The following is a 72,089-nucleotide window of genomic DNA, read 5'->3' on the forward strand; positions in this document are numbered from 1 at the left end:
TCCATCGTCTGGTTTGGCGCGCCGGGCCACGCTAAAATGCAGCACGCGCGCAGCTTCAACAGCGCGCAAAAATGCAGCACGCGCGACTCTTGCACAAACAAGATATGCATTATAAAACAGAAGCAAAAAGATCAAACACAAACAAAATAAATCAATAATAAATAGTTCAATTTCGTTATTACAACTCAAACAAACAGTTTATCGTTCAATACAACAAATAGTGCAATAAAACACAACAAATAGTTCAATAATACAATATCGAACGCACAAATCATGATGCTCTTTGTCGTCCATTTCATGCCCATGACTCCTCAGGCCTTGTTCGGTTCCTTTAGATTTGAAGGGGTTTGGAGGGGATTGAGAGGGATTAAATCCCTACAAGTCAAAATCCACCGCAATCCCCTCCAATCCTCTCCAATCCCCTTGTGGAAGGGATTAACCGAAAAAGCCCTCAATGAGATCCTTCTGAAGATCATCATGCGCTGCGGGACATCGAATGGCATGATAGGAGGCAACAAAACGTGCCACCCTTTCAGCCATCCGTCGCACTCGAACGGGATGTCCCAACAGCTCATACTGAGTCTAGTCTACATCTTGGTCACACTCATTCTCGATGATCATGTTGCGCATGATCACACAAGCGTGCATGATGTACCAAAGCATTTTTTATCCCAAAATCTAGCCGGTCCTCTCACAATAGCAAATTGGGCTTGCAAAATCCCCAAAACTCTCTCCACATCTTTTCTAGCCGCCGCTTGAGCATTGTGGAAATCAAGATTTTTCTTACCTTCCGGCTTTTTCAACGGCTTCACAAAGGTTTGCCATTTTGGATAGATGTCATCCGCTAGATAATAGCCATAGTTGTATGTACGACCATTTGCTACAAACTGCACCGGTGGCAAATCACCATTTGCAATCTTATTCATCAGTGGTCACCGGTTGACAACATTGATGTCATTCAAAGATCCAGGCATTCCAAAGAATGCGTGCCAAATCCAAGTCTCTTGATCGGCCACCGCTTCAAGGATTATTGTGGAACCCTTTTTTTGGCCGTGGAATTGCCCATGCCATGCCTTTGGACAATTCTTCCAAGTCCAATGTATGCAATCTATTGACCCAAGCATACCACGGAAGCCGCGAGCTTTGTTCATCTCCAATAGCCTTGTGGCGTCTTCAGCATCGGGAGATCTCAAATACTCTTGGCTAAACACTTGCACAATTCTGACTGCGAAGCGCTTGACACACATGATGGCTTGGCTCTCACCCACAGCCAAGTGATCATCAACTAGATCAGCTGGGACACCGTATGCCAACATACGCAAAGCGATTGTCACCTTCTGAAAGGTGCTATGCCCAAGCTCTCCGGTGGCATTCCTCCTTTGTTGAAAAAATCGGCCATGGCTCGCTAGTTTCTCTGCAATGCGCCTGAACAACTTGGTGCTCATCCTAAACCGACGACGAAAATATGACTCAGGGTATGTGGGATTCTCCGTAAAATAATGCCTGATCAATCTGTTGTGGGCATCGATCCTATCCCTCCAAATTTTCTGCCGACCCATAACCGAACCATCGTGCTTCGGTTTTTTATTGATGTGCATAGCTAGGATCATTGCAAGATCCTCCTCCTCTTCCATATCAAAATCTTATTCGGAAGAATCATACGACGAAATCATCTACGATGTTCAATACTATGCTATAAAAACTACAATCAACATGCACCAAATTCATGAAGTTTGAGCAATACATACCTTGTAGGCGTTTTGTCGAACACCTTGCGAGCGCTGTTTGTCGGAGGATGGACGCGCGCGAGGGGCGGCGGTGGCTAGAGGGGGGCGGAGGAAGCCGCCGCGGTGCGGGGATAGGCCCGGAAAGCGCCGGAACGGTGGCCGGGTGGCGCGGGCGGCGGCGGCGCCACGGTTGGATGGGGGAGTCGAGTTGTGAGCGAGCGCGCGGGAGCGGGCGCGGCAAATAAGCGGCGCGCAATGGAGTTTCGGCCCGCGCGCTGAACTAGATATGTCGTTTGCGCGGTTTTTGCGCGTCCGCTGGAGCCACTCTACCGATTGCGCGCGCGTTAAAATGGCAATTTTGCGGCGCGACGCTTGTTTGGCGTGGCTGTTGGAGATGCTCTTACTATGACACATGCATGTCTGACAATATCTCTCCCCTCTTCATCTTAAAATCCATCACTTTTACTTCCCTTATCACAGTTTAGATGGTTCATATCTTTAAAACCAAAAATCATTTTTTTGAATTTTTATATATTTCAACTCCTCACATCAAGACCTTTAGAATAAGATCAACCTTGGATACATTCCGAACATGTTAAAATTCTAATGTTTCGATACACTTTTCACTAGATACATGGCTGAAATGATTTTTTAGTGTGTGTAGCACAAAAAAGTGAGTCAAATTATTTTCTTGAAATTAGTCAAATTATTATTCTAAATTAGGTGAAATTAATTTTTCTTTTTGAAATAGTAAAAGCGGTGTTTGTATTGTGTAAACTCAACATTTTGAAATAAGCGAGATTTTTGAATGAATGAAATGTGTTTTTTTAATGAGTCAAACTAGTATTTTGAAATGAGTGAAATATGCTCATGAAATTTCAACTCTTAAAATATATTCAAGATTGATCTTGTTTTAAAGGCCACGTTGTCAAGAATTCAAATATATAAGAAGATTTTAAAATGAGATTTTTATTCAAAAGATTATCAACGAAAGAATATATCACAAGAAAATAAAATGTTGGCTTTTGTATGGATGGTTAATTACGCACAGGGGATAACTTTTGCATTACAGGGCCATGTATCACTATTCCATCATTAATGCTTTAGGATAATCATTAATGCTCTAGGACAATTCTTAGGTGTATGACTGAGTATATGTGGTATTGTACAGAGGACCATGCATGGGACCTCCCGTGCATGGGAGAAAATCCGGTCTCCAAGATTACTGTCAAGACTCGACCCATCGCAAGGGAGTTCCCCATCCCCCCCCCCCCGTGTCACCCCGTGTGCGACTGGGGGGCAACCCGCGCCGCCACCAGCCCTAGGCCCTCCCTTCCCCCCCCCTCCTCCCTTGCCGCCGCCAGATCTCGCCGGTGGGCAAAGCCCCCCTGGCGTGGGCGGCGGCGGGGCCTTCTCTCTCCTCCATGTGGTGGTGGTCAGTGCGGGATGGCATCGGCGGGCGGAGGCGCCACGCTGCGTGGGGCGCGGCTACGCTGCAGCAACTGTTGTGTTGGCGTGGAGGGCTACGGCAACCGGCATACATGTGGTGGCGGAGGCGCGGCTGGCCGGCGTTGGCCGCGAAGTGCTTAGATCTCGAGCCTCATCATCCTCCCCTGCCCTGTGGTGCGCCGCCGGCTGCAGGGAGCGTCCCTGCGGGGCGCTGTGCTCCTTTGCCTTGTGACTGGCGCCGGTGCGACGGCTGCCTTGTCCCAGCCAAGGGGTGGGCTGGCCGGGACCTGCCAGATCTGGCCCGCCACGCGGATTTGAGGTCTTGGGTCCATGGTTGTGGGTCGTGGTCGACAGAGGTGGCACGAGGAGCAGTATGGGGTCGTCCAGGGCGAAAAGAAGCTTCCTTTCGTCTCGTTTCTCCGGTGGACGGTGACCAAGGGCTGGGCGTGGGTTGGGAGCAGTGAGATTTGGGATGCCGGGGCGGCGGCCCTGGCAGGTGGACTGCGTGTTTGACTCTCCACGAGGGGCGTTGTGATACGTCTGCAACGTATATATAATTTTTGATTGATCCATGCTATTATATTATCTGTTTTGGATGTTAATGGGCTTTATTTTACACTTTTATACCATTTTTGGGACTAACCTATTAACCGGAGGCCCAGCCAAATTGCTGTTTTTTTGCCTATTTCAGTGTTTCGCAGAAAAGGAATATCAAACGAAGTCCAAACGGAATGAAACCTTCGGGAACGTGATTTACTCAACAAACATGATCCAGAAGACTTGGAGTGGGCATCAAGAAACAATCAAGGAGGCCATGAGGCAGGGGGCGCGCCTACCCACCTGGGCACGCCCTCCACCCTCGTGGGCCCCTCGTTGCTCCACCGACCTACTTCTTTCTCCTATATAAGTCCACGTACCCCGCAAACATCCAGGAGCACCACGAAAACCTAATTCCACCGCCGCAACCTTCTGTACCCAATAGATCCCATCTTGGGGCCTTTTTTGGAGCTCCGCCGGAGGGGGCATTGATCACGGAGGGCCTCTACATCAACTCCATGGCCTCTCCGATGATGTGTGAGTAGTTTACTTCAGACCTTCAGGTCCATAGCTAGTAGCTAGATGGATTCTTTTCTCTCTCTCTCTTTGGATCTCAATACAAAGTTCTCCTCGATCTTCTTGGAGATCTATTCGATGTAATCTTGTTTTGCGGTGTGTTTGTCGAGATCCGATGAATTGTCACTAGTGCAGAACTGGGCAATAGCACCGGTTCGTAAGGCCTTTAGTGCCGGTTCCATAACCGGCACTAAAGTATGGTCACTAAAGGCCCCCCCTTTAGTACCGGTTCAGCACGAACCGGTGCTAAAGGGCAACCACGTGGCACGAGCCAGCTCCGGGGGCCGGGAGCCCTTTAGTACCGGTTGGTAACCGGTACTAAAATGTTTGGGGGGTTTTTGGTTTTATGATTTCTTTTTCATTTAATTTTGTGTTTTCCATTTTAATTCTTTTTCGTTTGCTGGTATTTTACGATACTACACATTGTACACGTTATGCATATATATATATATATATATATATATATATATAAATAGAATTTCTAGTAGAACCAATCATATATATATCATCAATGTCTCACATACCACCATATTAATTCACACATACCCACATGTATAGCTATATACAATTTCTCCTACATATGCATGTTGCCTTCGGAGCCAGTGGCATTAGCCTAATTGGTGCCTTCGGAGCACGATGACAATTGGAAGTGGTTCATGACCTGGTCGATGGGGGCGGTAGCGGGTAATAGTATTCTCCCTTCGGATTTATGACCTGGTCGAGCAAAAATCCCGCTATTTCCTCTTGAAGTGCTTCTATGCGCTCCGTTTCTAGGAGCTTGTCCCGCACCTCTGTGAACTGTTAAGAAGGAGATCAATATGCATGTGTATTAGTTGTGTGACTAGATATCGATAATGGTGTAAAAATTGTGAATAGTGTTCTGACAAGCGTACCCATTCCTGTCTTTGAGATCTGCTCCTTTCGGACGCCATCATGCGAATGTTCTTGCAAACGCAGAATGCACACAGATCAGTCCCCTGCGCCTGCTTCAAGGACTTTATTACGAGAATGGAATTTAATTTGATCAGATAATAATTAATCAAGCATGATAATTAAAGAGATGGCAGCTAGCTAGCTAGCTAGTACTACTTAATTACTTACCTTGGGTCGAAACCATTTCAGCTGTCGTTTCCATTCGCCTTCCGTGACGCTGATGAACCTTGCCCAAGCCCTGCCCGCCGACAAAGAAAATGAATAAAGGGGTTATTAAATAGTTCATATCATGAAATGATGAACTAAATAGGCCGAGATATATAGTTAATAATGATTGAAATTACCTGTTGACTATCCCAAACAAGATATTATAGTCACTATTTGCTTTGAGTAGTGAGTCCAGTATTTCAACTGTTCCGGCGTCAACTTTAATGATACACAAGATCCAGTGAAATCTGCATGCACACACGTTTGCATGTCTTAATTAAGCGGGCATATGTAAGCAAAAACATGTAGCTAGCTAGTAGGCAAAAACAGAGAATTTGTAGTACAAGAAAGTGTGACTCACTGGAAGTTGTAAGGAAGTAGTATATCTTCATTGTATTTGAGGCGCTTCAAGAACTCTAGCATGTTGTCCTCTACCTACTTTTCATGATGCTTGTTTATTTTCCATGTGTATTCATTAACGGTGTTTGGGTCAATGAACCCAATGCCATAGCGTCCACCTTTTCTCATTTCATACATCTTCATCCTGCATAATACCACAGAAAAGAATATAGTGAGGATAATTACAGGTAATGATTGGTCAAAAGGATCACTATAGCTAGCTTGAGACTTAAATTACAGAAAGAAATCACTTACAGACAATAGCAACTGACGATAGATTTGTCGAATGCGTCTTGATTGTATAACTGAAACAGTTCAGAATACTCAACGGTCACAGGTTTCTGATGGTAGTAATGATCCTTCTTAACTTGCACCATGAGGGACTCTCGATCGGATCTCTTGGTAATGTCCATGTACTATTGATGCAATTCATACATTCTCGTTGGGAGCTTCTTGACCTCTTATGGCTTGACCAAAGGTTGGCCCCGGGCATATTTCCGTTTTATTTCCTCCTCTGTAAGCACAGGCATGTCCTCGATCTCGAGGAGTTGTCCAACAGTGATGTTGAGAGTTTCAGCCTGCATTATATGCTCCTGGGTTATTACCACATCGCCCACCTCGGGAACGTAAACTGTTTGCCCACAATAATATTGGGCGCGCGTACTGTCACGTGTTGTTGGCGGCACAACAAACGAGGGGATCGATTGCGCCGCCTGTTCTCCCAGCTGGGCAACGGTTTTCCCGCATTTTTTGACAGCTGCTTGTTGTTTGCTCGAGCTCGAGCTCGCCTCCTTCTGTAGACGTTGTCGATGTAACTTCCTGATGTGGCGCTCATAGTCTGTGTCAACAGGCTTAGGAGCTGGTGGTTGAGCCATACGAATGAAGTGGTCAACTACTTCCACAGGCACTTTCTCCCTTGGCGGCGGTGGCGGTTTTGGTCCAAAATGGGTGTCGACTTCTGCCCGCACTATGGCATTGGTTTGGTCCTCGGTCCTGTCGTAAGCCCTCTCAGGAAGAGGAGTAGTGAGGTTTGGACCATATTTATATCGCTTGCCTCCGCCTATACTTCCTGTACTATGACCTCGACTCGTACCGCTACGCACCATAGCTGCGGGGTGTCTCTTCTGCGATTGCTGAGGCGGCGGAGACGGCTGACGGGGCTGAGTTGGACGAGGAGGAGTGGCCTGAAGCTGTGCCGAACTTGGAGGAGGAGTGGCCTGAGGTTGTGCCGGACTTGGAGGAGGAGTGGACGTCTGACGCTGTGTCGGACTTGGAGGAGGAGTGGCCTGACACTTTTCCGGACTTGGAGGAGGAGGAGTGGCCTCACGCGTTGGTGGACTTGGAGGAGCGGGAGTCTGCTGACTCGGTGGCGGACTTCGACGAGGAGTCGGGTGACGCGGTGTCGGTGGCCTTCGAAAGATGATGCAATCCTTTCTCCATAGGATGATACGATGTTTGGCATCTCCGAGTGTGTGCTCCTTGTCACCTCCAGGAATGTCAAGCTCTAGCCCCGAATATTGGTCCACCACCTCATCAACCACGACACGAGCATAGCCTGCTGGAATCGGGTTGCAATGGAAGGTTGCATCGGGGGAATTTGTATAAGCAATGCCATCCGCCACCTTCAAGGATATGTTCTTAATTTTGAAGTGTAGCTCGCAGTTAGTGTTCTCCGCGATGTCATCCACGGGGTATCTATCCAGCATTGTGTCAAACGGGGCGGAACCCACGGTGCTTCTCGGCATGGATGGGGCGGTGGTATCCAATGTTGGATCATCCGCTAGCTGCTGCAGCTGCTGAGACCCCCTTTGCTGGCTAAGTGAGTCGATCTGCTCCTGCTGCCGCTGGAATTTGACTACCAAGTCCGCGTGCACTGATTCTAGGCCTTGAAGGCATTCATAGTCCAGCTTCCTCTTCTCCTCCTCCATCTTCCTCTGCTTCTCCTCCGCAATCTTCCTTCTCGCACGGGTTCTGTAGTCGGCGTTCCAGTCCGAAAACCCCTCATACCACGGAATAGCGCCCTTGCCTCATGTTCTTCCCGGGTGTTCAGGATTTCCCAGGGCACGCGTAAGCTCGTCGTTCTCTCTATTGGGCTGGAACACCCCCATTCGAGCCTCTTCTATTGCAACAAGTATATTATCGTCGACTCTGTTCAGACATGCCTTCGTCAAAACTTTGCCTGTCTTCAGGTCCAACTCCCCCCCATGCACATAGAACCAAGTCCTGCACCTGGGGGGCCAGCTCTTAGTAACCGGAGTGACACCTGCATCCTCCATCTCTTTCTCAGACTTATCCCACTTAGGCATTGCCACCGCGTAGCCACCTGGCCCCAGCTTATGGAACTTATCCTTTTTTCGGCATTCTTCTTGTTTATTCTCGACCGTTCCTTAGCTAATTCTGAATCCTTGAATATCACGAAATTGTCCCAATGAGCACTTTGATTCTCTAGTGTTCCCTCGAATACTGGAGTCTTCCTTCCTCCCTTGACGTACTTGTCCCATTCACGATTCTTGTGGTTCTTGAATGCAACCGCCATCTTCCTAAGAGCAGCGTCCTTGACTTTCTGCACATCTGCTTCTGTGAAATGATCTGGTAGGGTGAAATGTTCCATGAGAGTATCCCAAAGCAGACTTTTTTGTCTGTCGTCGACAAAAGTAAGATCTGGACGTGGCTTTGCTGGCTCTCTCCATTCTTGAAGGGAGATCGGGAGTTGGTCCTTCACAAGAACTCCGCACTGACGAACGAACTTGTCCGCAATCTTCTTAGGCGCTAATGGTTCGCCATTAGGTTTGATTGCCTCGATATTATACTTTACGCCCTCCTTCAATGTTTTGTTCGGGCCTCGTTTCGTCCTGTTGCCTGAAGATTTGCTCGATCCGGATGGCTGAAAGAAGAAAGATCGATTCGTTAATATATCTTTAACTCATTTAAAACATGTGATGATCACCAGATGCTTGCTTATATAAATATATATACCTCGCCGGTCATGACTTCATCAATTCGGTCGTCGCGATCGAATATCATATCACCCTCTCCAGTGTTGTTTAGAAATTCGGAGCCGTCATAATCTTCTTCATTCTGATCATCATCTGGCCCGCGTATTATATCGAACATGGTCTGTTCTCCCTCTCTGTTGGTATTGTCCGCCATAGCTTTTATTTAACTATGCCAAAAGAAATATAAAACAATTTAGTATTCAAATTACATCGTCTCGAATAATAGATATAATCTCGAATACATCGTCTCGAATAATAGATATAATCTCGAATACATCGTCTCGAATAATAGATATAATCTCGAATACATCGTCTCGAATAATATATAATATTGAATAGTACATCACTGGCTAGGTAGCTAATTAAAGATCGAATACTACAGAAGAATCTAGGACACTTGCGGTTCCTGCGGCGCGGGCGGTGGACACCCAAAGAGAAGGAACCCTCACAGGATCATAGCTGAAGTGAGATCCCTGAAGAAACTGCCAGGTATTGGAGAACCTGCCGCCCTCTAACGCAACCATGTAGCGATGGACGTGCTCGTCCTCCTCCCTGACACGGCGACGTACCACCTCCGGCGGGGCCGGCTCCCTCTGCACCGAAACTGGCCCACGCGAACGCCACCAAACGAGATCAGGGTCGACGACGGGACCCGGGGCCGGGTTCCTCATCAAGCGGCGCGCCCCTCCAGGCAGCACCTCCCAGTGTCAGCCCAGGCGGAGCCCAGTCCCGGACATGGGTCAGTCAGACATCGTCGCGGACGGGTCGACGACGAGGATGCGGGCCGGGCATCATCGAGAACAAATACTAGCTATATGCCCGCAAAAAGTAATATTTTTTAATGATTGGATTTTGATAACTAAAATTTCTAACATTTCTATATAACACTAATTATGCTATCATTGCATATGTCAAAATTCTATATGCTATTTCATACTAATTAAGCATCTAACACTAAAAACAGAAAACACAACTTTTATACATCCATTAAAAAACTGAAAAACAACATTATATAAAAAATTCCATACTAATTAAACACTAATTATATCCATCTAACATGCATTCATACATATATACTAGTGAAAAAATAATAATCTAAAAAATCTAAACTAATTAAACATACAAAATACGTATATACTAATATATACATGCATTAATTCATACATATGTACGTGTGTGTGTGTGTGTGTTCATCATGCTTGTGTGTGTGTATGGGCTCGGGGAGGGGCGGCGCCCATGGTGGCCGCCGGGGGCGAGGGAGAGGGGTTAAAGGGGGAGAGCTCACAGCGGGGCGACGGCGACGGCGAGGTGACGGCCGGGGGCGGCGACGGGCCGGGGCGTGACGCGGGGGCGGCGACGCGAGGACGGCGCGACGGGGACGGGCCCAGGGCGGCGACGGAGACGAGGGCGGCGACGGGGACTGGGGCGGCGACGGCGACGGCGTCGATCGATCGGGGTGCGCGGGCGGTGCTTCAATGGGGAAACAGAGGAAGAAATAGAGGGAGAATGAAATTTTCGTAAGTGTTGTATATATAGAAGGCACCTTTAGTACCGGTTGGAGCCACCAACCGGTACTAAAGGCCTGTTTTGGCCAGGCCAAGCGGCAGGAACCGCACCCTCTTTAGTACCGGTTGGTGGCTCCAACCAGTACTAAAGGCCCCCCTTTAGTACCGGTTGGTGCCACGAACCGGTACTAAAGAGGGTGCGCTGGCGCAGGTGCAGTGCGCAAGTTTAGTCCCACCTCGCTAGCCGAGGGGCGACCGCACTGGTTTATAAACCCCCGTGCGGTAGCTCTCTCGAGCTCCTCTCCAAAGCAGGCTTACTAGGCCTACATGTTCTGTGCTGCCCTGTTGGCCTACTGGGCCTTTGTGGGCCTGCATCCTGGCCCAACAACAGGTTGGGTTTCTAGTCGTATGCAGGCCGCTCTGGCCTAGTAGGCGGGCTTTTTTTATTTTTTTGCTTTATTTATTTTTGAGTTGTTTTTTGTGTATTTAGAGTTTCTTTGTGAATATTTTTGCTTTAGGTACAAAAAATTACAAACTTTCTGTTAGTGCCCGTAGTTTTCAAATTTGAATAGTTTAAATTTTGAATTATTTGAAATTAATGTGAATCACTAGTTTGTGAATAACTTAACTTTAAAAATCAGTAAAGGCATGAAAGAATTTGTTTGCACATAAAATTTCTTCGCGTTTCAAATGCCAAAGCACATAATTAACTACCCTAACTATTACAGAGATTCCCTTCTGGATGTGAAACACAAAAGAAAGTGATGATAGTGAAGCCGATCACATCCCAGATCTTTGGGTGTGAAACTTTTTCTTCGCGTGTGTCCCTTTGCGCCGTAACCATGGAAAATCTTCATCATTTAACGGGATGCTCGGGTCAATATTCACTGTGAATGGAGCAATTTCATCAAACTTTTCATAATCTTCTGACTTGTCTGTCTTGTCATCCACTCCCACGATGTTTCTCTTCCCAGAAAGAACTATGTGCCGCTTTGGCTCATCGTACGATGCATTCGCTTTCTTATCTTTTCTTTTTCTTGGCTTGGTAGACATGTCCTTCACATAGAAAACCTGTGCCACATCATTGGCTAGGACGAATGGTTCGACTGCATACGCAAGATTGTTGAGATCCACTGTTGTCATTCCATACTGCGGGTCTTCCGTTACCCCGCCTCGTGTCATATTGACCCATTTGCACCGAAACAAAGGGACCTTCAAACCACGTCGATGGTCAAGTTCCCATATGTCCTGTATATAACCATAATATGTTTCATTTCCCGTCTTGGTTTCTGCATCAAAGTGGACACCACTGTTTTGGTTGGCGCTCTTCTTATCTTGGGCGATCATGTAAAATGTATTACCATTTATCTCATACCCTTTGAAAGTCATTATATTCGAAGATGGTAACTGGGACAGCAAGTACAGGTCATCTTCAATAGAGGTGTCATGCATGGTACGTGTCTGCAACCAGCTGGTGAAACTCCTGGTTTGTTCACGTGTAATCCAGTCATCAGACCGCTCCGGGTGTTTGGAGCGTAGCAAATTCTTGTGTTCATCCATATACGGAGCCACCAAGGCGGAATTCTGTAGAACTGTGTAGTGTGCTTCAGTGAGAGAATGTCCGTCCATACATATTATTTGTTCCCCTCCTAGCATGCCTTTTCCATCCAGTCTGCCCTTATGCCACGATTCAGGAACACCAATCGGCTTAAGGTCAGGAATAAAGTCAATACAAAACTCAATGACCTCCTCATTTTGACGGCCCTTGGAGATGCTTCCTTCTGGCCTAGCACGGTTGTGAACATATTTCTTTAAGACTCCCATGAACCTCTCAAAGGGGAACATATTGTGTAGAAATACAGGACCCAAAATGTTAATCTCTTCGCATAGGTGAACTAGGACATGCGTCATGATGTTGAAGAAGGATGGTGGGAACACCAACTCGAAACTGACAAGACATTGCACCAAATCATTCTCTAACCTTGGTATGATTTCTGGATCGATTACCTTCTGAGAGATTGCATTGAGAAATGCACATAGCTTCACAATGGCTAATCGAACGTTTTCCGGTAGAAGCCCCCTCAATGCAACCGGAAGCAGTTGCGTCATAATCACGTGGCAGTCATGAGACTTTAGGTTCTGGAACTTTTTCTCTGCCATGTTTATTATTCCCTTTATATTCGACGAGAAGCCAGGCGGTACCTTAGTACTGAGCAGGCATTCAAAGAAGATTTCCTTCTCTTCTTTGGTAAGAGCGTAGCTTGCATGACCCTGATGTATGTCGTCTTTTCCGTGCATACGTTGCTGGTCCTCTCGTGCCTCAGGTGTATCTTTTGTCTTCCCATACACGCCCAAGAAGCCAAGCAGGGTCACACAAAGATTCTTCGTCACGTGCATCACATCGATTGCGGAGCGGACCTCTAGGTCTTTCCAATAGGGAAGGTCCCAAAATATAGATTTCTTCTTCCACATGGGTGCGCGTCTGTCAGCGTCATTCGGAACAGGTTGTCCACCAGGACCCTTTCCAAAGACCACCTTCAAATCCTTGACCATATCATGTACATCAGCACCAGTACGGTGGCGAGGCTTCGTCCGGTGATCCGCCTCACCTTTGAAATGCTTGGCTTTCTTTCTTACGGGATGCCTGCTCGGAAGAAATCGACGATGTCCCAGGTACACATTCTTCTTACAATTAGCCAAATATATACTGTCGGTATCGTCCAAACAGTGCGTGCATGCGCGGTATCCCTTGTTTGTCTGTCCTGAAAGGTTACTGAGAGCAGGCCAATCATTGATGGTCACGAACAGCAACGCCTTTAGGTCAAATTCTTCCCCCATGTGCTCATCCCACGCACGTACACCTGTTCCGTTCCATAGTTGTAAGAGTTCTTCAACTAATGGCCTTAGGTACACATCAATGTCGTTGCCGGGTTGCTTAGGGCCTTGGATGAGCACTAGCATCATAATGAACTTCCGCTTCATGCACAACCAAGGAGGAAGGTTATACAAACATAGAGTCATAGGCCAGGTGCTATGGTTGCTTCTCTGCTCCCCAAAAGGATTAATGCCATCTGCGCTTAGACCAAACCATACGCTCCTTGCGTCATCTGCAAACTCCTTCCCGTACTTTCTTTCGATTTTTCTCCACTGTGACCCGTCAGCGGGTACTCTCAACTTTCCGTCTTTCTTACGGTCTTCTCTGTGCCATCGCATCGCCTTGGCATGCTCTTTGTTTTGGAACAAACGTTTCAACCGTGGTATTATAGGAGCATACCACATCACCTTGGCAGGAATCTTCTTCCTGGGGCGCTCGCCCTCGACATCACCAGGGTCATCCGGCTGATCTTATAGCGCAATGCACCACATACCGGGCAAGCGTTCAAATCCTCGTACTCACCGCGGTAGAGGATGCAATCATTAGGGCATGAATGTATCTTCTGCACCTCTAACCCTAAAGGGCAGACAGCCTTCTTTGCTTCGTACGTACTCTCGGGCAATTCATTGTCCTTTGGAAGCATATCCTTTATCATTACCAGCAACTTTCCAAATCCCTTGTCAGATACACCATTCTCTGCCTTCCATTGCAGCAATTCCAGTGTGGTGCCCAGCTTTTTCTTGTCACCTACGCAATTCAGGTACAACAATTTTTTGTGATCCTCTAACATGCGCTGCAACTTCTTCTTCTCCAAATCACTTGCGCAGTTTCTCTTTGCATCGGCAATGGCCCGACCTAGATCATCAACGGGCTCATCTGATGCCTCTTCTTCAACTTCTTCCCGCATTGCCGGCTCAGCTTCTTCCCGCATTACCGGCTCAGCTTCTTCCCCCATTGTTGTATCATCGTATTCAGGGAACCCATGGCCAGGATAGCTGTCGTCGTCCTCTTCTTCTTCATTGTCTTCCATCATAACCCCTCTTTCTCCGTGCTTGGTCCAAACATTATAGTGGGGCATGAAACCGGACTTAAACAGGTGGACATGAATGGTTCTTGACGTAGAGTAATTGTGACCATTCTTACAGCCAGCACATGGACAAGGCATAAAAGCATCTGCCCGCTTGTTTGCCTCAGCCGCAAGCAGAAAAGTATGCACGCCCTCAACGAACTGGGGAGAGCATCGGTCATCGTACATCCATTACCGGCTCATCTTCATTACACAACACCGAATAGACCAAATTAATACAAGTTCATACATAATGTTCATACAACACTTAAATGCAACAAACAAATAACTCTCTAGCTAAAGCATTTAAATGCAACAACAAATGCGATCAAGATCGCAACTAAGGTAACAATGGATCCAACAGCATAATGATACCAAGCCTCACTATCGATGGCATATTTTCTAATCTTTCTAATCTTCAAGCGCATTTTCTCCATCTTGATCTTGTGATCATCGACGACATCGGCAACATGCAACTCCAATTCCATCTTCTCCCCCTCAATTCTTTTCAATTTTTCTTTCAAGTACTCGTTTTCTCTTTCAACTAAATTTAACCTCTCGACAATAGGGTCGGTTGGAATTTCCGGTTCACATACCTCCTAGAAAAAATTTCTATGTCAACTTGATGGGCATAATTTGTCATAAACACGAAATGCAACTAGTTTTAAAAGAGAATATATATACCACATCCGAATCATAACAAGGGCGAGGGCCGACGGGGACGGATATCAAAACCATGGCACTATATGTATAACAAACAACGTACGGGTAAGATAATTATACGAGTAACTATATATCCAAATCACACAAACATCAATTTTTATATAAAATTTCATGAACAAGAGGCTCACCACAAGGTGGTGCCGGCGACGGGACGGTGCGGGCGATCGACGGTGGTTGCGACAGAGATTTAGAAGGCACTAAGTAAACCACACCTACATATGCAAACTAAGTGTTATTTTTGACCTCAAATTGCATATAAATCAAATACTAGCACATATATATATATATAGATATCCTCCCAAATTACTAAACTCACAAATTAATCACTATATAAAGCATTGCAAGAGCTAATCTAGCAATGAGAGATGAAAGGACAAAGTTGCTAACCTTTGTGATCATTTGAATGGATGGGGGCCTTCAAATCTTGACAAATTTTGGGCAAAATGTGTGATGAGCTCGAGAGGAAGAGGGGAAGAACAGAGAGAGGAGAGGGTAAAGGGGAAGAACAGAGCGAGCTCGGGTGGACGAAGGGTTTATGTAGGACGACCTTTAGTACCGGTTCGTGCCAAGAACCGGTACTAAAGGGGCTGGAGGGGCCCCAGTCTGACAACATCCTGCCACCACTCTCATTAGTACCGGTTCGTGGCACGAACCGGTGCTAAAGGTTCGCCACGAACCGGTACTAATGAAAGCGGCCCGGCTAGCCGTTGGAACCGGCACTAATGTATACATTTGTGCCGGCTCAAATACAAACCGGCACTAATGTGCTTCACGTTTGACCCTTTTTCTACTAGTGTGTGGGTTTATGATCCAGATTATCTATGAACAATATTTGATTCTCCTCTGAATTCTTTTATGTATGATTGATTTATCTTTGCAAGTCTCTTCGAATTATCAGTTTGGTTTGGCCTACTAGATTGATCTTTCTTGCAATGGGAGAAGTGCTTAGCTTTGGGTTCAATCTTGCGGTGCTCGATCCTAGTGACAGAAAGGGAAACGACACGTATTGTATTGTTGCCATCGAGGATAAAAATATGGGGTTTATATCATATTGCATGAGTTTATCCCTCTACATTATGTCATCTTACTTAAAGCATTACTTTGTTCTTATGAACTTAATACTCTAGATGCATGCTGGATAGCGGTCGATGTGTGGAGTAATAGTAGTAGATGCAGAATCATTTCGGTCTACTTGTCGCGGACGTGATGCATATATACATGATCATGCCTAGATATTCTCATAATTATTCGCTTTTCTATCAATTGCTCGACAGTAATTTGTTTACCCACCGTAATACTTATGCTCTTGAGAGAAGCCACTAGTGAAACCTATGGCCCCCAGGTCTACCTTCCATCATATTAATCTTTCAACACTTAGCTATTTCTATTGCCGTTTATTTTACTTCGCATCTTTATTTCTCTTTATCATAAAAATACCAAAAATATTATCTTATCATATCTATTAGATCTCACTCTCGTAAGTGACCGTGAAGGGATTGACAACCCTTTATCGCGTTGGTTGTGAGGTTCTTATTTGTTTGTGTAGGTGCGTGGGACTCGAGCGTGATCTCCTACTGGATTGATACCTTGGTTTTCAAAAACTGAGGGAAATACTTACGCTACTTTACTGCATCACCCTTTCCTCTTCAAGGGAAAAACCAACGCGGTGCTCAAGAGGTAGCAAGAAGGATTTCTAGCGCCGTTGCCGGGGAGATTCGCGCCAAGTCAAGTCAAGATTTGACTCCCGACAACGAGCCATTTCTGGCGCCGTTGCCGGGGAGTCTACGCACAAGTCAAAACATACCAAGTACCCATCACAAACTCTTATCCCTCGCATAACATTATTTGCCATTTTCCTCTCGTTTTCCTCTCCCCCACTTCACCCTTGCCGTTTTATTCGCCCTCTCTTTTTCTGTTCGCCTCTTTTTCGCTTGTGTATTGTTCGCTCGTGTGTTGGATTGCTTGCTTGTCACGATGGCTCAAGACAATACTAAATTGTGTGGCTTTGCCAATACCAACAACAATGATTTTCTTAGCACTCCGATTGCTCCTCTTACTGATGCTGAATCTTGTGAAATTAATGCTGCTTTGTTGAATCTTGTCATAAAGATTAATTCGCCGGCCTTCCTAGTGAAGATGCTGCTACCCATCTAAATAGCTTTGTTGATTTGTGTGATATGCAAAAGAAGAAAGATGTGGACAATGATATTGTTAAATTGAAGCTATTTCCTTTTTCCCTTAGAGATCGTGCTAAAACTTGGTTTTCATCTTTGACTAAAAATAGTATTGATTCATGGAATAAGTGCAAAGATGCTTTTATCTCTAAGTATTTTCCTCCCGCTAAAATCATCTCTCTTAGAAATGATATTATGAATTTTAAGCAACTTGATCATGAACATGTTGCACAAGCTTGGGAGAGGGTGAAATTAATGATACGTAATTTCCCTACACATGGTTTGAATCTTTGGATGATTATATAATTTTTTTATGCCGGATTGAATTTTGCTTCTAATTTTTTTTAAATTCGCCCGCAGGAGGCACTTTTATGGAAATCAGTTTAGGAGAAGCTACTAAACTCTTAGATAATATTATGCTTAATTATTCTCAATGGCACACCGAAAGATCTACTAATAAAAACGTGCATACGATAGAAGAATTAATATTTTGAGTGGAAAGATGGATGAACTTATGAAATTGTTTGCTAATAAGAGTGTTTCCTCTGATCCTAATGATGCGCCTTTGTCTAACTTGATTGAGAATAATAATGAATCTATGGATGTGAATTTTGTTGGTAGGAATAATTTTGGTAACAACGCGTATAGAGTAAATTTTAATCATAGGTCGTTCCCTAGTAATTCCTCTAATAATTATGGTAATTCCTACAACAATTCTTATGGAAATTTTAATAAGAGCCATCTAAATTTGATACTAGTGTTAAGGAGTTTATGAATTCGCAAAATAATTGCAATGCTTTGCTTGAAGAAAAATTGCTTAAGGTTGATGAATTGGCTAGGAACGTTGATAGAATTTCTCTTGATGTTGATTCTTTGAAACTTAGATCTATTCCACCTAGGCATGATATCAATGAGTCTCTCAAATCCATGAGAATTTCCATTGATGAGTGCAAAGAAAGAACCGCTAGGATGCGTGCTAAGAAAGATTGCTTTGTGAAAGCGTGTTATTCTAGTTTCTATGAAAATAAAGATGAAGATCTAAAAGTTATTGATGTGTCTCCTATTAAATCTTTGTTTTGCAATATGAATCTTGATAATGATGGGACTGAAGATGAGCCACCTTTACCTAGAAGGCGTTCCAAAAATTTGGAGTTTTTAGATCTTGATGCAAAAATTGGTAAAAGTGGGATTGAAGAGGTCAAAACTTTAGATATCAATGAACCCACTATTTTGGATTTCAAGGAATTTAATTATGATAATTGCTCTTTTATAGATTGTATTTCCTTGTTGCAATCCGTGCTAAATTCTCCTCATGGTTATAGTCAAAATAAAGCTTTTACTAAACATATCGTTGATGCTTTGATGCAATCTTATAAAGAAAAACTTGAGTTGGAAGTTTCTATCCCTAGAAAACTTTATGATGAGTGGGAACCTACTATTAAAATTAAAACATCATGAATGATATGCTTTGTGTGATTTGGGTGCTAGTGTTTCCACGATTCCGAAAACTTTATGTGATTTGCTAGGATTCCGTGAATTTGATGATTGTTCTTTAAACTTGCACCTTGCGGATTCCACTATTAAGAAACTTATGGGAAGAATTAATGATGTTCTTATTGTTGCAAATAGGAACTATGTGCCCGTAGATTTCATTGTTCTTGACATAGATTGTAATCCTTCATGTCCTGTTATTCTTGGTAGACCTTTCCTTAGAACGATTGGTGCAATTATTGATATGAAGGAAGGGAATATTGGATTTCAATTTCTGTTAAGGAAAGGCATGGAACACTTCCCTAGAAAGAAAATTAAATTAACATATGAATCTATTATGAGAGCCACTTATGGATTGTCTACCAAAGATGGCAATACCTTAATCTATCCTTGCTTTTATGCCTAGCTAGGGGCGTTAAACGATAGCGCTTGTTGGGAGACAACCCAATTTTATTTTTATTCCTTACTTTTTGCTCCTGTTTAGTGATAAATAATTTATCTAGACTCTGTTTTGGTTGTGTTTTTTGTGTTTAATTAGTGTTTGTGCCAAGTAGAATCGTTGGGAAGACTTGGGGAAAATCTTTTTGATCTTGCTGTAAAAAAACAGAAACTTTAGCGCTCACGAGAATTGCTGCCATTTTTATTTGGAGAGTGATATTTAGTTAATTATTTTTGCAGATGATTAACAGGTAAATTCCTCACGTCCAGCAATTTATTTTAGAAATTTTTTGGGTTCCAGAAGTTTGCGTTAGCTACAGATTACTACAGACTGTTCTGTTTTTGACAGATTTTCGTGTGTTGTTTGCTTATTTTGATGAATCTATGGCTAGTAAAAGAGTTTATAAACCATAGGGAAGTTGGAATACAGTAGGTTTAACACCAATATAAATAAAGAATTAGTTCATTACAGTACCTTGAAGTGGTGTTTTGTTTTCTTTCGCTAACGGAGCTCACGAGATTTTCTATTTTGAGTTTTCTGTTGTGAAGTTTTCAAGTTTTGGGTAAAGATTTGATGGATTATGGAACAAGGAGTGGCAAGAGCCTAAGCTTGGGGATTCCCATGGCACCTCAAGGTAAAATTCAAGGACACCAAAAAGCCTAAGCTTGGGGATGCCCCGGAAGGCATCCCCTATTTCGTCTTCGTCCATCGGTAACTTTACTTGGAGCTATATTTTTATTCACCACATGATATGTGTTTTGCTTGGAGCATCTTATATGATTTGAGTCTTTGATTTTTAGTTTACCACAATCATCCTTCCTGTACACACCTTTTGAGAGAGACTCGCATGATTTGAAATTTATTAGAATACTCTATGTGATTTACTTATATCTTTTGAGCTATATAGTTTTTGCTCTAGTGCTTCACTTATATCTTTTAGAGCACGGCGGTGGTTCTATTTTATAGAAATAATTGATTTCTCATGCTTCACTTATATTATTTTGAGAGTCCTTTAGAACAAAAATGGCAATTTTCTTTTAGGAATAATATAAAAACTTTTATAGAAATGCATTGAATACTATGAGAAGTTTGATAGTTGATAATTGTTTTGAGATATGAAGATGGTGATGTTAGATTCATGATAGTTGAGTAGTTGTGAATTTGAGAAATACTTGTGTTGAAGTTTGTGATTCTCGTAGCATGCACGTATGGTGAACCGCTATGTGATGAAGTCGGAGCATGATTTATTTATTGATTGTCTTCCTTATGAGTGGCGGTCGGGGACAAGCGATGGTCTTTTCCTACCAATCTATCCCCCTAAGAACATGCGTGTAATAATTTGTTTTGATAAATAATAGATTTTTGCAATAAGTATGTGAGTTCTTTATGACTAATGTTGAGTCCATGGATTATACGCACTCTCATCCTTCCACCATTGCTAGCCTCTCTAGTATTGCGCAACTTTCGCCGGTACCATAAACCCACCATATACCTTCCTCAAAACAGCCACCATACCTACCTATTATGGCATTTTCATAGCCATTCCGAGATATATTGCCATGCAACTTTCCACCGTTCCGTTATTATGACACGCTTCATCATTGTCATATTGCTTGCATGATCATGTAGTTGACATCGTATTTGTGGCAAAGCCACCGTTCATAATTCTTCATACATGTCACTCATGCATCATTGCACATCCCGATACACCACCGGAGGCATTCACATAGAGTCATATTTTGTTGTAAGTATTTAGTTGTAATTCTTGAGTTGTAAGTAAATTAAAGTGTGATGATCATCATTATTAGAGCATTGTCCGAGTGAGGAAATGGTGATGAAGACTATGATTCCCCCACAAGTCGGGATGAGACTCCGGACGAAAAAAAGAGAGAAAAAGAGGCAAAAAAAGAAAAAAGAAGAAGGCCCAAATAAAAAATGAGAGAAAAAGAGAGAATGGACAATGCTACTATCATTTTTCCACACCTGTGCTTCAAAATAGCACCACGATCTTCATGATAGAGAGTCTCCTATGTTATCACTTTTATATACTAGTGGGAATTTTACATTATAGAACTTGGCTTGTATATTCCAATGACGGGCTTCCTCAAAATGCCCTAGGTCTTCATGAGCAAGCGAGTTGGATGCACACCCACTTAGTTCCTTTGTTGAGCTTTCATACACTTACAGCTCTAGTGCATCCGTTGCATGGCAATCCCTACTCACTCACATTGATATCTATTGATGGGCATCTCCATAGCCCGTTGATACGCCTAGTTGATGTGAGATTATCTTCTTCTTTTTTGTCTTCTCCACAACCACCATTCTATTCCACATATATAGTGCTATATCCATGGCTCACGCTCATATATTGCGTGAAGATTGAAAAAGTTTGAGAACATCAAAAGTATTAAACAATTGCTTGGCTTGTCATCGGGGTTGTGCATGATTTAAATATTTTGTGTGGTGAAGATAGAGCATAGTCAGACTATATGATTTTGTAGGGATAACTTTTTTTGGCCATGTTATTTTGAGAAGACATGATTGCTTAGTTAGTATACTTGAAGTATTATTATTTTTATGTCAATATTAAAATTTTATCTTGAATCTTTCGGATCTGAACATTCATGCCACAATAAAAAAAATTACATTGAGAAATATGTTAGAAAGCATTCCACATCATTTTTTTATCATTTACCTACTCGGGGACGAGTAGGAATTAAGCTTGGGGATGCTTGATACGTCTCCAACGTATCTATAATTTTTGATTGCTCCATGCTATTATATTATCTATTTTGGATGTTAATGTGCTTTATTTTACACTTTTATATCATTTTTCGGACTAACCTATTAACCGGAGGCCCAGCCCAAATTGCTGTTTTTTTGCCTATTTCAGTGTTTCGCAGAAAAGGAATATCAAACGAAGTCCAAACGGAATGAAACCTTCGGGAACGTGATTTTCTCAACAAACGTGATACAGGAGACTTGGAGTGGGCGTCAAGAAACAATCAAGGAGGCCACGAGGCGGGGGGGGGGCATGCCTACCCCCCTGGGCGCGCCCTCCACCCTCGTGGGCCCCTCGTTGCTCCACCGACCTACTTCTTCCTCCTATATAAGTTCACGTACCCCGCAAGCATCTAGGAGCACCACGAAGACCTAATTCCACCGCCGCAACCTTTTGTACCCAAGAGATCCCATCTTGGGGCCTTTTCTGGAGCTCCGCCGGAGGGGGCATTGATCACGGAGGGCCTCTACATCAACTCCATGGCTCTCCGATGATGTGTGAGTAGTTTACTTCAGACCTTCGGGTCCATAGCTAGTAGCTAGATGGCTTCTTCTCTCTTTGGATCTCAATACAAAGTTCTCCTCGATCTTCTTGGAGATTTATTCGATGTAATCTTCTTTTGCGGTGTGTTTGTCGAGATCCGATGAATTGTGGGTTTATGATCCAGATTATCTATGAACAATATTTGATTCTCCTCTGAATTCTTTTATGTATAATTGGTTTATATTTGCAAGTCTCTTCGAATTATCAGTTTGGTTTGGCCTACTAGATTGATCTTTCTTGCAATGGGAGAAGTGCTTAGCTTTGGGTTCAATCTTGTGGTGCTCGATCCCAGTGACAGAAAGGGAAACGACACATATTGTATTGTTGCCATCAAGGATAAAAATATAAGGTTTATATCATATTGCATGAGTTTATCCCTTTACATTATGTCATCTTACTTAAAGCATCACTCTGTTCTTATGAACTTAATACTCTAGATGCATGCTGGATAGCGGTCGATGTGTGGAGTAATAGTAGTAGATGCAGAATCGTTTCGGTCTACTTGTCGCGGGCGTGATGCCTATATACATGATCATGCCTAGATATTCTCATAATTATTCGTTTTTCTATCAATTGCTCGATAGTAATTTGTTTACCCACCGTAATACTTATGCTCTTGAGAGAAGCCACTAGTGAAACCTATGCCCCTCTGGTCTATCTTCCATCATATTAATCTTCCAACACTTAGCTATTTCTATTACGTTTATTTTACTTCGCATCTTTATTTCTCTTTATCATAAAAATAGCAAAAATATTATCTTATCATATCTATCAGATCTCACTCTCATAAGTGACCGTGAAGGGATTGACAACCCTTTATCGCGTTGGTTGTGAGGTTCTTAGTTGTTTGTGTAGGTGCGTGGGACTCGAGCGTGATCTCCTACTGGATTGATACCTTGGTTTTCAAAAACTGAGGGAAATACTTACGCTACTTTACTGCATCACCCTTTTCTCTTCAACGGAAAACCAATGCAGTGCTCAAGAGGTAGCACGTTGCGGTGGTGGTGGCGTCTCTCCTTGGTTGTGTGGGCAGCAAGGAGCTCGGCGGCGGGGAGCCTGGCGGTGGCGGTGCTTCGGCAATGACATCTCCCAGATCGTGGTGGAGGCATGTTTTGGTGGCGGCGGACTTGGACCATGGTACCTCCAGGTGGTGCGGGAGAGTCTTCGGGCGAAAGCTTTGCGCTCCGGCGCCAACGACGGCGATGCCTGTGGGTGTCGTGTCCCTCTTGGGGGCGTTGTTGCGGTCTCTCTCTCTCCACGTCAAGGCTCTAGGTGAGAACCCCTGATTGTATCTTCGGTCTTGACGGCGGTGGCGTGTTGCGTTGTCACCCTCTTGAGGGTGTCGTCATGGAGCTTAGGTTCCCTATGGTTGCATTTCTTCGTCATCGGCGGGCGAGCTTGGATCCTATCTCGACGTTCCTTCGGCTCTGCTTGGAGTGGTCTCGACGACTCCCTATCTTTTACACATGACGTCAAGGGCATCACTCTCGGTCCTGGTTGTATGCAGGCAGGATTGGTGCTCCACGGCTCGGAGCGAGAGAGCGGGGGGTCCTCTCTGGCGACAACTTGGTGTGTGTGTTGCATCGACGTCTGGTGGTTTCTCATGGAGGCACAGTCTTTCTTCTAGTCAATAGTCTCGGGTCTGTCGTGATGGAGTGTGGGCACTCCTGTAATCTTGTTTTTAATCTTTGATCTGCTTTGTAAGGGGTCTCCCACATCACTTTGTATCGGTTGGGGCTTGTTGCTTTATTTATAAAGTGGGGCGAAAGCCTTTTTGGTAAAAATGTCCAAAACACAGATTCCACAAGTGTGTACTCGCTCCGTTCCTAAATGTTTGTCTTTCTACAGATTTCAACAAGTGGCTATATACGTAGCAAAATGAGTGAATTTACACTCTAAAATATGTCTATATACATCCGTATGTAGTACTCCCTCCGTCTGGAAATATTTGTCCTCAAAATGATTGTATCTAAACTTATTTTAGTTATAGATACATCTATTTTATCTATTTTTAAGATAAGTATTTCCGGATGGAGGGAGTAGTTCATTAGAAATTAAAAAAACAAATATTTAGGACTTTGCAAGTTGCGCCCACTTGATTAGGAAACTGATATATGTGCCGATTATTTACTCGGATCGATGCACCAACTGTCTTTAAAAATATGTACTATGTATAATTTGACCGAAAACCGTTCGGTGAGTGGCCGGAGTAGTGGACTGGCAAGCAAGTGTCACTCTTCTGCAGCTGCAGCTAACCGAGCCGACTTCCCTACTTAAGTGCACGTTCTTACGAAGGCACCTATAATTAATTAAGCACATACTTAAAACAACGTCTCTGCCTATGGTCGTTATATAATACTCCCTCCGTTCCGAATTATTTATCGCAGGTATGAATGTATCTAGATATATTTTAGTTCTAGATACATCCATTTCTACAACGAGTAATTTGAAACGAAGGAAGTAGCAAGCGACGTAATCATGTACTGCTAGCTGGCCAGCGTTCGTGCATTGCATCAGCGGAGGAACCCCGTTTGCTTTTTGTAAGATGGGCATCAGAGTTTAGGGCCAGTTCTTTTGGGCGATTCTACCAGAATCGCCCCTCTCCTCAGCTTCTTCCAGAATCACCATTTCATATGTTTTTTACAATCCTAGCTAATTAGACTTTAATTAGATAAGATTATAAAAAATATATGGAATGGCGATTCTGGGAGAAGCTGGGGAGGGGGACGATTCTGGAAGAATCGCCGAAAAGTGTGCAAAACAGAATGTAGAGAAGTCTACTTCCTGATCCAAAAATTATCGGTTGACTAGCTCATTTTTTTGAACTTTTGATGAAGGCTGACTCCTTGCATTCCCTCCATAAGCTACCAGTATATCCTGGATGGTTTGCCCCTCGTCGGTTTTGGAGACAAAAAGTCCATTTCTGAAAAATCCAAGAAAATACCCGAAATTGGATGATGAGATGAGATGCCGTTGCACATACAGATGTAGCCGCCATGGTCGCCTGGTCGGCCAAACCGAAGTTAATATCAGAGGTCGGATCGACTTGATTGTTCAGTTGCAATGGAGTGTATTCTACTAGTAGTCGCGGATACGCTGTTGCAACATGCACTTTCCTTGTTTGCAACATGCGGGTGACATCTACCAAGAGCCCTTGTAACAACTCGACATATTGGCAACAGAATGATCCAATCTGAACAATTGTTACTCCTATATGCTAGGGGCGGCAGGAAAGAACTACCATGAACTTGTGCGTTGAACTAATCAACTCGCATGGCTTCTCCGGGCAACTTCATTAGGGTTTTAGGGTTAGCTCGCAAGTTGTGCCACTTGACCAGGAAAGATGTGGATTACTGTTATCGATGCAGCAACTGGATAGAGAGATTGGATAGTTTGACCAGAGGCTGATCGATGAATGGCCGGGACAGTGGGCTGACAAGTGACAATACAACAGCTAACAACTGGCATGTTTTATACACTCACTCTCGGCGCACGCAGGCATGCATGAGATAAGCCTATAGTATGTTGATCATCACCGGTTGGGCTGTACGTCCGACAAAACCGCCTTTGAAACCCGTGCAAAACCGCAGTTGGTTATCCATAGTTCGTCAAGTACTATCTCCTTCCTGATTTATTATTCTCTTTTGTAATTTGCGTTAAATTTTGATCAAAGATTTAACTGATAAAATGTTAGTGCATGTTAACAAAAATTATATCATTAGATTCGTATTCGAACATAGTTTTCGATCATATATTTTTTAGTGACATGCATGAGCATTTTGTTAGTTAAATTTATGATCAAAATTTAGCATGGATTACATTGGAGACCAATAACCAGGACGGAGGTAGGATAGGCCACCAGCTCAGCAACTTGTTTTTAATACCCCACGGGGGCTCGAAAAGCGTTTGAACTCCTAGTTAATGCGACTGATGTCGCTATTCGACTAGGCATCTTCGTCCATTGCATCTTCACGTTCTACTTCCAGCGACCAGGCAGCCAGGCAACACTCATTGACATCATCCACTGCACTTAACCAGGATGTAGGCATGTGTATATCGTACTCCCTCCGTCCAAAAATATTTGTCATCAAAGGATAAAAAGGATGTGTCTAGTAGTATTACTCGGACTGTTTTGGCTGAGATGGAAATTAACAAGGATTAGTTTGCTAAGCCGACCGTGCACCACGGCCAAGCATAACGATGGAGATTGGAGCAAAGGTTGTCAAACTTTTGTGGAAAATGTGAACCCGGGTAAATTTTAAGGGACATATATTGATGAATTGATCTGAATTCCGAAGTCTGGGAGAGTCTCTCTCTATGAAAGTTTGCAAAACATACCTTCTCAAGATACATCTCAAGCTTGGGCATTAGAAGATTATTAATCTTGTCGGCTTATCAAATATCTTGACTAATCAGGCGGTATTAACTAGAAATTTAGAACCAATTCCTCACCAGGACGGCGGCATTATGCTGCGTTATGGCTATCTAGGTTATAATGTGGTCTTTCTTTTCTTTTTCCTTTTCTCGTTTGAAAAATGTTTGAAACATTATATTTTTAAAATGTCCGTAAATTTGTAAAATATTCATGAAATTTATAGGTTGTGCACAATTTTTTTAAACGTGCACATAATTTACAAAATGTTCGCACAAATTGATCATCTATTCATATTTCTAGAAGGTTCAGATTTTCCAAAATAAATCTCAAAGTTTGAATACTTTACTAAATAAATAAAAACCGGACTAAAACCGTAATTGAAAAGAGCTACCCAAAACCAGTAGCGCGAGTGATATAACTGGGCCTACCTATATAGTGGACGCTCTGTGTGTTATGCCGTCATTGCTCCAAGCGTTATTAGGACGCCTCCACGCAATGACGCAAGTCGCCTCAATGGCGACTATTTAGGTGAGAAACATGTAGCTTTAGTTATTTATTACTCCCTCCATCCTAAATTATTTGTCACATAAGGGAATGTATCTAGACGTATTTTAGTTCTAGATACATCTACTTCTATCCATTTCTACGACAAGTAATTTACGACGAAGGGAGTATTTAGCAGAATTAAGATTTTTCCAAAGAAATTTAAAGAGTAAAACGTTCACATATTTAAATAAATTCATGTATATAACAGTGTTAAATATTTAGAAAGTAAAGTTCACATATTTTTTAAAAGATCATATACTCCCTCTGACCCGAATTACTTGTCTCAGATTTTTCTAGATACGTATGTATCCAGACACGCTTTATTGTTAGGTAAACCGTATATACACAAATCTAAGACAATTAATTTGGGATGGACGTAATATTAAAAAGTTCATGCAAGGGCCAAAAAGAAGTCCATGCACAAAAAATATTCATCTTATTTTAAATTCTAAAAAATGTAAGTCTACTAAATAAATAATTCTTTGTATTAAAAAATGTACATATGTTATGAGACAACGAAAATTGAAATAACAGAAATATGAAAATGAAAATGAAAAAACAGAAAAAAGTAAAAAGCAAAAAACAAAAGAAAGAAAAAAAAACCCGGCAGCCGAAGCAGTACGTAAAAGGACCGGCCCATCACCGGGCTTGGCGTCTAATTGGATGGATTTGCCTTAGCGCTCGCCTAGGATTCCCGCGGAGCCGCGCCACCTCTGTGAGTCTGTGACCTCGCCTGCCGCCATTGCCCTCCTTCCCTCTTTTTCATTGCTATATCGCCTACTGTGGAGGCGTGGAGTGCTGATTCCGGGCGGATCCGCCGTCGCCCGTGACGCCTGGAGCCGTCGCGCGACCCCCCACCACGCCCGACCTCTGCCGTCCCGGTCGTGTGCTCGTCGACGAGCCGTCCCCTCCGCTTACAGCAATGCGCGCTGAGGCGACCATAACGGCCTCACGCTCCAGGGTTCCCTCCAGGATGGTACGACCTGTATCCTCCCAGGACGCACGGTTTTTGTGGCGACTGCTTGCTCTACTGAAATGCCTGCGCGGGCCGGGTGCACTGCAGGTGTTCGACAGATTGTTCAAACGGGACAGCATGTTCGGCCGGCATGCCACAAATTTCCTCCTTGGGTCATCGTCGATGACAATCGGATGGAATCCTGTGGGGTTGGGTGTCAGTCATGGATAACTGATGGCTGCACTCGTGTTCAGTGCGATGCCTGACAGATATCTACTCGCGTTTCAGGTATGTTTGGTGTTAGTGGTTATTGTTTGTATTGTCTTGTTATATTCCCCCATCTTCACATTGCTTGAAAATGTGCATTCTGAGTGTGCTGTGTAGAAGCTAAGCATATTTAAATATTTGTGAAATGACAGAAGGTACAATAAAACTAAAACTGGCTGTGTTCAGCAGTTCTTATGACTTGATGCAATTTTTGAAGATCGTACAGAGGTTAAGAACTAATCATGATAGGTGGCGGGTTAGCCTTTAGATTTCTCATCATGATCGATTACGCCATCATTATTGGCTCATCACATCACATATGATTCATATGAAGGCTACAAACGTAACTGCGAATGAACAGGACTAAATTAAGGTGAGATCAATTAAAAGAGCAGTAGGATGATTAAACTAGGTGTCACTTTATATCTCTGGTAAGATTACGACAGAATTGGACAAATATAATATGTTTTCATATTATAGAGTGCTGAGTCACTACAAGTTGCCTTATGTGATTCTAGTTCACCAGGCCCGTTCAACTGGGTGCCAGATCTTAATTTCCTTCTTCAAGGATCCTTTATTTCATATTTGGGCAAATTTTCCTTACCATTGGATTAGGTGAAGTCCTCTGAATTCACTATATGACTTTTGATTGAGTGCTTATGTTGGCCAACTAAGAGATGAACTTCATTTTCTGCCAAGCATTAGGGGACAGGAGGATCATGCTGAATTAAATTGAACAAAAAACAATTACATCAAATGGAAGTAAAGGGACAAGAGGGCCACGCTGAATTAAACTGAACAAAGAACAATAGTTTATTTACACCAAATGAAACAGATAAAGTGAAGTAAGTAATGCTGCCATTGTGACAGAAGGCCATAAAGATACCAGTATTGCCAGTGGTGGACCTAGGGGATTTGAGGTTTGCCGGGGTGAACTTTTACTGTACCCCATGGTGCTGCGCTGAAGGATAGATAGGGAGGGGGGATGGGGGTGCTCCTCCACAGAGGCCCAGGGCGGCCTCCCCTGCTCGCCCCTAGATCGTGTTTGGCAATACTAGGGAAAGGGAATGGGAGTTTAGGCTTGAAAAGTTGTTGGGGGTTAGGCTTGGGAAGTTGATTTTTAGTTTCAAACCCATGTTCGGTGTGTGGTGGGAATCAGTAGTGGGAATATGAGATGAAGTTATTTTCTCATCTCTATCCCGCATGAATTACCGCCCCCCCCCCCCCACCCCACCCGCACACACAAACAATGGATTATATGCCTCATACCCCTCAAACTCCCATTCCTACCACTAATTCCTCCAAACAAAATGCACTGCTATGGTAGGTCTGCCAGTATTGCTGGGACCAATGAAAAAGCTCGAAACCAAAGCTGCACATTACCAATTTTTATTGTTTGACAATATGTTCAATACTCAATAATTGTATACACTTGTTGGAAATGTTCAATCTTAAAAGTATATTATTTTACCTTATTTGTACAGAAGTAAAAAAAACATGATAATTTATAGACATCCCCAATATATATTGTTTGCAAAGTACATGTGAACAATAAACTGAATATCTTGAAATACATACAGCACTTGCAGTTCAAAAAGATTGAAAGCCAGATAAAGAATTGTGCGAAGCCTAAGCTTTCGGAAGACCCCCCGCTCTCCCCTTCTCTCTCGCGACCGCGTCGCCCCGCTGCGGGCGACCGGCCGCGCATCGGGCCTCCTCCCTCCAGGCTCCCCCCTTCCTTCTTCCTTCTCGTCGCCGGCGCCCGCGGCTGGCTTGGCCCTGGGGCTGCTGGTGGCGGTGGCCTCCTGGCCCTTTCCCTCCCGGTCGCTCTCCGACGCGGGCGGAGCGGCTCCGGGGGGTGCATCTAGGCGGCGGCGGGGCTCCGTGGCGCATGCAGGCGAGCTACTGGGTGGCGGCGGCGGGATCTGGCGTCGTCCGCTCGGCCCAGATCTGGGCCCTGCGGGCTGGCGGCGGGGATGGCTCCGGTGTGGCTTCTGGGAGGCGGGGGAGATGCGACGCGTGGCTGGGTGCCGGCGGCGACGACGCCAGCCTGCTGCATCGCGGCTGGCGGGGCTTAACGGGCCCGCTTCGGGCCTGGCTGGGCCAGGGGTGGCCCGGCATGCCCCGCTGCCGCGTCCGGACGGCTACCGCGACGGTGCCGGAGGCACGGGCCTCCCGCACGACGGCGGTGGAGGTGGTTCCCTCCAGCTCGGCGTCGATGTTGCTGCTCCCGTCGTGGTGAGCTTCTCTTCGGTCCTCTTGGCCTCGTGGTGGTGTTCGTAGTGAGGCGGCGTGGGTGGCGGCGCTACTGCGTTGGCGCATGGTGATGGGCGACGGTTGGGCGGTCGGTTCTGTTCGGTTGGGCGGTTGGGGTTGGAATGCGGGAGAAATCCCTGCCGGCTTCGGCCCCGACGCGGTGACACCTGCGGGTGCCACCATTCCTCCCTGGAGGGTGTCGGTGGTATCCACCCCCACCTCCCTCCGCGTGCCCGGGGAAACCCGAGTACTCGTCCGGGCAGCAGCGTCGTCGGTGTCGCATCCCTTCTTGGAGGTGCTGCTTAGTACGCGGCGGATTGGAGCCTCGGTCTGTGGTGTTTTGTTTCCGGTGGGCGCCGCGGTGGCGGGTCATCCGCGCTTTGCCAAGCTGCCGTCGTTGGCATTTGTTTCTTCTTCTTTTTCTCTTGGTGTGTTGTGCTGCTCGCCACAACGTTATCTGTACTCGGTGTTGGTTGCTTTGGAATACAAAGTGGGGGGAAACCCTTTTTCGGTAAGCCTAAGCTTTCTTGATCATTGGGGTGGTTCATGAGAATTTCCGCTGCCACATCGGCCCTTGTTGCGGAACAATGATACTGCTGCGTATGGCTGCAATATAGATCAGCACAGGAATGACCAGAGCAATGACATTCCTTGACATCTCCCACTCTCTTGTACTGCCCGCTGCGTAGGCCCCAAGGAGGCCTACCATGTCTAGCAAAATGGCAGTATGCATTGGCCACAGTGGCCAATTGTTGCTGTTCCGTGGAAGTAGCAAGACAATGACGACAATAGAAGCCATAAATGAAGTGGAGTTGCTATAGAAGAAAGCACGGTAACGGCCTTTGTCGATGTCATGGAGGATTGAGTTGCCTCCAGTATGTCCGTTGTTGTTGTTGTCCTGCCAGAGACCACCTGGTGGTTTTAGACCAGTCTGGTATGTTACACTTGCAGCCAAGTACTCACGAAGGTCCTTTTTTTCTGTTCCTGTGTCATGGGCTACCAGTTCAGAAGACTCACTGATGATGCTTTCTTGCTCAGAGGACCCATGTACTGTACCAGAGGAGGTAGATGACTGCTTATTGCTCCAGTTTTTTGGTATCCATAAAATAACCACCTGAACGGTGAGAAAGGTGAATACCGCAGCAACTAAAGTTAACACATAGATGGAGGTTCGTACATGTCGGGAGCTTCCAGCAGCATAGGCTCCCATGAGGCCAAACATGCCCACCACCATGCATACATAGAGTGCATAACACCGTATGCCTGGCTTGTATAGGGTGGGGTTCACAAGAACTATGAGAGTTACAGATGTCATGAAACTTGCTGCATTGCAGTAGAAGAATGCATTGTAACGACGACGGTAGTTATCACAAGGAGGACTGGAAATCCTGCATGATGACCAAACTTGTCATCAGCTGACCAGAAGCCACCTGGTGGGGTCAGGCCAGCTTGGTAAGTGAGTGTTGCAGCCAAGATCGCAAGCAACAGTAACATCTCGCGCCTCCTATCCAACTTATCGGGATTTTGGTGGCTTCCCACATGCTTTCTAACGTGAAGAATACTATATGAATCACCACATACACAAGGACAACACCTGCCAAGGCGACAACATAGATGGAGGTGCTTGGATCCCTATTGCTCCCTGCAGCGTATGCTGTTATGAGGCCAAACAAATCCAGTAGCATGGCTGCATGCAATGTATGGCGCTGAAGTAGAAATATACTCTGGACCATTATGATGACGACTAAGGATGCCACGAAGGCGGCTGAGTTGCTATAGAAGAACACCTTGTACCCAGTAGGATGAGTTGTGAGGAGTACTGGTTCACCACCCTTATGTCCATCCTGCTCATCTGGCCAAAGGCCGCCTGGTGGATCTAATCCAGCTTGGTAAGTCATGCTCACCACAAGAGTAGCGAGCAACATGACAAGAGAGTGATTCTTTTCCAGTACTTTGTCAGCTCCTGTATTGCTGGTAATTGCATAGATATACTGAGTTAAAATTGTATCCTAGAATTGGATTATATGGGCCAATGATAATTTCCAAGGAATAACAATACGTGGTTGCGTACCTGCTAGTGCTAGAACTTGCAGGAGTAGGAGCAAACATGCCTTTTATTTTCTTCAGCCAAGTAGAATCACGTATGGTTGTGAGTTGTGTATGGCACCATCTGTCCTTCTTTTTCATGGCTTTAGTAATAGCCAGCTGTAGAAATATGTATGCAAGAACTGCACCAGCCAGAAAAACGACATAGATGGTATTATCAGCTTCCCTGCAGCTCCCTGCAGCATAGCCCCCCACAAGGCCGATGAGCGCCACCGCTATGAAACCATACAGTGCAACAGACCTTACAGAAAAGTTCTTGCTCAGCTTCTTGTCCAGGAGCAGCACGATGATGAGCAAGGACGCAACAAATGCAGTGCTATTGCACACGAAGAATGCCTGATACCGGCTGGAGTTGTGGTCCTGCATAATTGGGTCGCTCACACGGTGGCCGTCCTGGCTGTTGCTCCAGAATCCACCAGGTGGGCCCAGTCCGGCCACGTATGTGATGGTAACCGCGAATGTTGCAAGTAGCATCAAGACCTTGTGCAGTTGTGCTCCTCTTCACGCCTGTGTCCATCAGGATCCTTGTCTTGCTTCTCAGGATCGTTGTCTTGCTTCTCAGGATCCTTGTCTTGCTTCTCAGGAGCCTTGCCTTCTGTACTCTTGGGGAATGCCCACCGGAAGGCATATGTACTCTTGGGAAATGCCCACTGGAAGGCGTATGTTACAAAGACATATATGATGTAGGCGAAGACGGAAGAGACTAACACTGAGGAGTAGATGGTTGTAAAAGCATCCCGGCAGCTTCCAGCAGCATAGGCCCCCATGAGGCCAAGTAAATCGAGCACCATGACCGCCCGCAGCACAGTTGCGCAGACACTGTTGTCCTTCGCCTCATCAAGAACAAGGAGAAGGAGGCAGGCCACAAGTGACGCCTCGAATGCAGTCGCGTTGCAGTAGTAGAACGCAAGGTACCGGTGGTAGTGCGTGTCCGGAAGGATCGGGTCGCCTGCGAAGTGTCCATCCTGTGTGTCCTGCCAGACCCCCCCCTGGCAGGTTGAGCCCCGCTGCATACGTCACGGTCACAACCAGAGTGGCCAGCAGTAGAAGCTGTGTCTTCAGCTGGTACTCTGTTGAAGGCTTGTTGCTGCCGGGCGGGCTGGCCAGACTTTGCTTATCTGGTTGCTCTGGATTGTGGGATGCTACTTGGTTGCTGGACGCCATTTGGCTAATTGTTGGTGGAACTGGAACACGAAGAAGACGCCTTGAGGCGGCGATGTGAAGTTGTGGTCTGTTAAGCTCTTAGTTATATAGCTGAGTGGGTCTGTATGGCACCCCCATGCTTTGGCTTGGCATGATGTTTCCCCGGAATCTGCCTGTGTGCTAATCATGCCATGACTACATCGAGTCGTCTTATTTAAATAGTTGTTCCCTTGTCTTTCCCAAGATTGTATGACAACTTAACAGGCATCAATGAACAATCTTTTCAGCTGTGCACACATGTGATCTACATACCTTTTGGCACTCTTCGTCAGTATTCACATTCAGCATCTTAATTGATCATCCTACAGCTTATTCCCATTCCAGTTACTTCCTCCCTGCATATACTGTGATTTATAAATTATTTTCTGCGAAGTTTTATCTGAACAGGTGTAAAAACGCCTTGAAATATGACTGTGTATCATCAAATTGTCCCAGAGCTTATGGGGAATAGTGAGACTACACGGGTATACTCACGCTGAACGGTGCGATGCGTGAACAGTACAATGTTTAGTTTGTGTGAACAAACAAGACTTGGCAGGAACCTTCATAGTCTTCTCTCTGACTAGGCAAGCTTCAATCATTCAAATCAACTGCAGTATGATATTCCATGGTTACATAAGGAGACTATATAATTCTTTCTATTATAACTTACTTGCGTTGCATTAGCCAGTGCAACATGTCATGATGCTGATGAATGAAATATGTTATGCAGGAGGCTGTTGGCGTAATGCTTGGCACAAGCTGGCATTTCTGGAGCGACCATGTTTGGAAGCGATGCTGCCAGGATGACGCCGCAGTTCCATCTCTGCCGTAAATAAGGTGACCGGTGTGAACCCACCAGCAGAAACTCCCTCCCACACCCTTGGAGCAGAATGGTTGCAATTGCCACATAAGGCGATGAAGTACCATGCAGTATCACAGAGACCAATGAAGAAGCTCGATAGCTTGGCATAAGCAAATGACACTGCTTCACTATCTGTTAATTGTGGCATGAATCCATCAATTACTTTTGTTTAGAGGTTTATTCCATTATCTCTCCCAGGCTTGTATGCAACTGAACAAGCATTTGTCAGCTGTGGACTCGAAGTAGTGAATGTTCACACTCCAGGTTTCAGCTGACCATGCTGCAGTTTATTTACATCCAGGTAATTTTTTTCCTGCATATACTCGCAATACTTGTTTTATTCTGAGAGTTTATTGGAACAAATGTAAAACTTCCTTAAAATATTACTTTGTATCATCATTAGCCTAATCACAGAGCTAATGATGAAATGATGAATAGTCAATAGTCATTAGCCTTGTCATGCCAAATGCAGAGTGCGGTTGTGTGTACAGGGTAATGCTTTGTTTATGTGACCAAGACAAGACTCTGGGAGTGGGAGATGCTCATTCCATGCAGCTCCCTTGTAGGAGCTGTATGCCAATACATAAACATCACCCATACCCAAGTTGGAGTTAGAAATGTAGGCATGCTTATCTTGTCTTTGACTAACGAGCAGCTTCAATCATTCATATCAACTGCCATATATAATCCCATAATTGCATAAGGAGACTAAGCTAGTTCTTTGTATAATGTTTAGTTCCATTGTCTGAGGACAGTGCAACATGTCATGATGCTGACAAATTAAATAGCATTATATAGGAGGCTGTTGGTGTAAGGCTTGGCATAAGCTAGCATTTGTGATGGAACACGTATGGGGAATGACTTGGTTTGTGTTTGACGAACTGCCAGGATGGACTGCACATGTGGTTCTCAGTGAAGTGCCTCTTGGAGGTTATATGCTTTTATGGAGTCTTGTGCAAGATCAATCATTCTGGGTCTGCAGATCGTAATCCCATGGCTTGCTGATCTATCCTATGGTGGATTGTGCACAGCTGCATTTCAGTAGAATACCCGAGGTACATGTTATGCCTGGTACTTGTCTGGCCTTAGAGGGTTCTCAAGTCATTCTGTCCATCATGGTTCATCATGCTGCTTGAACATGTTTTTTTGTTGTGACGTTGGGATTTCTTAAATATTTACCAAGAAAATTCCAACAAAACAAAGTAGTTGAAGGTCCTCATTATTTGACATGGCAAGGGACAAAACTGGAGCACAAAGTAATGCAACTTGCATGTGGTGGAAATTTCTATTGTCGTAGCAAAGGTGAGCTGGTCTTTGGCCCATTAGAATTTCCAGTTCTGTTATGCTACAATGCAACTTGTATTCGTCAGGATACATAAAATGAATTCTGTGCTTGCATATTTGTGCTACTTAAATAAGATGTCAAACCCGGTATATATGGCTTCTAGAAATAAGTGGTTAAAAAGATACATTTTCTGCGAGGAAAACGAATAATATGTGTGGCAAATATTAGTGTGCGGACCCGAATTAGTAAACAGCACTCACACCCATGTTGGAGTTAGAAATGTAGGCACATTTATCATCTGTCTGACCAGCGAGCTTCAATCATTCATACCAACCACTGTATGTTATTCCATAATTACATAAGGAGACTAAGCTAGTTCTTTTTATAATGATTTAGTTGCATTGCCTGAGGACAGTGCGACATGTGTCATGATTCTGACGAATGAAATAAATTGTAGAGGAGGCTGTCTGTTGGTGTAAGGCTTAGCACAAGCTGACATTTGAGATGGAACGCACCTGGGGAATGACTTGTTTGTGTTCGATGAACTGCCACAGATGGACTGCACATGTAGTTCTCCGTGAAGAGCCTCTTGGTGGCTATGCTTTATGGAATCTTGTGCAAGATCAATCATTCTGGAAGGCATACCCATGGAACGTTCACGTCTGTGTTTCAGTAGAATACCCGAGGTACATGCTATGACGCCCTGTACTTGTCTAGCTTTACAGTTTTCTCATGTCATTCTGTCCATCATGGTTCATGCGGCTGCTTGTACATGTTTCTTTTTTATTCTGACGTTGGGAGTTGTTCATAAGGGCATGTACAATGCATAGCCCTAGGGTGATGCCTCAGATGCCATGTAGGATCGGATATCGAGTAAAGTAGGTTCGGATAGGGAAGCGAGATCCTCTATAGGAGGCGGGTGCTTGAAGAGAAAAAGTGCATGTGCACTAGAGTCTTTATTTCCCATTTCTTAATGAGGCCCACTAGTGGTAGCTTGCATTGGGGAGAAAAAAGAAATATAGATGCCTCAAACTACTTTTTGTCATGGGGCATATGTATCCATATGCCACCATTATACATGCCCTAAATACTACTCCCTCGGTCCCATAATATAAGAACATTTTTCAAGCTTTGTTAGCTTGAAAATTGTTCTTATGTTGGACAGTGCGGGTACCTCTGTACACTAATATAAGATGTTGGAACCCTATCCCTCCGCGCCGCCACCCGCGAGGCGGCTGGGGAGGGCTCCTCGATCCCCTCTTCTAGCTCCACTCCGCCTCCCTACTCCTCCCTCGCCGCCGCCGCCAGAGGGCGTGGCCGGGTGAAGCCCAACCGGCGGCGGGGGCAGCGGGGCTCGGTCTTCCTCTCGCGCGATGGGGTGGCACGGGCCGCCTTCTTCGGGTCAGCCATGGTGCGGGCGCAGCGGTGCGCCGGTGAGCTGCTTCAGCACTGGCGTGGCTTCTGGTGAAGCTCTGGCGATGTTTGAGGCAGGGCGGTTGCTGGCTGCTCCGTCGGTTGGGGGCTGCCGATCAAGCCAGATCCAAGGCCTTTGGGTGTTCACGGGGTTGCTTGGATGCAGGGCGGCGGCCCTGGCGGCGGGAGACGCGGTGTTCGCGGGCGGAGCACGCGCCTTGGGTGCGGTCGGGCAGCCATGGTCACTTGGGTGGCATGGTTGGTGATGTTTGGCGTAGCGTGGAGGTTTGGCAAAGGGGGAGCACTGTGGTACATTACTTGCCCGGTTTTCTCTCCGGCCGAAGGTGGCAGTGGCCGCGGGCGTCGCTTCCTTCATGAAGGTTCCGTCATGGTGTTCCCTTCCCTTCATGTAGCTCCGGGTGAAAACTTGATCTTCAGGATTGGGCGGTGGCGACAATCCAGTGTCGTGCACCGCCTTGGAGTCTATGCTTCGTCATTGTCCCGCTTCCCTTCTCGGTGACTAGTTCTCAGGAGGTCCTCATCGGCCCCAAGTGGGCTCATTTGTAGTGTGCTTGGGGTTGATTGGGTAGTGTTGCGGCGCATCGGCACCCTTGTATCTCGCCTTGGGTGTGTGTGTCATGTGTGGTGGTGGCGTGTTGTATCCAGGTGTTGTATCCTTGGTTGTTGCTTTATATATAAAGCGGGACGGAAGCCTTTTTCGGTAATATAAGATGTTTTTGCAGTTCAATTTGAACTGCAAAAACGTCTTACATTAGTGTACAGTGGGAGTACTTGCCAAGAAAATTCGAGCAAAGTAAAGTAGTTGAAGGTCCTCATCATTTGTCATGGCAAGGGACAAAATTGGACACAAGATAATGCAACTTGTGTGTGGTGGAATTTTCCATTGTCGTAAGGATGAGCCGGTCTTTGTCCCATTAGTACCTCCAGCTCTGTCGTGCAATAATGCAACTTGGATACATCAGGATACAGAAGTGAACTCTATGTTTAACATATTGGTGCTACTTAAAATAAGATGGCAGACTCATCTATATGGCTTCTTAAAACAAGTGGTTAAGAAGTTCCATTTTCTGCAAGAACAACAAATTTGGCAATATTAGACTAATACTGCACTGACCCAAATTATGTAGAGACAAATACAGAACAGGTTGAGAACCACTTCTAATTTGAAAACTGATATTTAACGTAACAGTACAATTTCCCAGTTTCCATGTTCTAGTTTGATTAGACTTCAGAATTTACATAGTAACTAGTGGCAAATGATTCTCGATATTTACCAGATTGCATGTGATTGTACCAGGAAAATTTAGTATGATAATTTCTTGCATAAACATATGGCTGGACATAAAGAGATCATAAGAAACCCAGGTCAACAAAAAATAGGCAGACCTCTAAGTCATGACCAGATTTTTCACATGCCAGTTATAAGATTGAAATTCGAATATTAGATAAAGTTGAAATGTTGCAGTCCTTAAAGATAACTTTACAAGAGAGAAGCACTTCGTAAAGTCGTTATAGTTTATGCCCTCGAGGTAGAAACTAAGAAATGAAATTGCATATAGGACAGTGTAGGTATCTTGCAGAGCACTTTGAAAGCTACATTCTGCATTTTTAATGCAACAAGTGAGATCAACTGAGCACAAATGGGGCAGATGTTTACATCCTTGATTGGCAGGTTGTCATGAGATATTTGTGCAAGTGATCCTTTTTTACGAAAAAGGGTTTCCTCCTGCTTTATATTATAAAGCAACAGCACCAAGCATCCAACAACAAGTCAAGATAGGTTCAGGTACAAGCAAGTCTCAAATAATCGCTAGGGGCACAGCAAAACAAGCCCCAAACAAAAAGAAAACAGGAGCTAATCTGGCTCGGGAGGGGGTGGCGGTGGTGGTGGAGCTAACGCCGAGGCCGAGGAGCGGAGACCTGAGATGATGGTGTCGATGACGTCCTGATCACGCCGCTTGCTAAGCAGTCTCCATAGCTGTAAGAAGCCACACATTTTGTAGATTGCGTCAGTCACACGGCAAGGGATCACGCATTCGATGACTAATTTATTGCGGATGCTCCAGAGGATCCATGCAAGGGTACCCATAGCCACCCAGATGGGAGCACGTCTAGAGATGGGGAGCCTAAGGATTTCCCCAAACAAATCCAGAAGGTCGTCATGGCACCAAACGCCACCAACAACCTCCTGGAAGCAACTCTAGAGGAATTGCGCCGCAGGGCACCGGAAGAAAATGTGGTTGGAGTCTTCCGGTACAATGCAAATGGGACAGAGGCTGTCCTCGGGGCCATTACGCTTACGCATCTCCGTGCCCGAAGGCAGACGTCCTCGAATCCATTGCCAAAGGAATGCGGATTTTCAAGGGGAGCTTGATCTCCCAAATCACTGAAAGCTCAATAGGCTTAGGAGTGGGCACAATCGCCTGGTATAGGGACCTTGTAGAGAACCTGCCATTGGGCTCAAGGCGCCAGGTCAGGGAATCGGGCTCGAGGGAAGGGGTGTGTAGGGCAATACACTCGACCAACTCCTCCCATTGTGCGTGTTCCACCGCCCAAAGGTACACCAGAAGGCAATAGAGCCCATGTCAGCCAATGCCACGCCCACCGTAAGTTGTGGGCTGCTACATATAGAGAATAAGGTGAAGAATCGCTCCGCAAAAGGTCTAGTCCCGGACCATCTATCCAGCCAGAAGAGGGTGCCGGAGCCAGTACCCACCTTAATGGAGGTCCCAATACGTAGGACCGACATCAGTTGGATCACCAATTGCCAAAATTGGGACCCTCTAGATCTAGAAGCGAATGCCAGAGGTTGCCCTTGCAGGTACTTTGCGCGGATAATCTTTAGCCACAGTCCACCTTCGCCGGTCTGAATGCGCCAAAGCCATTTGGAGAGGAGGGCAATATTCATCCACTTAGATGAGATGACCCCGAGGCTGCCCTGATCCTTAGGCTTGCAAATCTCAGACCACTTAACCATGTGGTATTTCTGTTTATCACCCTCTCCAGCCCAGAAGAATCTGGAGAGGAGTTTGGTGACCTCGTGATGAAGGGATTCATGTAAACTATAGAATCCCATAACGTACATCAACAGGCTAATAAGGGAGGAGTTCATCAGAACCACTCGAGTGGCCTTAGAGAGCCACCTCCCTTGCCAAGGCTCCATCCGAGGTTGGAGCTTGGAAATAATTGGGCGGAAGTCTTTCTCCTGTAGACGGGTGTCACTAATCGGCATGCCGAGGTAAGTTGTGGGGAAGGATCCCAGCCGACAGTTCAACCGATTGGCAATTCGCTGGGCCTCTATAGCGCCCAAGATGCGATTCTATCCCAATCACGTGATGAATTCATGATTGGGGCACAACCGCATTTCAAGCGCTTAGCAAGGCGGATATCATTACAACATACCATGTACTGAATAGATGAGAATACAAGATAAAGGCTTACACTCGCCACAAGCTACAACATCAATACAACAGTTCATTAATACATAGCAATCATCATACATGATCCGACTACGGATGAAATCAAACGAAAAAGAAGAACGACATCCACCCTGCTAATCCCAGGCTCCCCGACCCGGAACCTATCCCTTGATCGAAGAAGAAGTAGAAGAACTCCAACACAAGCAAGCATCGCTCTCACGTCAGATTATCGCCTTACCTGTACCTGCAACTGTTGTTGTAGTAATCTGTGAGCCACGAGGACTCAACAATCCCATTACCATGGGTATCAAGACTAGCAAAGCTTAATGGATATGGAATGGATAAGTGGTGAGGCTGCAGCAAGCGGCTAAGCATTGTATGATGGCTAACCTACAAGTACAAGAATAAGATGAGAAACTACGCAACGGTCGCAAACTAGTAATGATCAAGAAGTGATCCTAAAGTACTTACCGTCAAACATAACCCAAACGTGTTCTCTTCTCGAACGCACCCGAAAAGAGACAGTCACGGTTACGCACGCGGTTGGTGTATTTTAATTGAGTTTAGTTCAAGTCCACTACAACCGGATATTAACAAATTCCCATCTGCCACATAACCGCGGGCACGGCTCTCGAAAGTTTAAACCCTGCAGGGGTGTCCCAACTTAGCCCATGACAAGCTCACGATCCGCGGAGACAATCCTCCATCGCGGGACATCCGACCAAACTCGGGATCCCGGTGCAGAAGACATTTTGATAATGGTAAAACAAAACCAGCAAGACCACCCGGTGCGTCGATACCCCGATAGGAGCCGCGCGTATCTCGTTCTCAGGACAACACCGTCTATGCTAAGTGGACGGTAGCCAAAATACCATCAAGTTTCCCCGAGGCGGCACCGCCGACTGCTAGGTAGGTGGACCAACACTCATGAGGAGCACTGGCCCGGGGGGTTGATTAAGAGACCTCGGGTGCCGGCGGGTCCCTATGCAAGTTTTAGTTCTTATTAGGCAAATGATAAAACCAATGTTGGGCCTTGCTGGAAGAGTTTTATTCAAAGCGAACTGTCAAGAGGGGCCCATAAACCCTCATCGTTGTTAGGGATGCAAAATCAAGGAACCTAACACCGGTGTGACGGAAACTAAGGCGGCAAGAGTGGAACAAAACACCAGGCAAAAAGCCGAGCCTTCCACCCTTTACCAAGTATATAGATGCATTAATTAAGTAAAATATATTGTGATATCCCATGATATCCATGACCCAACATGGAACAACCTGCAACTAGCAACGCTATAAGAGGGGCTGAGCAAAGCGGTAACATAGTCAAACAACGGTCTGCTAGGATGGTGGAAAAAGGTTAGAGGCTGTTTCATGGCATATGGGGAGGCTTGATAAACAAGTGGTAGGTAGCGCGACATAGCGATAGCATCGAGACAACTAGCATAACAAAGATAGTAGTGAGATCCAAGATGACGGTCATCTTGCGTGAAATCCCGCTAGGAAGAAGATTGAATCCATGAAGAAGACGAACCAACATAGTCGAACGAATCCTCACCATCGCAACGATACCGGAACTATCAAGAAGAAGCAACACCGGAAAGAAGCAAACAACATGGTAAACCAACAAGCATAATCATGGCATGATGCACAATCAAGTATGATGCATGTCCGGTTTAATGGGGCATGGCATGGCAAAGTGCAACAAACAATACTACAAGTTAAGTGGAGCTCAATATGCAACGAGTTGCGTATTGACGAAACACCACATTCGAATTATTTAGTTTGCTCTCGTTTATGTACCTAACAATATTAAATGTTATTAAACATGGCAAGGGGTGAAGCATAATAAAACTACCCATCTAGGCAAGTTTAAATGAGGCCAGAAACAACAAACAACAATTCCGGAAAATCCCCATATGCATATTTTAGATTTGGTACTGTTCTGCCCTAAACCATATTTTAGAGTTGTTAAACATGCAAAGTAATGCCACCATGTTAAACTATGCATTTTTCTACCCCATTTACATATAAAGATTATTCTACCCCATGTTAAACTATGCTCGTTCGTGTCTCTGGAGACAAAGAGGTAGAGAGGTGAGGCGAGGGAGAGAGCGAGATCCGGAGGGAGGTGAGGAAGAAGCACGGGGGAGGGCCTGGTCTTGTCGCGGTGGTCTCCAAGGCCGACGGCTCTCCGGCGAGTCGAGGCGGGGTTGAGGGCGACGAGGAGAAGCAGGAGGTGCTCGGGCGAAGGCAGGGAGGAGGAGCTCGACATGGGGCTCCTCGGGCATGAAGTGTGGAGGCGCGACACTAGATGGATGGATGGTTGCGACGGCGGAAATCCAGGGAGGTGGTCGGAGCCATCAGGTTGGGGTGGATCGATGGATTGGTTTAGCATGGAAATCGAGGAGGGAAGCTGGCGGCTGCGAGTGAAGACGGAGATCCCGATGTAGATGGTGAGAAGAGTGGCGGCGGCAGGTGAGGGGATGGATGGGACATCCTAGGTTCTAGGGTTAGGCTATTATATAGGTAGGTTGGATTAGGGGGAGGGGTTAGCTGGACCCTCCAATCGTAATCGGACGGCTCGGGAAAATAGGCTAGGAGAGTCTAACAAAGAACCGAAGATATTTTAGGAATGTTTGGGGATGATCCGGATCCATCGGTCACGGTTGCCCGGGTTGGGTTCGGGACAACTTTCGGGCGTGCACGCGAGGGGTCGATGCACAGTGCGAAGAGGGGTTAGGCAGACGAGGTCAACTGTGTGGTTGGACTGAGAATCATCAAGGAAGACAAACGGTCTGACAACATTGCCACGGAGAAGACAAGAGAGAAGAGAACGGTCTAGCAGAGACAAGGAAGAAGCGGCAACCACGAACGGATGCAAGTTTTGAAAACATGATGGCAACGGAGTACCGATGCAATGCAAATGATGACATGATGAATGCAACAATTAAATAACACACAGCAACAACGAAATAACTGGAAGGCTTCTGGAGCGTCGGTCTCGGGTCGTCACAACACTCCCCCACTTACAAGAGATCTCGTCCCGAGATCTAAGGATGGCACCGGAGAGAAGCGGAAGAGGAAGAGGTAAAACAATTGCTTCTTTGACAAACGAGTGAAACCATGAACCTTGAGAGGTTGAACAAATTGAAAGAAAGAATACAATGGAGATGAACGAGATTGCAAACAGTCCGTTGGACAAGAGCAACAAGGAATACGACGAGAACCAAGAGCTCGATGGAGAAGTTAGGCTTTGAAACCACTCCGGGAGAAAAGAGAAGGAGAACTTGATAAGATGAAAAGAACTTGAAAAGAGAACACCACACTCCGGTTAAATGGATAAGCTAGGAAAAGAACATGATCTTGGCAAAACGAGATGATGGAATGAAGAGAGCAACATCACAATGCCTCTGGAAGAAATGAAAGAATTGAATGAAAAGAACGGAGAGAAAACAACATGTTCTACCTCAAATCAATTTGAGAGGGCATCCTTAAAAGAAAAATTGAACGGAGTTGTTGACGAATCAACAATCAAATGATACACTCCTCGTGGGCTTATGAAAACATCTCAAAACTAGAGGTGAGATTCTGTCATTTACGGGAACAATTGCTTACTTGAGATCAACGGAGAGATGAACACTTCTTTCGCCTAGAGGATAGGAGAAAACTTGGATCATTGATAAGCACCACAATAGCAACATTCCTTAGGGAAGGCTGTAGGTGAAATATAACCCAAGATAACTCCAACAAAGAGATTGATGGATTTAAAATATCTCATTGTTAACAACTTCACTTCGAGTCTCCTTATGAATCAAGAATGATATACTACCACCTCAAAAGATAAGGGAGAAGGGATTGCACTTCTAAATGCAAGATGAAGAATACTTGAGCTCCTCCAACAAGAATCTTGAAGAACATACGAGAATGAATGAAATCTTAATGAACCACTCTGTTGAGCCTTTGTGAGAACTCCGGTAATAAAAGAATGATGAAACGAAAGGAAAGTTGAAAAGAACAAGATGAAGCCTTGCAATGATTAGATGGAGCTTTGAAATGATATAATTGAAATAACTTGGAGCTCCGGAAAAGAAAGATGAACAACTTGGAACCGAGAATTTCTTCCTCATGAACAAACTTCGGAAGAAGGAATTAATTCATCTCGAGGAAATAAGAATAAGAATTATGTTATGCGTATCCTTCACCAATTTAAATTGATGACAAGCAACTGATTTGGCATACTACTTATTCTCGTTGAATGGATTAAGGGAGATATAACGCAAACTTGAGGAAGGTCTTCAACGATCCACCACTAGGATTTGGAAGAACAAATGCATTGATACGATAACAATAGAAGATGAATCTCGAATGAACCACCAGGAAGAGTTAGAAAACGAACGAAGATACTTGAGGGAATTTAGATACAAGAGAACGAAGAGATCACGAGCTGATTAAAGAATACTCGAATGAGGCACCCGGTAAGAATTGGAGAATGAGAGCTGAACGTTGAGAACGAATAAATCTTCTGAAATGATGGCCTTTGGATGATCAAGAAACGAAAACAACTCCTGAAATGCTTCGGATGGGTATGAAAAGAATTATCACAATCGAAAACAATTATGAGAGGATGGCATCAAGCTTGAACTACGCATCTGTGGAAGAACGGGTAAGGATTTAAGAGGAACTCTTCCTCGGTCTGCAGAATCCGAGAATGACGACGAGAAACAACACCATGATTTGTTGAGGCACTCCGGAATAATGAATAAGGAAAAGTTGAGCGGAAGATGAAAATAATTTGAAAGCGGTCCTCGAGAAGGCATCTGACTGATGAAAATTCATTCTTACATCACACCTTGAAAGGAATTGAGAATAACTACAGAAAAATTAGAAGAGTCAGGTAAGATCCTGGGAAAAGACTTGTGGGTTATGGTCCCACTCGAAAGAAATACCATTGAACGATGATTTTTAAAGAGAGATTGCACCGGTTGAATTAAATGGCTTGAATAAGGTAAGGACCCGGAAATAGCTTAAAAGGATTAAGAATGGAAACTTGAATCTTCTGAGATACCTTCAGCACTCCGGATATGAATAGAGAGGGGTGAATAAATAAGAGAGGCTTGGATAAGAAATTGCCACATGGGAAAGCATGTGAAACAAAAGAAAGAGATATGATTAACACCGAGGCTTGAGTTTACTCCATCGGGGAAGAAAAAGAGAATGAAGAATGATGAACTTGTAGCTTCCTTAGCATCTTCATGAGAATCACCAGGTAAGAACATGGAGGAAAAGAATGAAGAGACTTCACATGAATAAATGGATACTTGATTAAGAAATCTGAGTCCTTGTAGAAAAAGGGTGGGATGGTGGGAAAATATAGACAACTAGGGACGAACGGAATGAACACCGTTGAGAAGAACTGAGTATTGATCTTGCAAATGTTGAAGGGAACACGCTGGTTGAGAAGAATTGACATGACAATCTCGATGATAAAAAAGGATTAGTACTCCCATACAAATATGAGAACACCGCTTAGGACATGTATGGAATCATCATTTGACATTGAAGCAACTCGAATACCACAACTCAAAAACAAAACAAAGGATTTGGCTTGCAGAATAAGCTGGAAACAAATACATAACCCCTCATGCATTTGTTGGAAGGATAGACCTAGGTAACTACTTGAATTCCCACCTAAGAACTCCTGAAACTTTCTGGTTATGCAATCTGGTGTTGGGGATACAGGGAGGCACAAATATCTCACACAACTAACAAATCCTACACTCCAACTATATCCATCCGTGAACACATAACCAAGAAAACCTCGAAAATCATGTACCTCAGACCTTCGAAAACATTCGATATACTAGTTGTGGCAATACATCTGATCGCTCTCCCCAGTACCGGGTGTTGTCAAACTACTCTCACCACAAAGAATATAGAAGCGTTTTCGATGTCGACGACCTCTGGTATTCCGGAACTGAAACGATAAACACTGTGACAAAAACACCTTGGAGCTCAACTCCCCGGGACACTGCCACAACCCCTAAATGTCAGGAGGCACCAAGACAGAATTCCCGTCATAATGATATCGGTCCGATTTCAAGATACCCGCGTGACCCAAAAAAAATTGAGTGAAAAAGAGGAGAGTGAAGTCAAAACATCTACGTCAGGAGTCCTCACCAGAGCGACGAAAGGGATAAGGAGTAAAAAGAATTCCTACTCTCCGATATATAACTAGACTCAAAATAGTTTTTTTCTAGACTCAACAACAGTAGCGGTTCGATCAATCAAGGGGGCTCCTAAGGTCGGTAAGGCTCTGATACCAACTTGTAGCGCCCAAGATGCGATTCTATCCCAATCACGTGATGAATTCATGATTGGGGCACAACCGCATTTCGAGCGCTTAGCAAGGTGGATATCATTACAACATACCATGTACTGAATAGATGAGAATACAAGATAAAGGCTTACACTCGCCACAAGCTACAACATCAATACAACAGTTCATCAATACATAGCAATCATCATACAGAAGAGCAGGATCCGACTACGGATGAAATCAAACGAAAAAGAAGAACGACATCCACCCTGCTAACCCTAGGCTCCCCGACCCGGAACCTTTTCCTTGATTGAAGAAGTAGAAGAACTCCAACACAAGCAAGCATCGCTCTCACGTCAGACTATCGCTTACCTGTACCTGTAACTGTTGTTGTAGTAATCTATGAGCCACGATGAGTCAACAATCCCATCACCATGGGTATCAGGACTAGCAAAGCTTAATGGATAGGGAATGGATAAGTGGTGAGACTGCAACAAGCGGCTAAGCATTGTATGATGGCTAACTTACGAGTACAAGAATAAGATGAGAAACTATACAACGGTCGCAAACTAGTAATGATCAAGAAGTGATCCTAAACTACTTACGGTCAAACATAACCCAACCGTGTTCTCTTCTCGAACTCATCCAAAAAGAGACAGTCACGGTTACGCATGCGGTAGGTGTATTTTAGTTGAGTTTAGTTCAAGTCCACTACAACCGGATATTAACAAATTCCCATCTGCCACATAACCGCGGACATGGCTCTCGAAAGTTTAAACCCTGCAGGGGTGTCCCAACTTAGCCCATGACAAGCTCACGATCCGCGGAGACAATGCTTCATCGCGGGACATCCGATCAAACTCGGGATCCCGGTGCACAAGACATTTCGACGATGGTAAAACAAAACCAGCAAGACCACCCGGTGTGTCGATACCCTGATAGGAGCCGCGCGTATCTCGTTCTCAGGACAACACCGTCTATGCTAAGTGGACGGTAACCAAAATACCATCGAGTTGCCCCGAGGCGGCACCGCCGACTGCTAGGTAGGTGGACCAACATAGTCGAACGAATCCTCACCATCGCAACGATACCGGAACTATCAAGAAGAAGCAACACCGAAAAGAAGCAAACAACATGGTAAACCAACAAGCATAATCATGGCATGATGCATAATCAAGTATGATGCATGTCCGGTTTAATGGGGCATGGCATGGCAAAGTGCAACAAACAATACTACAAGTTAAGTGGAGCTCAATATGCAACGAGTTGCGTATTGACGAAACACCACATTCGAATTATTTAGTTTGCTCTCGTTTATGTATCTAGCAATATTAAATGTTATTAAACATGGCAAGGGGTGAAGCATAATAAAACTACCTATCTAGGCAAGTTTAAATGAGGCCGGAAACAACAAACAACAATTCCGGAAAATCCCCATATGCATATTTTAGATTTGGTATTGTTCTGCCCTAAACCATATTTTAGAGTTGTTAAACATGCAAAGTAATGCCACCATGTTAAACTATGCATTTTTCTATCCCATTCACATATAAAGATTATTAAATTTGGAGCTATGGTTATTTTTTTATGAAATAAACCATTTTAACATGACATTTATGCTAATTAAATGCAAACAACATTTTAAACATGGATGAGAGTAGCATATTGTGAAGCTAGATGAAATTTTAAGCATTTTACATATTTAAATCATTTAATCCGATGCACAGTTAATGAGTTATTATATGCATGAATAATGAGGGTTTTTCTGTAAAACAACAGTTCACTGGATAATAGGCAAATTCGCAACAAGAGAAAAAAACACTATACGGGCCAAATCTAAGGAGAGGCCCAGCAAGGCAACATGCGCAACATAACTATCAGACGCACAAGCACAATATAGTGGAGGTGCTGGGCTATGCTCACATCGGGCCATTGGGCCGAAAGCGGAGAAGCGGCTGGGCCGGATCTGGCGATGAGAAGACGCTGCTGGGCCTCGGCGCCCTCGTGGCCCAGGAACGGGTTGACGGAGTAAATGGGCGGGCGAGCGGGACTTGGCGCTGTCGTCGCTTGCGGCGGCTGGGCGCTGGCTCGCTGGACTCGCTCGAGTCAATGCGGGCGCGTGCGTCTGTGGACGAAGAATGCAGCAGCGGGTGAAGCAGGGGAACAATGGCACGATGCAGGGGCTCCGGCAAGGTTGCCTAGGTTGGGACCGGCCGGAACGGGACTGGGATGGCGGTCTTAAGGAGCATGCGAGGCGGGGCGGCGCAACAACGCAGGCAGAGGCACGGGAAACGGCAAGGATGCGCAGATCCGGGGTCGGAAGGCGAGCTCTGGTCGTATCCAGGGCGAACGGTGGACTTGGAGCTCCAGGCGTCGGCGTCCATGGCGGCTTGCTCGTTCGTGTCCCTGGAGACAGAGGTAGAGAGGTGGGGCGATGGAGAGAGCGAGATTCGGAGGGAGGTAAGGAAGAAGCACGGGGTGGTCTCCAAGGCCGACGGCTCTCCGACGAGTCGAGGCGGGGTTGAGGGCGACGAGGAGAAGCAGGAGGTGCTTGGGCGAAGGCAGGGAGGAGGAGCTCGACATGGGGCTCCTCGGGCACGAAGTGTGGAGGCGCGTCACTAGATGGATGGATGGTTGCAGCTGCGGGTTGGGTGGCGGCGGAAATCCAGGGAGGTGGTCGGAGCCATCAGGTTGGGGTGGATCGATGGATTGGTTCGGCATGGAAATCGAGGAGGGAAGCTAGCGGCTGTGGGTGAAGACGGAGGAGATCCCAATGTAGATGGTGAGAAGAGTGGCGGCGGCGGGTGAGGGGATGGATGGGACAGCCTAGGTTCTAGGGTTAGGCTGTTATATAGGTAGGTTGGATTAGGGGGAGGGGTTAGCTGGACCCTCCGATCGTAATCGGACGGCTCGAAAAAATAGGCTAGGAGAGTCTAACAAAGAACCGAAGATATTTTAGGGATGTTTGGGGAAGATATTTTAAGGCTTCTGAAGCGTCGGTCTCGGGTCGTCACAGCCTCCTCCTCAGAGTACCCAAGAACCATCGCCTCACTTTTGGCAAAGTTAATCGTGAGACCCAACATCTCCTGAAAGCAGAGAAGGAGAAACTTGAGGTGCCGAATATCCTCGTCCGAGCCTTCCACCATCATGTTGGTGTCGTCCGCATACTGGAGGTGGGTCAAACCTCCGTCGCCCACGAGATGGGGGCAAATCCCCCTAATGTGGCCAGCGTGTTTGGCCAAGTCTAGGACCGTTGCCAGAGCATCGACCACAAGATTGAAGAGAAATGGGGAGAGAGGGTCCCCTTGCCGTACTCCCTGGCCAGTCAGGAAGTACGAGCCGACCTCCCCATTTATGTTGACAGCCGTGCGCCCACTCGTAACAAGATGCATAACCCGAGCAATCCAGTGTGGGTCGAAACCACACTTCATCATCACCTCTCGAAGGAAGGACCAATGTACAGTGTCGTACGCCTTATGGATGTCAATCTTGAGGAACACCGCGCGGAGGTGTTCGCTCTTGACTTCATGAATGACCTTGTGGAGAACGAGGATCCCATCCAAAATATATCGGCCTTTGATGAAGGCCGTCTGGTTCAGATGGTGGATCCGGGGGGCAATCAGGGCCGCCCTAGTGGCGTACCCCTTGGCCAGAATCTGAAAAAGCACGTTGAGAACTGTGATAGGCCGGAACTGCCGAATGTCTGCCGCACCCGGGACCTTCGGGATCAAGGAAATGATCCCGTAATTGAGGCGGGAGACGTCCAATGTTCCTCGAGAGAGCTCAAGGAACAGGTCGAGGATGACATCCTTGACCATCGGCCAGAATGCCTGAAAGAAGCGGACCGGCAGACCATCGGGACCTGGGGCCGAGGCCGGGTTCATTGCTTTCACAAAAGTCTCGACCTCAGTGGCATCAAAGGGAGCGAGGAGAGCAGCATTCTCCGCTGGGGAGATTTGTTGGCTAGGTGTCCATATGTGGTCCGCTAGGGAGACACCACCCCTAGTTCGCCCAGCAAATAGCGACTTATAGAATCCGTCCACATGGGCCCGGATCGCTGGGGGGTCCTGAAATAGCTGGCCTCCTTCCCATAAAAGGGGAATGGAGCAGCGTCTACGACGGCCATTAGCAATGGCCTGGAAGTAGGCAGTGTTGGCATCACCAAACAGCACCCAGTTCATAGAGCCCCGCTGGCGCCAATACTCCTCTTCTTTAGAGTAGATGTCCATAAGAGAATCTTCGAGGTTGTATCTATGAGCCCATTCTTCTGCAGAGATGCCCGATGTGTCCGCAAGTGATCCTTTTTTGTGTGTTAACAATAATGAAGACTGCTCTTAATCTCCGAATCATGTAAATGTAGAACCATACATAGCTCCATAGTCCTGCAAACTTGCCACATCCACTGGATTCAGGTTTACACCCAACTCAAGTCCAAATATGCCTGAGGCAAAAATTTACAGTTTTTGCCATTATGGTCAAATATACAGTACTAGCTAGTTTGAGGGATTTAAAATAATCCAGTTACATCAAACATCAAGTACACTACAATTCTAGAAAGGGGGAGGAATAGGTCATAGCAGAGACTGGACAAGCCACCGCCAGAAACTAAGAATAGAAATAAACTAAAAATAAAAAAGGAGCCACACACCACAAAAAATCCAAGTTTCCCACTTTCTATTTGTATTACATAATAGCAATAAAGTAAATCAGGATACTAGGGGAAATGGGTATACAAAATGATCACCTGCCTTGACATTTTGATAGGCGTATAAGAATCGCAGGCTTTACTGCCACTGTTTCATATGAACAGAACTGCAGTGCACACTAATAATCAAACAGAAACAGGTGCTGCTGGAGTTTACCTATGCAGGATCCACACTGCTCTCCTCTTCCTGCGGGCTATGACAACATGAGATTGCCAGCACTATATGGATTGCAACATATACCAGCACGGCGGTCACTAGTGCAACGACATACATAGACGTCTTCCACCCCCTGCTGGAGCCTGCTGCGTAGGCCACTAGGAGAGCGAGCAAATCCAGCACAATCGTCGTGTTCATGACCTTGAGCGACCATTTCTTCTCGTCCTTCCACTCCAGTAGCAAAATGATGATAACAACAATGGACGCCACGAAGGACGTGGAGTTGCTGTAGAAGAAGGCGAGGTAACGGTGCCTCTGGTTGTCATGCATGATTGGGTTGCCCGCGTCGTATCCATTCCCACTGTGCTGCCAAGCTCCGCCTGGTGGATCTAGGCCGGCCTGGTAGGTGACGCTTGCCACCAAGATTCCTAGCAGCATCAGATATTTGCGCATGACATGTTTTTCCTTTCCTGGTGTACAACTGCTTACCTCAATGGGCTCCAGTTCACCGGCCGTGTCTTCAGGTATGTTGTTCCTTTCCTTCAACAAGAATACCAGGAGCAGTAAAGCTATAACGACGAGGACCACAACCACCAAGACGAAAATGTAGATGGATGTTTTCAGATGTTGCGTGCTTCCGGCAGCATATGCTCCCATCAGACCAAACATGCCCGCCCCTGTGCAAACAGCGAGTGCATAGCTTCGAATCGCAGGCCTGTATAGATGTGGGTTCACGAGCAGTATGATCAGTGCGATGGACAGCATGAAGCTCACCGTGTTGCAGTAGAAGAAGGCTGTGTAACGCCGGGGAAAGTTGTATAGGAGGACTGGATCCCCAGCGTGGTGCCTGCTATCATCTTGGAGCCGGAAACCGCCAGGAGGGGTCAACCCAGCTTGATAAGTGATGGTTGCGGCCAAGACTGCGAAAAGGAGCAACCGCTTGCGCCTCTTCTCCACGGACTTAATTTCTTCTTTGGTGGGGTTGGTGGCATGGTTCAGTGTGAAGAAGACAACATGGATCACTACATAGACCAGGACGGCGCCAGCCAAGGCCATGGCATAAATGGAGGTGGTCAAGTCCCGAGAGCTTCCCGCAGCATATGCTCCGATGAGGCCAAACAAGTCCAGTATCATGGCTGCCTCGAGCACGTGTGTCTGGAGCATAACCTTGCTTTGGACCAGGATGATGGCCACCAAGGAGGCTACGAAGGCGACAGAGTTGCAGTAGAAGAAGGCCTTGTACCTCTTAGCGTTCACGGTGAGGAGGATCGGGTCACCAGCCATGTGGCCGTCCCGATTACCCGGCCAGAAGCCACCGGGAGGATCCAGCCCTGCTTGGTAAGTGATGGTTGCGGCAAGAGTGGCTAGTAACAGTACAAGGGAACGAGCATGCTCCGCTGCGACCCTATGTAGTTGGGGAGCAAAAGAGGTCAGTTAAAGCCAATGATTTGCAGAGGAGGAAGAAGAATAAGAAAAGGGATGTGCTCCCGTAGTACCTGCTGTCATTAGTCTCCAGACCTGGTGCTCTTGTTATTGCTCTTGACAAGCTCCCTGACACCGAACGATGGAAGCTTTTGATTTTGGTCCAGAACCTGGTATCGCTTGCAGCTTTTATGGTACCTTGAATAACTGCAACTTGCAGCAATGCCATGAATGCCAGGACGGCAATAACCAGGCTGCCCACATAGAAGTTGGTGTCGGTCTCCCTGCAGCTGCCTGCGGTGTATGAGACGATGAGGCTGATCAGCGCGACGGCGATGAACCAGTATGCCTCAGTCACACGAGGTTTTCTGTCCAGAAGCACCACAATGATGAGCAAGGACGCCACGAACGCCAGGGCATTGAAGAACAAGAACACCGTCAGGCGCTTGCCGTGGCTGTCCTTGAGGATCGCGTCGCCAGGGCTGTGGCCGTTCTCACTGTTGTCCCAGAAGCCGCCTGGCGTGCTCATCCCGGCAACGTATGTCACGCTCACCGCGAACGTCGCGAGCAGCATCAGGACCTTTCGTAGCCGTTTCTCATGCACTGCGTCGATGTAGCTGTGCTTGTCTTCTGGCAACGAGGCTAGCACCATCTGAAGAGCAAGGTAGGCAACGAAGGCAACCACCAGCACCGAGGAGAAGATGGTCGTGGGCTTGTCGCGGCATGTCCCGGCAGCATAGGCTCCCATGACGCTTAGCAGGTCCACAAGCATGACCGCCCGCAGTGGCAGGAGGGTGACGCGGTTCTTCTTTTTCTCTTCCATGAGGGTGAGGAAGAGGATGGCGAGGATGATCACGAGTGACGAGGCAAATGCGGTGGCGTTGCAGTAGTAGAACACCAGGTACCGGTGGTAGCTGGTGGTCCGGATAATGGAGTCGCCTGCGAATTGGCCCGTGGCGTCGACAGTCTCCTGCCAGACGCCCCCCGGTGGGTTGAACCCCGCGGCATATGTCACCGTGGCCACCAGCGTTGCCAGCAGCAGGATGTACTTGCTCAGGTCGAGCATGAGCTCGTAGCTCTCGATCACCTCCTCGGGTTGGCTGCTTCCATTTGCAGGAGGCTGAGTATCATGGGGCTGGCTGTTTCCATTTGTTGGATTGGTGGCAGGAGGGCAAGCATCCGGCGCGGGGCCGTCTACTGTGATATCATGTGAACTGTTGTGGCGTTTTTGCTCGGCCGCCATTTGCGTAGCAATTGGTGCCTCAGCTCGACTGAATCTGTCTTCAATATATAGCTCACCAGGCAAGCTTGCTCATCAGCATGACAACCTGGCATAACGTCACCATATCATAACATAAAGGAGCAACGCGAAAGAAAGACGGTATTGCAATTATAGATAGCACCCTTGGATCAGCATCCGACGGATATCGTTCATCTTCTCGAGGAGACCACTTCCTGCTGTATTTATATATTCATATTAATTAAGGTAGAAAACTGCTGGTAGCTGGAGCCCAAGCTGGTTGCCACCACATGCGTAACCTCATCGTGGTTAACAAATGGGGAGGCCCAAGGGGGGCGCTCATGGTGAATTGGTGATATTATCATGTGTCCCCACTTCACCATTAGTATTGATAGAACTGCTTGATATGTCGCCGTGAATCCGTGATGGGGCGAGGCGAAAATTCCTTCCAGGACAGGAAGATAGCGACACAACACGAAAGAGACTATTGGTGCAGCCACCAGATGCTGAATCCAAATAAAATACACCCATTCCTGATTCGAAAAATTGCACTGTAACTTTCTTGTGGTTTCGTAGGCGGTTTACTGGATAAAACTAGAATGCTAGTCACGTATCTTGAACAACTGTACGGGAACTAGGATACGTGTCATATTTCTCAAAACATCGTTAGTCCCCCAGGAATATGGATGCACCTCAACACCAAAGTTCAAGGCATCTCCAGTTTGAATCCTGAACATATTTCAGTTCTCAACTGCAACAAAGGTGTGCAATGCATATGTGAAAGGCCGAAGCTAAATCGTCAAATAGCATGGTTGGACACTTGCACACTGTACGAAACCCGAGTGGCTTCCACGTTTCTATATTCTTGGGCCTCCATTAGACGACAACCATGACAAAAGAAGAGAAGTCTGCAACTAGTCTCCATGAACATGCAGCCATGCTTCCTCGGTTCCTCCGTCATTTGAAAGTATATTTGTTGCTTTGCGCAATTAAGTAGGCGCACAGGCTGTGCAAGTATCGAAATTAATTATGGCTACCACTGGGTGTGTTGACAGTCATATGAGATGATGTATTCAAATTCCATGCATGGCTTTGTTTCCAACAACCAAAACAAGCCGAAAATAAAGTACTCCTACATGGCAGCTTTTTCTTTGCAGGGAAAGCGCGCTGTCACTTCGGTGGGATGAAAGACTGAAACAACGTAAGACAACGCGTGAGGCACGACTCCGCGTCGTGGAGCGCCACTCGGGATGGTTTATCTCATACCCGCCCTTGTTGTGACCAGAAGTGGATGATATAGAATGTGGATCTCTTGTCTTGGGGTCACGTAAACTAAGCGATTTCAAGCTCAGACAGCCGGATTATGCATGCGGGGGTTAGGCAGCTGTCTCGAGTATTGACTATTCCCCATGAGTTGATGATGCGGGTGTTAAGATTCTTTGACCGAGGTTAGGATTGCCACCAGCAGCTGCCTCAACAACCATCTTTCTGCCACCTGCAAGGGAGGAGCTGGCTATTGTGCATTGTGTTAAACTTGAAGTGAGCCCATTGAAAATCAGCAAATCCTTCACTAGGTCAGTGTTTTTTTTTTTTACGAAAAAGCAGCATTGAGCTGTTTTCAATAATGTAGATGGAGCAAGTCTGGAACGATTACAAAGCTGTAGCCTTTCCTAAGAGAAAACTAACAGATGACAGAGAAGCTAGCTGTCATAGCAGCTGCAACAACAAGCAGAGGTAAAGTTAACACCTGACTGGAATAGTGTTCACTATTGTTTATTTCTGGTGGATGAAACATGACGCAGCTGTCATCCTTAGTCCCTGAGCACTTGCTTAATTGGTTGCCAAACATCATATTCCATGCGTATGTTTGTTGGTAAGAGGCTAAACATGCGTCACGAAGATTCGGATCAACTTATTCGAGCATCAGCAATGTACTTCTTGGGGGTATTAAGATGAGGCCCACATCAATTTTCTAGTAACTTTTTTTGCAGGAAATTTTTCTAACTTGTTTTATGGATTTTTTTCCTAATTATTTCGTCTCACTGGATTTGAAAATATTTCTTTTCTTCGTCTTGTTTACTTTAGGTCGATAGGGAGGAGATGCGACGGCGATGGGCCTGGCATAAGACCGCTCTTTGCAATAGACCAAGTTTTTTTATGTTCTATATATTTGAATTCGATATTAAAGATAATGGTTGTTCTATATATTTGAATAATGTTTTATGGCTTCACACTCATTGTGAACAGGCTATTCATTTTAGATCTTGAAGGTGAATATGTCTATATTATAAATGTCAAGAGGCTTAAGCCTAACAATCTGAATGCAACTTATTTTTGAAATTGTCTACTTGGTCATATAAGTATGAAGCGCATAAAGAAGCTCCATGACGATGGACTTCTAACTTCGTTTGGTTTTGAATCATTCGAGACGTATGAATTTTGTGTACTTACCGAAAAAGACTTTCGCCCTGCTTTATATATAAAGCAAAGATCAACATCATCCGAAACAAACGCACGCCCACACCACACACACCCAAGGCAGGATACAAAAGCGCTGAGCGCAGCAACACCACCCCTAGCACACTACCACGAAGAGATGAAGCCGCATACAGTGAACCGTGGACTCCAAGGCGGCACCTTCAGGAAGGATACGACACCGGAGTGCCGCCACCGCCAGATCCAAGGATCAGAGTTTCCCCCGGAGTCGCATGACGGGCGGTGAGAGCCGCGACGACACCTTCAAGAAGGGAGCGAGCTTCGCCATCGCCGGTCCGTCCGAAGATAGAGCAGGTTTTCACCCCGGTCTACACTCACCGCCACCGACCGCTACACCCCGGCAACCACGCCGCCCACACGGCCATGATCATCGGGCAGCGCCAAGACACGGGCTCTGCCCAAGAGCACCGTGCACCGCCACCAGGGCCGCCGCCCCAGCATCCAAGACCTTGAAACCACCACACCCGAGACCCGCCGCTACCCCAACCAAAGAGACGAGCAGAAAAGGAGATGCCTTTGCACCCCTGGCCCACCCCAGCGTCGAGACCCAATAGGTCGGCCAACACTGGCATCCATCGACCCATCCTGCAGCCCGGAGCGCGAGACGAGATCGGTCCTGCAGCACCGTGGGGCGGGGACGGAGTCAGTCCTGCTGCACCGTGCGCGAGACGAGCTCGGTCCTGCGGCACTGTGCGCGAGACAACCTCGGTCCTGTTGCACCGGGCGCGAGACGAGCGATGGACCGCAGCTAGGAAAGGGCCAGCCCTCCGAAGGGAGTAACGACCGAGCGCCGAGGAGATGGAGTGAAGGCCGAAACGGTCCGATCGCAGACAAGCCGACGCCGGAGAAGCAGGTCGCCGCCGCAAGAAGATCCGCCAAGCCAACATGGTGCCGCCACGACACCGGGAGTCCACCACCGCCGGACCTCCACATGTCGCCGCCCACGGCCGGAGCAATGGCCACGCCTGGCCGCTGCCCTACCCGCGTCGCCCGGCACGCTCATAGCGCCGGAGCCGCCGGGCACGCACCACCGCCGCCACACGCCGCCGACCGACCCCCACCACCAGATCCGGCTGGATCCAGCAAGGGGCCGACCGCGCGCCACCTCCCGAGACGGGAGCGCCGCAGCCGCCCCGCCACGCACGAGCCCCAGGGCGCCGGCGCACCGCCACCAGCCCGCCGCCCTGCGAGCCCGCCGCCGAGCCGCTGGACCCCGCGAAGACCAGCGCCGCAGCTCGAGGAGACCGCCCCACGCCGGTGTCCCACGAACAGGGGGGAGAAGGGCCCCCCGGGCTTTGCCCGACGGAGCTCGCCGGCGACGGCAGGGGGAGGGGAGGAAGGAGGGTTCGAGGCTGCAAAGGAACGGATCACCCCCCCCCCCCACCCCCGGCGCACGCGGGCGCGCCGCGAGGGGATTGGTGGGGGAGGGGGGAGGGGGGAGCAGGGCAAGCCTGGAGGCGCTCGCCCGGCGGCCGGCGGCGGCGGAAGCAGGCGAGGAGGCCGGCGGCGGCGGGGGAGGAACCCTAGCGGGGGAGGAGCTCGGGGGAGGAAATACGGGACTGTCAGCCACCTCTCCCACGTTTAGTGTCAATTCTGTGTACTTGGCAAGCTGACCAAGACACCTTTTGCAAAGAGTTGCAAGAGGGCATCCGACTTGTTTGAACTCATACATATAGCAGATATGGATATATCTACTTGATGAGGCACAAGTTGAAAACCTTTGAAAGTAGAGAATCAACTTGGCAAGATGATCAAACTTCTGCAATCAGATCATGGAGGCGAGTATCTGAGCCAAGAGATTGATGATCATCTGAAGAGTCGTGGAATAGTCCACAACTCACTCCCCTGGATACACAGCAAAAGAACGGTGTGTCAAAACGGAGGAATCGTACATTGTTAGACATGGTTCGGTTGATGATGAGCCACTCAGATCCATCGTTTTCATTTTGGGGTTACGCTCTAAAAATGTGCATCTAAACACATAGATAAGAGACCATATGATATATGGAAAACATCACAGTTTGTCTTTTCTAAAGATTTAAGGTTATGAGGCATATTTCAGGTGACTTCAGTCGCATAAGTTCATACCCAAGTCGGGTAAATGCATAATTGTGGGATATCCTAGAAAAATGCATATTGTAAAAGTTGGTGTTAGGTGAAATGCCAAGATGTATGGAGTCTTGCGCAAGAGATCAGGCATCCTGCAAGTGTGAAATGCAGTTCCAGTGCCATCTCGCTGTAGGTGATGCAGAGCTATGTTCTAGAATACCCCAGGTACGTACTATGATTCTTTTTTTTCTGAAAGTGACCATTTCTGGCTTTCATTTCATAAGCAGGGAGAGAGCGGAAAACGGGTGCTGATCAAGCGATCAGTGGATTGTAAGAGTAAAATACACTGCCAGCTTAGCGGGCTCATAAGCTAGCGAATCAGCCTGATCGCGATATCTCATGGCACGTCCCCGAAGGGGTGCTCGATGCATTTGGCTCCGGCAATCCTCCATTGCTCCATGTCCCGACGGCAGGCTTCAGTGATGTTGATCACGCTTGGAGTCTTCCCCGAAGGACAAAAAGGAAGGCATCTACTCAGGAATAATGGACATTCACCCAGCTCCTCATCGACCAAGAAAATGTTCCAGGAAAGCCTAGCATTCTGCAGCAGTAAGTCCTGTTTGGTGCGCTCCATGACCTGGCCCTCGGTTGAAGCATGCTGTTTCAAAACTCGCCTGTTCCTTTCCTTTCAAATATGCCAACACACATGGATTGCATCCTCAAGCGCTCTGTCACTGACACCGCCGATAGCGATTCAATAATCAACCGGGCTATCAAATTGATCAGGGGCAACACATAGCCTGAACTCGCTGATCCGTACAACATGGGAGGCCCAGATTGCCCTAGACTTACGGGCAGTCGAGGATGAGGTGCAAAAGGACTCTCCTGAAGCGGATCACAAAGGTGGCAGAAGGAAAGAGCATCACTCATTGCATTAAGATAAGGCTGAACACAAACATAGTCCTGGTCACATTTTCACACGCCAGTCATATAAGATTAAAGATTGAATAACTAGATATAGTACAAATGTCGCAGTCTTTAAATGGGACTTTAGAAAATTAATAGACAAGCCCTTTGTCAAGTCTGTCATAGATTATGTCCTCAAGGTAGGGACTAAGAAAATAAATGTTGTAAGAGGATAAAGTAGGAATCTTGCAGAGCCCTATGAAAGGTGCATCCTGAATTTCTAATGCAGTAGCTCACGTCAAGAGTATGGATGGGCGAGATGTCTCTACCCTTCCTTGGCTTATTGTCTTCGGATGTTTGTGCAAGTGGTTCTTTCAAGTGTTAACAATGACTAAAGCTCTTTTTCACGCAAAATTAAAACAATGACTAAGAATGATCTTAGTCTTAGAATCATGCAACCATCTGGTGGAGCCACGCCCCAGGTCCCAGGCCAAGGGCATGGGAAATTTTTTATACGCCCAACTAGCTGGATCTTAATTACGCGTGAGGGTTTTCTGCTGTAGCCGCAGCTGTCGTCATCGCCATGGAACTTTTGGCCCCTCGCCTCTGGCTTCCATCTTGACGCTGAGAGGTCTATGTTCTTTGTCAACAACAACAACAACAACAACAACAACAACAATGACGATGACGACGACGACGACGACAACAACAGCAACAACAACAACAACAACAATAACAACAACAACAACAACAACAACAACAACAACAACAACAACAACAACAACAACGACAGCAACAACAAAGCCTTTAGTCCCAAACAAGTTAGGGTAGGTTAGAGGTGAAACCCATAAGATCTCGCGACCAACTCATGGATCTGGCACATGGATGGCAAGCTTCCACGCATCCCTGTCCATAGCTAGTTCTTTGGTGATACTCCAATCCTTCTGGTCTCTCTTAACGGACTCCTTCCATGTCAAATTCGGTCTACCCCGCCTTCTCTTGACATTCTCCGCACGGTTTAGCCGTCCGCTATGCACTGAAGCTTCTGGAGGCCTGCGCTGAATATGCCCAAACCATCTCAGACGATGTTGGGAAAGCTTATTCTCTTCAATTGGTGCTACCCCAACTCTATCTCGTATATCATCATTCTGGACTCGATCCTTCCTCGTGTGGTCAACGTTTAAAGAATAAAATTACTCTTGTTTCTTTGATGGTGCCATGAGGTTAGAGAGTCTTTTGTCCTCGCCGATCCAATTATTAAGATATGATGAGTTTATGTTGGTGTGTCAAGCTTTTTTTGTTGGCTCTATTCTTTATGGAGGTGAAATCTTTGAATGACACCATGATGAAGATATAGTGGTTCGACGACGTGGACTTCTAGGGGATCATCTCCGGCCCAAGTACGTTCATAGATTAAGACTTCCCATCTTTTTGGATGGGCGACTCAAGGCGCTTTCAAAAACTATTATCAGTAATGTTTGTGTGTGTCGGGGTGGACGGCCATCTATGGGGTTATCAAGTCCCCTTGTGGTTCGGCTGGGGAGAAGATGCAAAGAGCAAAATCAACAAAAGACGCAGGGATCTTTACCCAGGTTCGGGCCACCGAGAGGTGTAAAGTCCTACTCCTGCTTGCTATATTGGGTGTATGTGTTGGAACACAAGTACAAGGAGGGCTACCCCGACAAGGATGCGAGAGGGTGGTAGCTACGCGTGTAGTTGTGCAGAGGATCGATTCTCGTAAACGTTGCCATGTCCCTCCTGTAAGTGCATCTAGTGCCCCTTAGTGATTGTGGTGTGTTGAAGACTTATAGGTTAAGGGACTAATGATTTTGTGAGTGTACACAGGTCTATAAGTCTATGAGGAGTTTGATATTTACAGAGAAAGTTGGCCCCTAAAAATGAATGTTTTCAACTGAAGACTTTTGGTTTTCTGAAGACTTTGAAAGTGAAGAAATTGGTGTGATCCTGGAGACTTGGTATTGATGCGAGGAACATGAAGCGTGAAGACTTTTGTTTTCGTAGTTTCATTTTCTCTTTCTTGAGTCATAGAAAACACCGTATTGTTAAGGGGGGTCGAGGTAAAACTAAGGAAAAGTTTTCATGTGATGCTCAACTCAAAATCCTACACCTACCAATCCCTTCGAGTGAAGCCATTGGAAATCTCATACAGTTCAGTCCATTTCTTCAGTAACAGAGACGAAGTTCTTCTGGTCTCTGAGGAATTTGTTCTGACTGAGGAGTTAGGAATTCGCCAGTGCGGATTGCCTACAAGTGAGGAATATGATAGCCCTGAGGAAATTGAACCTCGAATTTCCAACTGTTGATGTGCTATGCGCCAGCTGTCCCAAAATATCTTATCCGCCTAACGGTCATATCATTGAAGGGCATTTATGTCTTATCATGTCGGGCTGCTCCCTAAGCTATAAATAGCCGACCCCTACAACTACTAGCTGGTTGGCTGCTCCGCGAGAAACTGACACTTGTCATTGAGAGCATCCCATCCTCCGAGGACTTTGAGCGAAAATCATCAAGTGAGGGAAAACCCAAAACCCCAAACCAAAAAAAACACCTACAAACCGAAAGTGATTGAGCATCACTGAAGAGATTTCTCCAGTGTGGAACCGACGCTTGTTACCTTTGAGGACTGTGCATCCTTCAGACGGTTAGGTGTCATGGTCTAGAGCATCCAAGAGGAAATTGTGCATTGCCGAGTGACCGAGTTTGTGAAGGTTTGGAAGTCACCTGAAGACTTACCACGAGTAATTGGGCGAGGTATATGTGACCTTAGCTCAAGGAGAATACGGTGAGGACTGTGTGTCCTCAGGTTTAAATACCTAGTCGCTCCAACCCGACGTATGACTGTCACAATAGTTGGAACTGGTCTACCAAATCATTGTCTTCACCGAGCTAACTGGTTCTATTTCTCCAACCCTTTCATTTCCTCATTATTGTGTTGTTGTTCTTGATCGTTACTGTTTGAAGACTTTGACTGAAGATTTTCTCAATTTCTTCAGTTCAATTTCTTCAGTCAGTTTGTCCTTAGCCTGCTTATCATGTGTGTACCCTTTCTGTACTCTGTGCTTGTTTTCATTTCTTCATGATGACTATGCTACTACTCTGTTATGCTTGCATCTGAGTACTTATTCCGCTGCTAAGTAGTTTGTTGCTTAGGAATTTCCTCACCCTGAAATTCCTCAGTGAAGAATTTATAAAAATCGCCTATTCAACCCCCCTCTAGTCGATATAACACACTTTCAATTGGTATTAGAGCAAGGTACTCCCTTGTTCTGTGTGATTTTGGTTTAACCGCCTGGAGTTTTAGTTATGTCGACCACATGTATGATCAAGGTCTCCGCTGGGTGTCCTACTTCGATGGGACGGACTACCCCTACTGGAAGAATAAGATGCGAATGCATCTTGAGGCAATTGACAACGATCTCTGGTATGTTGTGGAAAATGGCGTTCCCTCCGTCACCCCTACCACCAACGTTGCTGACATGAAGAGATTCAAGCAACTCGACTCTCAAGCGAAGAACATCATATGTGGCCATCTGAGCAAAGGGCAGTATCGCAGAGTGAGTGCTTTGGAGAGAGCAAAACTTATCTGGGATAGGTTGTCCAAGGTCAATGAAGGAGTCTCAACACAGCGTGACTCTTGAGTTGACATTCTTCACAATCTATTCAACCGCTTCAAAAGACTCGACAATGAAAATGTTCGGCAAACCTTCAATCGCCTCACTGACATTTCAAATGAGCTTCAAGCACTTGGTGCCACTGACATCAGCGACCATGAGGTGGTGAAGAAATTGCTGAGATCGCTTGATTCCTCATTTGACAATCTGGCACTGATGATACAAGAACGTGGAGACTACAAGTCACTTGATCCCGCTGATATCCTCGAGAGGCTAAATACTAATGAGTTCCAACTTGCTGAGAAGAGAGATCTCTATGGACCAAGCTATGGCAGATCACGTGCACTAAAGGCCAAGGCAGTCTCTGAATCTGAAGGTGAGGATTCAGGTAGCAGCCTTGGTGATCCTGAAGAACCGAGCCAGGAGCTAGCAATGCTTGTGAGGAAATTTCAGAAGTTCTCAAGATGTGGTCTCTTTGGCAAATCCTCAAGAAGTGATGATATAAGATCAGATTCCTCTTCCCGTGACTACAAGAAGAGACTTTCCCACAAATGCAAAAAACCCGGTGACTACATTCAAGCTTGTCCTCAGTGGGAAAAGGAATCAAAGAAGAAGAAGAAGTACAAGGACTATAATTCTAATGATTCAAAGAAGAAGAAGAAATCTTCAAAGTCCTCTTCATCAAAATCCTCAAGGTCTTCATCTCACAAGAAGAGCAGCTCCAAGAAGGGTTGGACATTCATTGGCAAGGAAATGGACTCTGAGGCTGAATATGAGGAAAATGAGGAAGAGGAGGCATCTGAGGAGTCAGACTCTGGTGTGGCGAGCCTAGCCCTCGCTACTACGTTTGTCAACAAGTCCATCTTCAACTCTGAGGAAAATGACCTCCCCAACACTGCTGACGACGGCGATGATGACTACGCTCCCACCTATTGCTTCATGGAAAAATGTGCAAAGGTACTCAAATATCCCTCCTCTGAATCAAGTGAGGATGAATCTGATGAAAACCTCAAGCCTAGCTATTCTAAACTTGCAAAGATTGTTGTGAAACAACAAAATGCTCTTGAAAAGGTTCAAAATATGCTAGACAAAAGCGATGATATGTTGGGTGAAGAAATGGATCGCACTAAAACTTTGACTGAAAATCTTCAGAGACTTCGGAATAAGTTTGACAACCTTCAGAGTCATCATAACACTCTCTTATCTGACCATGAGAAGCTTTCTTATGAATTTCTTCAAAGAAAGAAAGACCTTGAGCAGCTAAGAGTGAGTTATGAAGATCTTCAGAAGGAGCATGATTCATTACTTGCTCAATAAATCAACGCTACTCAGGAAGAATTCATGTCACCATGTTTGAAATGCATTGAACATGAATCTGCTAATTATTCACCTGAAAGTTCAAATGCTTCTATTGCTGCAAATTCTTCAACTGTCTCTGCTATCACTAATTCATCGTTTGAGGATGTTGCCAGTATCACTGACCATGTAGGGCTGAAGTAATTGTATGTGACAGGCATGTACAAAAGCCTCAAAGGGCATCAGGCTCTTTGTGATGTGCTTAAAAAGCAGATCCTCAACAGGAACCCTAGGAAAGAGGGTATTGCCTTTGAGAGGAAACTCAATGCTGATGGGACCTACTAGAAACCTGAGCAGTATCCCAAAACCTCATGGGTTCCTGCAAAGGGACCTTCAGTGGATCCATCTACCTTATCTGGCTTTACATGTGAATCTTCATATTCTTCTGATGAGTCATTTGACTCCAATTATAAACTGTTCAAAATTCAGAATGATGAAGTATTTGCTAGATATGTTGGCACTAACTGTAGGAATGGTCCCCCCCTATGAAGAAAATCTGGGTTCCCAAAAGGTGCCTTGAAAGTCTTCAGGTGAATGTCATCATGACACCACTTGTGAAGAATAGGAACCCCAGTTCAAATTCTTCATATGGACCAAAGTCTTCATACGGATCCAAGTCCTCATATGGACCACATTCCTCACGTGGATCAAATTCCTCATATGGATCAAAGTCCTCATATGAACGTCATCATGCTAAAACTTCTGTTTCGCAGGGAAGATTTAAGGGTTATGAATATGTGCATCATTCTTCAAATCATTATGTTCATAAGTCCTCGAAGAATTTCTTTGCTTATTCATATGCTTACTCTAACCCCTCTCATGTGAAACTAAGTGGATTGGCTTCAATGCCACCTTTCTCTTATGGAGCTCGCAGAATGATGAATCTTTGCCACCCCTCCAGATGTGGGTGGTGAAGAAAAAGAACTAATCTCTTATGCAGGGTCAGGTCTCCAGACGAACTTAAACGTTTGAAGAATTTTCTGGAGACCTGAATATGTTTGAAAAGATGCAAGCTAATCATGAAGAAATGAACTTTCATTTCTCTCGTCCTCATACTGCTTTACATGTTCTCTTGCTTAATGAAATTGATATGATGAATTTGATGTCATATTCTTCACTGATGAAGTATATGAGTTCATAAGTTGCACTAATTCATCTGCAGGATGATCAACCCAAAGCCACTGAGTGGGTCCTCGATAATGGATGTACAAATCACATGAATGGTGACAGGAACTTATTGATGGACACTACTTTATCTTCATCGCATCTGAAGCATATCACCTACGCTGACAAAGGTAAAAGCAAGGTATTGGGTCTAGGTAAGGTTGCAATGTCAAAGGATCGACACATGGACAAAGTCATGCTTGTCGAGTCCTTAGGGTTCAACCTCATGTCTGTCTCAATGCTTTGTGATCTTGATATGGTTGTTGTCTTTGACAAGTATCGTTGTGTTGTGATCATGGAAGCTGACAATTACAAAGTCTTCGAAGGCTTTACGAGAGGAGATTTGTATATTGTTGATTTCTCTACAGGACCACAACCTGCTACATGTCTACTTGCAAAAGCTTTAGAAGGCTGGCTATGGCATCGACGACTTGGTCACGCAGGCATGAGGAACCTGCACACTCTAGCGAAGGACAAGCATGTCATTGGCATCGAGGGTGTCAAATTCCTCAAGGACCATCTCTATGGAGCATGTGAAGCTAGAAAGATGAGCAAGGCCAAGCATCCCTCAAAGACCATCATGACTACCACTCATCCATTTGAATTGCTTCACATGGATCTCTTTGGCCCAACTCACTATGCTACATTTACTAATGCTGCATCTTTTACGGGTTCGTCATAGTTGATGATTATTCTCGTTACACATGGGTGCATATCATCACTTACAAAACTGAAGTGCAGGAAGTCTTCAAACGATTTTCCTCGAGGGCTTCAACCAACTTTGGTGTGAAGATCAAGCACATCAGAAGTGAGAATGGAACCAAGTTCAAGAATACTGGTCTTGATGACTATCTTGATGAACTTGGTATCACTCGCGAATTATCTGCTCCTTATACTCCTTAGCAGAATGGCGTCGTGGAGCGCAAGAATCGGACTCTTGTTGAGATGGCTTGCACTATGCTTGACGAATACAAGATGCTCCTCACTTCTGGCCCGAGGCAACTGATACTGCGTGCCACATCATCAAGAGGGTATATCTTCACAAATTCTTCAGAAAGACCTCATATGAACTCCTCACTGACAAGAAACCCAATGTGAGTTATTTCAAAGTCTTCGGTGCTAAATGTTGGATTAGAGATCCTCATCACAGTTCTAAATTTGCACTGAAAGCACATGAAGGTTTTATGCTTGGTTATGGAAAGGACTCACACACCTATAGAGTCTTCAACACCTATCACCACAAGGTTGTTGAAACTGTAGATGTGCAGTTCGATGAAACTAATGGCTCGCAAAGAGAGCACCTACCTCCTATGCTAGATGAAAAATCACCTGAGGAAACCATCAAGTTCAAGGCCACTGAGGATGTCATTCCTATCGAAGAATCTGCTGAAGAAGTCATTCCTGATCGTGAAGAACATCATGCTGGTGCACCTGATGAAAATGGCTCTGAAGAAAATGTTGAGAAAATTCCTCGTCGTCAACCAGCACATCCTTGCATCGCAAATGAAGTGCAGATTGAGAAAATCATCAGCGACATCAACGCACCGGGTCCTCTCACACGCTCAAAAGCTTCACATTTGTCTAACTTTTGTGGGCACTTTGCTTTCGTCTCTATCACAGAGCCCACTAAGGTAGATGAAGCATTTCTGGAGTCTGAGTGGATTCAAGCGATGCAAGAGGAATTACATCAGTTCGAGCTCAACAATGTGTGGTAACTTGTCAAGCAACCAGACCCACGCAAGCACAATATCATCGGCACCAAATGGATCTACCGCAACAAGCAAGATGAAAATGGCCTTGTGGTGAGGAATAAGGCACGGCTGGTAGCTCAAGGCTACACACAGGTTGAAGGAATTGACTTTGGTGAAACTTTTGCACTTGTTGCTAGACTTGAGGCTATTCACATATTACTTGCTTATGCTAACCATCACAATATCATCTTATATCAAATGGATGTGAAAAGTGCATTCCTCAATGGTAAGCTTGAGGAAGAAGTATATGTTGCTCAACCCCCAGGTTTTGAAAATCCAAAGCATCCTGACAAAGTCTTCAGACTCAATAAGGCCCTCTATGGCCTCAAGCAGGCCCCTCGGGCGTGGTATGATATTTTGAAGGAATACTTCATGAAGAAAGGCTTCAAACCTGATTCACTTGACCCAACTCTTTTCACCAAAACCTATGATGATGAACTATTCGTGTGCCAAATATATGTTCATGATATCGTTTTTTGGCTGTACTAACCAACATTACAGTGATGAATTTGCCTATATGATGAGTGAAGAATATCAAATGTCTATGATGGGATAATTGAAATTCTTCTTAGGTCTTCAGATATGTCAACAGCGCAACGACATCTTCATATCTCAGGAAAAATACCTCAAGGATGTATTGAGGAAATTCGGCATGCAAGATTGCAAATGAGTAAAAATCACTATGCCCACAAATGGCCATCTATGCACTGATGAAAATGGTATTGACTTCGATCAAAAGGTATACCGCTCCATGATTGGCTCTTTATTGTATTTATGTGCATCTAGGCCAGGTATTATGCTTAGTGTATGAGTAAGACTCAATGCCCGACCACTTCAGAAGATAGAGAGAAAATGAAAAAGTGTTCCCTATGCTTCAGCCATAGGCTCTATCATGTATGCAATGCTGTGTACCAGACCAGATGTGTGCCTTTCTATTAGTTTAGCAGGGAGGTATCAAAGTAATCCAGGAGTGGATCACTGGACAACGGTCAAGAACATCCTGAAATACCTGAAAAGGACTAAGGATATGTTTCTCGTTTATGGAGGTGACAAAGAGCTCATCGTAAATGGTTACGTCGATGCAAGCTTTAACACTGATCCGGACGATTCTAAATCGCAAACCGGAGATGTATTTATATTGAACGGTGGAGCTGTAAGTTGGAGCAGTTCTAAACAAAGTGTCGTGGCGGGATCTACGTGTGAAGCGGAGTACATAGCTGCTTCGGAAGCAGCAAATGAAGGAGTCTGGATGAAGGAGTTCATATCCGATCTAGGTGTCATACCTAGTGCATTGGGTCCAATGAAAATCTTTTGTGACAATACTGGTGCAATTGCCTTGGCAAAGGAATCCAGATTTCACAAGAGAAGCAAGCACATCAAGAGACGCTTCAATTCCATCTGGGATCAAGTCCAGGTGGGAGACATAGAGATATGAAAAATACATACAGATCTCAATGTTGCAGACCCACTGACTAAGCCTCTTCCACGAGCAAAACATGATCAGCACCAAGACTCCATGGGTGTTAGAATCATTAATGTGTAATCTAGATTATTGACTCTAGTGCAAGTGGGAGACTGAAGGAAATATGCCCTAGAGGCAATAATAAAGTTATTATTTATTTCCTCATATCATGATAAATTTTTATTATTCATGCTAGAATTGTATTAATCGGAAACATAATACATGTGTGAATACATAGACAAACATAGTGTCACTAGTGTGCCTCTACTTGACTAGCTCGTTAATCAAAGATGGTCGAGTTTCCCAGCCATAGACATGAGTTGTCATTTGATTAATGGGGTCACATCGTTAGTAGAATGATGTGATTGACTTGACCCATTTGATTAGCTTAGCACTTGATCGTTTAAGTTTACTGCTATTGCTTTCTTCATGACTTATACATGTTCCTATGACTATGAGATTATGCAACTCCCGAATACCGGAGGAACACTTTGTGTGCTACCAAAGGTCACAACGTAACTGGGTGTTTATAAAGGTGCTCTACAGGTGTCTCCAATGGTGTTCGTGGAGTTGGCATAGATCAAGAATAGGATTTGTCACTCCAATTGTCGGAGAGGTATCTCTGGGCCCTCTCGGTAATGCACATCACTATAAGCCTTGCAAGCAATGCAACTAATGAGCTAGTTGCGGGATGATGCATTACATAACGAGTAAAGAGACTTGCCGGTAACGAGATTGAACTAGGTATTGAGATACCGACGATCGAATCTCGGGCAAGTAACATACCAATGATAAAGGGAACAATGTATGTTGTTATGCGGTTTGACCGATAAAGATCTTCGTAGAATATGTAGGAACCAATATGAGTATCCAGGTTCTGCTATTGGTTATTAACCGGAGACGTGTCTCGGTCATGTCTACATAGTTCTCGAACCCATAGGGTCCGCACGCTTAAAGTCATGTGACGATCGGTATTATGAGTTTATATGTTTTGATGTACCGAAGGTAGTTAGGAGTCCCGAATATGATCACGGACATGATGGGGAGTCTCGAAATAGTCGAGACATAAAGATTGATATATTGGAAGCCTACATTTGGACATCGGAAGAGTTCCGGGTGAAATCGGGATTTTACCGGAGTGCCGGAGGGGTTACCAGAACCCCCCGGGGGTTAATGAGACTTGTTGGGCCCTAGTGGAGAGAGAGAGGGGCCGGCTAGGGAAGGCCGCGCGCCACCTCCCCCTCTGGTCCGAATTGGACTAGGAAGGGGGGTGGCGCCGCCCTTTCCTTCTCCTTCTCCCCCTTCCTTTCTCCCTCCTAGTAGGGGTAGGAAAGAGGGGAGTCCTACTCCTACTAGCAGGAGGACTCCTCCTCCTGGCGCGCCCTACAGGGCCGGCCGGGCTCCCCCCTTGCTCCTTTATATACGGGGGCAGGGGGCACCCTAGAATACACAAGTTGATCATTGATCTCTCCTGGCCGTGTGCGGTGCCCCTCCACCATAATCCACCTCGGTCACACTGTAGCGGTGCTTAGGCGAAACCCTGCAACGGTAGCTTCATCAATATCGTCACCACGCCGTCGTGCTGACGAAACTCTCCCTCGAGCTCTACTGGATCGTGAGTTCGCGGGACGTCACCGAGCTAAACGTGTGCTGAACGCGGAGATGCCGTACGTTTCGGTACTAAGGATCGGTCGATCGTGAAGACGTACGACTACATCAACCGTGTTGTCATAACGCTTCCGCTTAACGGTCTACGAGGGTACGTGGACGACACTCTCCCCTCTCGTTGCTATGCATCACCATGATCTTGCGTGTGCGTAGGAAAATTTTGAAATTACTGCGTTCCCCAACAGCAAGATCATTGGAGCGCCGCAGAGCAAGGGGCGCGGTGCGCCACATAGCAAAAGCGGATCCATCGGCGCTTGCCTGCTGTCGACACGGCATCGCAGCTGGGTACACGTCCGGTCAGTACCCTCATTCCTCGCCAGGAGTGGGCAGAGGCCCTCAGCGTCATACTTGGACTAGAGGTCGGCCGCGCTGTACTTGCACCGGACGCCCGCCGCGCCGTTCGCATGGGTGCCGTCGTTCGCCTTGTCCGTTGCCCGCTGGATGCCAACGCGCTGGTCCGTAGGCTCGACCGCCTCCTTGGCCCAGGCGTCCACCTGGGCGCGGTAGAGGAACATGGTCGTCGCATCCTCGAGCTGGTGATCTCCGATGAAATAGCCAACTTGGAGCTCGAGATCGCGCTCCAGATGTACCGCAAGCGTGTCGACCACTTGGACGAACGCCTGCACGAGTTCAGGCAGAGCCAAGAGCTACCATAG

General features: G+C 45.9%; 1 protein-coding gene, 1 long non-coding RNA gene and 1 pseudogene across 3 annotated transcripts; 1 reads left to right on the forward strand and 2 right to left on the reverse strand.

Annotated features, from left to right (window-relative positions):
• The first annotated feature begins 27,866 nt into the window (after positions 1 to 27,866).
• LOC125531441 (uncharacterized) lies at positions 27,867 to 57,794 on the forward strand. Its single transcript, XR_007293228.2, has 6 exons — positions 27,867 to 28,319; positions 28,407 to 28,586; positions 34,843 to 35,275; positions 35,863 to 36,276; positions 36,717 to 36,945; positions 57,035 to 57,794. It is a non-coding gene; the product is annotated as an uncharacterized LOC125531441 (long non-coding RNA).
• On the reverse strand, positions 28,652 to 34,691 carry LOC125524490 (uncharacterized; annotated as a pseudogene). Its single transcript, XR_015611509.1, has 2 exons — positions 32,893 to 34,691; positions 28,652 to 32,792 (listed from the first exon to the last, which is right to left on the reverse strand). The product of XR_015611509.1 is annotated as an uncharacterized LOC125524490 (transcript).
• LOC125518645 (uncharacterized) lies at positions 51,660 to 55,151 on the reverse strand. Its single transcript, XM_087534703.1, has 2 exons — positions 53,784 to 55,151; positions 51,660 to 53,692 (listed from the first exon to the last, which is right to left on the reverse strand). The coding sequence occupies exons 1-2, from the start codon at positions 54,950 to 54,952 to the stop codon at positions 52,288 to 52,290; spliced, it is 2,574 nt and encodes an 857-aa protein (XP_087390829.1). The 5' UTR covers positions 54,953 to 55,151; the 3' UTR covers positions 51,660 to 52,287.
• Positions 57,795 to 72,089: the final 14,295 nt, after the last annotated feature.

The sequence above is a fragment of the Triticum urartu genome, chromosome 7A, assembly GCF_056163025.1.
Source record: "Triticum urartu cultivar PI428250 chromosome 7A, HENAU_Tu73, whole genome shotgun sequence".
Classification (NCBI taxonomy): Eukaryota; Viridiplantae; Streptophyta; class Magnoliopsida; order Poales; family Poaceae; genus Triticum; species Triticum urartu.

Coding starts and splice junctions, on each gene's coding strand:
- LOC125518645 (XM_087534703.1), bottom strand. CDS start 54,952: ATGGCGGCCGAGCAAAAACGCCACAACAGTTCACATGATATCACAGTA. Junction 53,693..53,783: donor CTGGAGACTAATGACAGCAG/GTACTACGGGAG, acceptor CCAACTACATAG/GGTCGCAGCGGAGCATGCTC.